The 71052-nt window shown below is 46.5% G+C and overlaps 1 protein-coding gene across 8 annotated transcripts; it reads left to right on the top strand.

Moving 5' to 3' along the window:
• Window positions 1-21191: 21191 nt before the first annotated feature.
• AK2 (adenylate kinase 2) lies at window positions 21192-49227 on the top strand. Of its 8 annotated transcripts, none has more exons than XM_032160133.2 (7): window positions 21192-21349; window positions 33832-33957; window positions 36686-36796; window positions 36929-37023; window positions 44233-44305; window positions 45424-45619; window positions 48001-49227. In XM_032160133.2, the coding sequence occupies exons 1-7, from the start codon at window positions 21257-21259 to the stop codon at window positions 48003-48005; spliced, it is 699 nt and encodes a 232-aa protein (XP_032016024.1). In that variant the 5' UTR covers window positions 21192-21256; the 3' UTR covers window positions 48006-49227. The 8 variants fall into 8 exon arrangements, with proteins under 8 accessions (XP_032016024.1, XP_032016025.1, XP_032016023.1 ...); XM_032160134.2 differs by having other exon boundaries at window positions 46710-49227; XM_032160135.2 differs by lacking the exon at window positions 48001-49227 and adding an exon at window positions 26440-26557 and having other exon boundaries at window positions 21256-21349; window positions 45424-45785.
• The last annotated feature ends 21825 nt before the right edge of the window (window positions 49228-71052 follow it).

The following is a 71052-nucleotide window of genomic DNA, read 5'->3' as shown; positions in this document are numbered from 1 at the left end:
GTGATAACATTGGAATCACAGAGTATGTACTCTTTTGTGTCCAGCTTCTTTTGTTCTGCATAATGATTTGAGATTCATCTATGTTGTTGTGTATCAATGGTTCATTTCTTTTGATTGTTGAGTTAGGCACTCCCACCTTTGTGTGGTTCTCACCCTTATTAAATGTGTCCTGTAATGTGACATCTGGCAGTTAACTCTTCATTTCCACTTCTACTAGACTGTGACCCACTCGAGGACAGAGATTGTATGTATCTCATTTATTTCTGGGTCCCCAACATGAGCTCAGTGCCTGGAAGGCAGTAGTCCTGGGAACTGTCACATCCTGGAACTTGGGAGTTGGCGTGATGGGAAGTAGGGGACCGCAGGGAGTTGAGGGGCACTGACAGGAGACCTGATCACTGGGGCTGGAAATCACTCCAAGACCCACCATCCACAGGCCCCATGAGCTCAGAGGGCTCTCCAGCGAGAAATTCCAGCACGGAGAGGGGCTTCCAGCCCAGTAAACACAGAGTGGGCAGTGAGTCCACAGCTGCTACTCTAGGGCTCAGTCTTCCGGCCACTGGAAAACTCACCAACTGGGGACGGGCCTGAAAAGAAAGTAAGAATTGATTTTCTCTCACTTGCTTCTCTTCCCCTTTTACCCAGAGAGTGCACCTGACAACTAGACCCAACCCTCTGGCAGAGTTTGAAGCCCCCGCCCCCTCCAGCCCCACCCTCTCATGCTGCTCACACTGGCCCTACCCTCAGCAGGGCTATGAGGAGATGAGGGTTGAGGCTCCAACACCTACAGGCTTTCTGGGATTCCAGAAGCCCTAAAGCATGGACCTAGGGGTCAAAGCTGGCACTGAGTTCCTGCTCTACCACCCTCTGGCTGTGTGGCCTTGGCCAGATTACTTCCTCCTCTGTAAAATGGGACCATAATTCCAGCTAGCAGGGTAGGTAAAGGGCTACTTACCTGACAGAAGTAAAGGGCTAAGTGCAGCGGCTGGCAGAGAAAGGATGGGGTGACTTGGTGGTGGGAGGAGCCTGTGAGACCTTCCCTATTTTTCCAGAAAGGTAGAATTAGCACCAGAGGGCCAGTCGCGGTGGCTTATGCCTGGAATCCCAGCACTTTGGGAGGCCAAGGCAGGCGGATCACCTGAGGTCAGGAGTTCGAGACCACCCTGACCAACATGGCGGAGCCCCGTCTCTACTAAAAATACAAAAATTAGCTGGGCATGGTGACACGTGCCTGCAATCCCAGCTACCTGGGAGGCTGAGGCAGGAGAATCGCTAGAACCTGGGAAGTGGGGGCTGCAGTGAGCCAAGGTCACACCACCACTGCACTCCAGACTGGGTGACAGAGCGAGACTCCATCTCAAAAAAAAAAAAAAAAAAAAGAATTAGCACCAGAGTCTGCAACTGAGAACAAAAGCTGAGAAATGCTCCACCTTCCAAGCTCAGAAGCTCCCCTCAAGGGTTGATAGGAAGTGCTATTTCAGCAGAACTAGCACTATGTACAGTGCTGGAGCTATGCAGGGCTTGTGAAAAGAAGCCACCTGTCCCTGCCTCCCTCAGGGTAGGGCAGGCAATTCCCCCAAGACAGGTTCTGCAATATGACCTTATTACTTTGTCAAGGGGACCAGTCAAATTCTCCTCCTCTTGAATATGGGCTGGCCTTGGTGACTGCTGCTAACCCAGAGAATGCAGCAGAAGTTACAATGAAAGATTTCTCAGGCTAGGCCAAAAGAAACCTTGTAACTTCTTCCTTGGTCTCTTAGAAAGCTCAGTCTACAGGCACTTCTTTTTGGTACCCAGGTGTTATGCTGTGAGAAGCCACGCCACATGGGGAGGCCACGTTTAGGTTCTCCAGGTGACAGTCCCAGCTCAGGCACTGGTCATGTGAGTGAAGCAACCTCCAGGTGATTCCAGCCCCCAGCCATTTGAGTCTTCCCAGCTAAGGTCCCAGACATCATGGCCAAGTGTATTAGTTATGTACTGTTGCACGGCAAGTTACCTCCAGAATGCAACAGCTTAAAACAACAAATATTTATCATCTCACACAGTTTCTGATAGTCAGGAATCCAAGAGCAACATATCTGGGTGATTCTGATTCAAGGTCTCTCATGAAATTGCAGTTAAACTGTTGGCCAGGGCTGCAGTCATCTTTCTCTGGGGCCAGAGGATCCATTTCCAAGCTCATTCATGTGGCCATTGGCAGGAAGCCTCAGTTCCTCTCCAGGTGGGCCTCTCCATAGAGGCAGCTGGCCTCACAACCCAGCACCTGGCTTCCCCAAGGGAGTGATCCAAGAGACAGAGAGGCAGAAGCCACAATATCTTCTTTTTTTTTTTTCTGAGACAGGGTCTTGCTCTGTCACCCAGGCTAGAGTGCAGAGTGGCACAATCACAGATCACTACAGCCTCTACCTCCTGTGCTCAAGCAATCCTCCTGCCTCAGCCTCCCAACTAGCTGGGACTACAGGTGTGAGTCATTGCACTGGCTAATTTTTTTTTTTTTTTTTTTTTTGAGTCTCATTCTGCACCGGCTAATTTTTTTTTTTTTTTTTTTTCTCTGTCGCCCAGGCTGGAGTGCAGTGGCGCAATCTCGGCTCACTGCTAGCTCCGCCTCCTGGGTTCACGCCATTCTCCTGCCTCAGCCTCTCCGAGTAGCTGGGACTACAGGCGCCCGCCACCACGCTCGGCTAATTTTTTGTATTTTTTTTAGTAGAGACGGGGTTTCACTGTGGTCTCCCATCTCCTGACCTCGTGATCCACTCGCCTCGGCCTCCCAAAGTGCTGGGATTACAAGCGTGAGCCACCGTGCCCGGCCTGCACTGGCTAATTTTTAAAAAATTTTTTGTAGAGACAGGGTCTCCCTATGTTGCCCAGGCTGTCTCAAACTCCTGGCTTCAAGCGATTCTTCTACGTTGGCGTCCCCAAGTGCTGGGATTATAAGCATAAGACACCACGCCCAGTCTCACAATATCTTCCACAACCTAGCTTCAAAAGCGACATACTATCACTTCTGCCATATTCTATTGGTCACACAGACCAACCTGATATGGTGTGGAAGGCGACTACACAACGGGGTGAATACCTGGGGGAGGGGTCTTTGGGAGCCATCTTGGAGGCCACCTACCATAAGCAAAGACCAGTCATCCCTGCTGTGCCTTGTGAAACTCCTGACCCACAGATTCCATGACCACGATGAAATGGTGATTGTGTTATACCTCGAAGTTGAGGCTGATCCATTACAGTTACACAAGCTAACTGGAACAGAGCTAACTAGGACAGTAGCTAACTGGAACGGAGCCAAAAGAATCATTCATCAGGTGTGGGGTGCCACCAGAGGGTGTCTGACTTCTCCTTCCCTGATGATGTTTGCTGAGCGACTACACTTGCCAACCTGTCCTGGTGCTACGGAAATAGGGGAAAGAGCATGGAGAGGGAAGGCCAAGGATGTGATCGGGTGGCAAGGAGTGGCGAAAGATGGATTCTGAGATTTTTTCTGAGACAGGCCTGTGTCCACAGGCCCCAGGCTGGGGCTGCAGAGGGTAGATGTGATGGGGCAGCAGGCCTGCGGGGGGCAAAGAGGTGCACTGTGAAAGGTGAGCCAGAGGCCACCAGCAGAGGAGAGCTACTTGGCACCAAGCCCTTTCGCAGCGTGCTACTCCATCATCCCCTGTCTACAGATAAGGAGCTGAGCAGCTGTCATGTCCGAGAGGACAGGAAGACAGACACCTCACAAGAAGCGAAGAACAGGTCAGCCAAGGGCCAGCAGGGGACACCTAAGGAAACAAGTCCCTTTTTTCCTTCTTGTTTCTCCCCACCAGAGGGCAGAGAAGAGAGAGCAGACCCATCTCCCCTCCATGCCACAGGGCCTGCCTGCTGGACTGTGAGTCCCAAAGGAGACTGACCTTCGAAAATGGAAAGACCAAGTTAATGACTGAAACAAGAGACTGCATTAATAACTAAAAACTACTGAAAAGTTTTGGAACCAGCTGGAGATGTCATCAAGGGGGCCAAATGTCCATCAGGAAAGAGGATGACAGATTACAGTTGGTAGAAATTATTTTTAAAAATAACTGTTAAGGCCAGGTGCTGTGGTTTATGCCTGTAATCCCAACACTTTGGGAGGCTGAGGTGGGTGGATCACCTGAGGTCAGGAGTTCAAGACCAGCCTGGCCAACATGGGAAAACCCCATCTCTACTAAAAATACAAAAATTAGCTGGGTGTGGTGGCGGGCACCTGTAATCCAGCTACTCGGGAGGTTGAGGCAGGAGAATCGCTTGAAACCAGGAGGCGGAGGTTGCAGTGAGCCGAGATCCCGCCACTGCACTCCAGCCTGGTGACAGAGCCAGACTCCATCTCAAAAAAAAAGAAAAAGAAAAATATAAAAATCAGCTAGAGGTGGTGGCACCCACCTGTAGTATAGTCCCAGCTACTTGGAGAGGTCGGGGCTGAAGTGAGCTGTGATCATGCCACTGCACTCTAGCCCAGTCAACAGAGTAACACTCTGTCTCAAAAAAAAAAAAAAATTTTTTTTGTTTGATGTTTACTTTAAGATTTTGATTTTTCTCAATCAAACTTGTCCCCAGAGTTATTGTTATTATTGTCCTTGGCTGCTCCTCTTTTACCTCATTCATTTGCTCACACATAAGCGCTTATTGTATGCCAGGCACTGTGCTTGGCACTGGCCCTGGGATTCTGTGATAAGCAAAACAGACTCAATCTCTGTCTTCACGGAGCTTATAATCCTCTTGGAGAGGGAGTTTTTTTCTTTTTTTTTGAGACAGAGTCTTGTACTGTCGCTTGGGCTGGAGTGCAGTGGCGCAATCTTGGCTCACTGCAACCTCCACCTCCCAGGTTCAAGCGATTCTCCTTGCCTCAGTCTCCCAAGTAGCTGCGATTAAAGGTACCTGCCACCACATCCAGCTAATATTTCTGTATTTTTTTAGTAGAAACGAGGTTTCACTATGTTGGCCAGGCTGATTTCAAACTCCTGACCTTGTGATCCGCCCGTCTCGGCCTCCCAAATTGTTGGGATTACAGGCGTGAGCCACCGCGCCTGGCCTTTTTTTTTTTGAGATGGAGTCTCACTCTATCGCCAGGCTGGAGTATGGTAGCATGATCTCGGCTCACTGCAACCTCTGCCTCCTGGGTTCAAGTGATTCTTGGGCCTCAGCCTCCCGAATAGCTGGGATTACAGGCACACACCAACATACCCAGCTAATTTTTGTATTTTTAGTGGAAACGGGGTTTCACCATGTTGGCCAAGATGGTCTCTATCTCCTGACCTCGTGATCTGCCCGCCTCGGCCTCCCAAAGTGCTGGGATTACAGGTGTGAGCCTGGCCTGAAACGGAGATATTAAATAGCTAATCGCACAAATACAGGCTATGATAAGTACAGTTAATTAGAAGCATAGCCAATTAGTCACACATCCTGTCCATTCAACTTCTATATCTCATAAGCCTTCTGCCACTTCTCTCCATCCCGGATGTCTCTGCCTTGATTCAGGTTATTTCCTTGGCTCTGATCTCTTACCATCCAGCCCTTTCTCCACCCTTCCCCCAAGAGATCTTTCCAAAAGGTAAACTCTGTTGCACACATCTAATTGTTCCCCAGCATCTATTCTTCCTTTAGTAATAGAGCCTCTACCTGTTGGCTTAGGTACATGTCTGTCCAGAATAAAAGCTACATTTCCCAGTATCCCGGCTGCTAGTTGTGGCATTGTAACTAAGTTCCGGCCAGTGCAATGAGAGTGAAAGTAACAGGTGCAATTCCAGGTTATGCCTTTAGAGGGAAGGGGGGCGTCCCCCACTGCCCCATTACTCCTTCCTGCTGGCTGAAATGCAGAAGTGATGATAGGAGCTGGAGCTGCCCTTTTGGACCACAGGAAGGAAGCCGCATGTTGACGTCAAACCAAGGAGACAGAAAAAGCCAGGGTTCCCTGATGGTAGAGCCACCATATCCACTCTCCCTTGCCTGCCAGGGTTTTGACATAAGCAAGAAGTAAGCGCCTATCTTGTCTAAGTCATTGTTATTTTGGAGTCTGTTATAGTAGCTGAGCCTGTTTCCTAACCACAGTAGTTTCCTATTATCCAGTTTCCCTTTCTGCAGTTTCACTTACCCAAGGACAAATGTGATCCAAAAATATTACATGGGAAAATCCCAGAAATAAACAATTCATAAGTTGTAAACTGCATGCTTTTATGAGCAGCGTGATGAAATCTGGAGCCATCTCACCCAGGATGTGAATCATCCCTTTGTCCAGCGTATCCATGCTGTTTACACCACCCACCAGCTAGTAGCTTAGTAGCTGTCCTAGTTTTCAGATCAACAGATCACAAGAAGGGTGAGCAGAGCACAAGAAGGGTGAGCAGAGCACGATAAGATATTTTCAGAGAGAGAGAAAGGGATTACATTCACATAATTATAGTGTATTGCTGTAATTGTTTTATTATTAGTTATTGTTATTAATCTCTTGCTGTGCCTAATTTATAATTTTTTTTTTCTTTTTGAGGCAAGGTCTCATTCTGTCGCCCAGGATGGAGGGCAGTGGCACAGTCACAGCTCACTGCAGCCTCAACCTCCTAGGCTCAAGCAATCCTGCCACTTAAGCCTCCCGAGTAGCCAGCACTACAGGTCCACACCACAATGCCTGGCTAATTTTTGTGTTTTTTGTAGAGATGTGGTTTCACCATGTTGCCCAGGCTAGTCTCAAACTCTTGACCTCAAGCGATCCTCCCTCCTCAGCCTCCCAAAGTGCTGGTATTACAGGTGCAAGCCACTATGCCTGGCCCTAATTTATAAATTAAATGTTAGGCTGGCCGTGGTGGCTCACACCTGTAATCCTAGCACTTTGATTCCCTCCACAAGGATTTCCTCACAGGCGGTGTCTAACGTGTAGCACTTCCCAGCTGAGGGTGTTTTTGTTGCTGTTAATGTCATACGCCTTTTCTTGGAAGCTGGCGACTTTTATGGAAATCAGAATTTGGCCACAGTGACCTCAAAACAATAGTAGAAAGGCTTTGCTTGTTCAGGTGGCTTGGACTTAGCCAATTCTGTAGAAAACCACATCTCATGGCTGTAGTTTGGGTGACAAAGGAACAGGAAGCATGTTACAGAGATTGGGAAGGGGTCCTAGGTTAAGTGGGCTCGTGAAGCCCAAAAAAGACACAGGAGAGATGCACTCTGCCAGGTGTGAGGGAGTTGGTCTGTGTAGGTAACTGGAACTTAAAGTCCAAAAATCCCCTGGAACTCAGTCTACATCTCTACTGACCAAGGTAAGTAGGTCTTGGCATACTCAGCAAGAGCTTCCTGTCCAGCCTCTTTGGCTCTCATGAGGGATAGAACAGTTAGGATGGGTGAAGTTTTACAGCAGAAGAAACAATTGGGGAAAACTTAAGCTACTGGACCTCTGTAGCTTAAAAATAACAAAATAAGCCTGGGCACAGTGGCTCATGCCTGTAATCCTAGCACTTTGGGAGGCCAAGGTGGGTGGATCACCTGAGGTCAGCAGTTCGAGACCAGCCTCGCCAACATGGCAAAACCTCGTCTCTACTAAAAACACAAAAATTAGCCAGGCATGGTGGCGCGTGCCTGCAGTCCCAGCTACTTGGGAGGCTGAGGCAGGAGAATTGCTTTAACCTGGGAGGCGGAGGTTGCAGTGAGCTGAGATAGTGCCACTACACTCCAGCCTGGGCGACAGAGTGAGACTCCATCTCAAAAAAATAAAAAATTAAAATAAACAAAACCCTTGCTCATACTACGTGCTCATTTGAATTGACTAGGGGGCTCTGATGCAGGTTGTTTGTCTCTCAGGGACCTAGTCTAGTGGAGGTTCCATCTCAACACAGTCTGCCATGACTGCTGAGGTCAAAAGAACATGTGAATCCTGCCCTGGCTCTCAAAAGCTTCTCCCTTGAATTGTCATGCACACTACTTCTGTTTGCATTTCACTGGCCAGTGCAAGTCATATGCCATCACCCAAGTTCAACAGAACAGAAACAAATAATCCTTTCACAGGGAGAGACATCAAATATTTGTGGAAAACAGTACAGTCTGCCACAAAAGAAAATGCTGTGTGGTGGGAGATTTCACTAGCTGTGTGATTTCAAGCAAGCCAATTAACCATGCTGAGTTAAGCCTCAGTGTCCCCATGCATCAAGTAGGGATATAATAGCTCTGACAAATTAGCCAGGTGTGGTGGCATGCGCCTGTAGCCCCACCTACTCAGCAGGCTGAGGCAGGGGAATCACTTGAACCTGGGAGGCGGAGATTGCAGTGAGCCAAGATCGCACTACTACATTCCAGCCTGGATACAGAGCAAGACTCCATCTCAAAAAAAAAAAAAAAAAAAAAATAGTTTTGACATAGCAAGTGTATTGTGATGACTCAGTGAGATTGTATGTAGAGATCTGATCACAGGGCTTGGTATCAATCCTTGCTCAATAAATGGTAACTTTTAAAAATTAATCTGTGGAGAACTCTGATCACCACAGGCAAGAGTAAAATAAACGTCACTTCCTTCAGCTGAAACTGCTCTCATGTTAAAGGTCACGGGCAAACTCCTTGAGGCCAATTCCAAGGGACTTTTCTCAGTCCTCACGTTTGACTCCTCCAAGAAGGAAGATTGTGCTATTGTTCATGAATATTCCCTGCCTCCCCTACTGAGTCCCTCTCAGTGGAAGAAGTACATTCCTGGCCCCATTGACTGCAGCTTGTCCATGAGACTTGCTTTGACAAGTACAATGTAAGTGCATGTGACCTGTAGCATTTCCATGGCCTGTGCCATTTCTAGGCAGAAGGTTCAAAGGCCAACAAGAGATCCCATCATTTTCCTTTTTTTCCAGTCCTGTGCTGGTAAACATTTAACAACCAGCTCTTCTAGGGGGAAAATATTTGCCACATTCTGTATTATAAGTACTTCCACCATAACTGATTTCAAGCTACCAATGTGACATCACTGAGCACAAAGTTGGGAAGAGATATACACTATCAGCTTTCTCTAATGCAAGTTATACCAGCATATACCAGTGTACCTTTTCCCTCTCTTCCAAGCACAGAACCTTCAGCCTGCATCCCCAGCGTATAGCAGAACCATAGCTGACGTGCAGCTAACATGTAACCCTTTCTGTAAGCTGATATTTTGGGGTTATTTGTCACTGCAATATAACTTAGCTGAAGCTGACTAATACACTCCCAGAAACTTTTTATTTCGCTTTGGTAACACTCCTTCTTCATCATTTCAATCAATAAACACTAATCAGTGTCCCACTACATATGAGAGACAACATAGCATAGTGGTTAATAGTATAGACTGGAAAGGCAGACTGGAGAAGCTTTACTCACAGTTTCCAAGTGTCTGGAAGTAACTATAGAGGCCTAATTTGCATATCAACTGGGAACTCCTGGAAATGAGGGTGTCTCCAACAGATATATTTGATACATGTCCAGAGAATTCCTGAATCAAAGAATCTGGGATTGTCAAGCTGATATCATTTAACACAGTTAAGTGAAGAGATGGGACAAAGGCCAGGCTTGAGAAGGAAGGAAAGATCAACAAAGGCCTTACAGGGCATTTAAAAATTGATAGAATGGGCCGAGCGCATTGGCTCATGCTTGTAATCCCAGCACTTTGGGAGGCCGAGGTGGGTGGATCACTTGAGTCAGGAGTTCAAGACCAGCCTGGCCAACATGGTGAAACCCTGTCTCTACTAAAAACATAAAAATTAGCCGAGTCTGTTGGTGGGTGCCTGTAATCCCAGCTACTTGGGACACTAAGGCAGGAGAATCGCTTGAACCCAGGAGGCGGAGGTTGCAGTGAGCTGAGATCGAGCCACTGCACTCCAGCCGGGGCAAAAGAGTGAAACTCCGTCTCAAAAAAAAAAAGGGAAAAGAAAAAGAAAAAGAATGTGGTGGCTGTGCACGGTGGCTCACGCCTATAATCCCAGCACTTTGGGAGGCTAAGGTGGGGGATCATCTGAGGTCAGGAGTTCAAGACCAACCTGGCCAACATGGTGAAATCCCACCTCTACTAAAAATACAAAAATTAGCCAGGCATGGTAGCAGGCACCTGTAATCCCAGCTATTCAGGAGGCTGAGGCAGGAGAATTGCTTGAACCCGGGAGGCAGAGGTTGCAGTGAACCGAGGTCACACCACTGCACCCCAGCCTGGAAAACAGTGAGATTCCGTCTCAAAAAAAAGAAGGATGTGGTGCATAGAATGAAATTTCAGGTTTTTTTCTTTAGTCTCTAGTCATTCTCTGACTCCTTTCCCCTCAAGTGTTGGCTTCCCAGCTTTTAGTCGTCATTCTCCTCTTCTTTCTACCCTCCCACAAAACAAACTCATCTCCTTTATGTCTTTGACGCAGGTAGTAATAGTTAACATTTACTGAGTGCTTACCATGAGTAGGGCACCATGCTAAGTACTTTACATCCATTATCTAATCTGATACTCACTGTGATCCTGTGAAGTGGGTATCTGCATCCCGATTTTGCAAAGAGAAATCGAGGCCCAGCAGGGTTAAGTTACTTGCCATGTCACATAAGGTGCTTTGGGCAGTGGGTATCAGAATACCGACATAGATGCGGCTTGAACATTAGGGGTTTATCTGTCATCACAAGAAGTGTGGAAGAAGGTGACATCTGAGTTGCTTAATTCAGCAGCTCAGTGATGTCAGACCCTAGGTCAGCTTCCCTCTGAGTCTTGCAGCTCTCCCCTCCCGGTCCCAAGATAGCTGTTACATTTCAAGCGCTGCGTCATCCCTGAGGCAGGCAGGCAGGGAGTTTTTCTTCTTGTGCATCTCTTTTTCCTGGAGAGCAAAACCTCCCACAAAAGCCCCCGAGAGAATTTCCCATAGGACCCTGTCTCCTCTCCCCCTTTTTTCTTTCCTTACCCTCTTAAGTTGTAACTCCAGCCAGACTGACCCTCTTTCAACTCTGTACCAAACAGAAGTCTTGGTGGCTAACCTGAGCGGTGAAGGAATTTATTGAATACTGTGAGGTTTTCGCCAATTCCAAATATGAGTAGGAACCAAAAGTAATTAGGCTAAGAACACAGCCAAAGACATGGCACAGGAAAAGCCTACCTGGACAGCCACCACTGGCCACGGTCCACCCACTGCGGCTGGACTCTCACCTCCCCACCAAGAACAGACCCTGCCCCTTCCTCACTCTCCCTCAAGAGTCAAAGTCCTAGGCAGGACATCCCACTGGCTAAGCCTGGTCACATGCTCACTACCCTGTTGCCAAGAAGGCAGGCAAGAGTCTGCCCTTTCAGCTTCTGCAGGGTGGCTCTGTTTTCCCCCAAGTTCCTTACGGTGAAGGATTTCCACAATACAAGAGGGGTGTTCCTCTGCTGAATATCACGGTTCCCCTCCACTTTCTATAATCTTTCTTTTTTTTTTTTTTGGAGACAGGGTCTTGCTCTTTCCCTCAGGTTGGAGTGCAGTGGCATGGTCTTGGCTCACTGCAACCTCCACCTCCCAGGTTCAAGTGATTTTCATGCCTTAGCCTCCCGAGTAGCTGGGATTACAGATGCCCGCCACCATACCTGGCTAATTTTTGTATTTTTAGTAGAGATGGAGTTTCACCATGTTGGCCAGGCTGGTCCTGAACTCCTGACCTCAGGTCATCTGCCTGCCTCGGCCTCCCAAAGTGTTGAGATTACAGGCGTGAGCTGCCACGCCCAGCCTCTTGTCATAATCTTTCTTGACCCCAGGCCTTTGCGCATGCCATTCTCTGTGTCTAGAATACCCTTCTTCTCCCTCTTCTCTAAGCAAATCCTCCTTGTTCTTAAGGTTTCATCTCACTTTCACGTCATTTCCCCTCAAATCTGAGCTAGGGGCTCCTCTATTGTGCTATTACTGAAGCCTGTACCTTTCCCAGCACAGCTTCCATCAATGTCTTATTTGTTGTCTTTTTGTTTTTTTCCCCCACTTGACTGCAAGTTCTGTAGAAGTGGAGAGTTTTCTTTTCTTTTCTTTTCTTTTTTTTGAGATAGGGTCTCGCTCTGTCACCCAGGCTAGAGTGCAGTGGCACAGTCTCAGCCCACTACAACCTCTGCCTCCTAGGTTCAAGTGATTCTCCTGCCTCAGCCTCCTGAGTAGCTGGGATTACGGGCACGTGCCACCATACCTGGCTAATTTTGGTATTTTTAGTAGAGACAGGGTTTCACCACGTTGGCCACGCTGGTCTCAAACTCCTGACCTCAGGTGATCCACCTGCCTCGGCCTCCCAAAGTGCTGGGATTACAGGCGTGAGCCACTGCGCCCAGCCTGAAGTGGAGAGTTTTCTAAAGGTGGAAACCTTGCTTTTGTTTTGTTTTTAGAGACAGGGTCTCGCTCTGTCACCTGGGCTGGAGTACAATGGGCTAATTATGGTTTACGGCAGCCTCAACCTCCCTCCTGGCCGCAAGTGATTCCCACACTTCAGCCTCCCAAGTAAGAGTTACGAAAGAGGAAGGAAAAACGAAACATGACTTAACCCCTTAAAGACAAGCTTATTTAGAGAAAAAACCTGAGAGGGGCTTCTGGCCAATTTCGGTCAGGAGCGCTTTCTCTTACAGATTAAGAGTATATATTGGTTTTAGGGTGAGGGGCTTATTACAAGCTTGCAATGTTTATGTGTGGGGGAGAAGTTTATGGCGGGATTGGAATGTTCTGGGTAGAGGGGAGGTTATCTTGAGGCTGACATCTTTTCAGCAGGTGTGGGGTTATATTCAGGGATGGCATCTTCCCAGCTGGAGTGGGGTTATTTCAGGGCTAGCATGTCTCTGGTTGAGGAGGAGTTTGGAATGTTTCTGGTTGGAGATGTTATTTGTGGTTTATGGTCATGCTGACCTAAGCCATTAGGCTGATGCCCTTTGGATTTAGGCAGTTTTTGATTAAGCTGAATTTTATTTTATTTTATTTTATTTTATTTTATTTTATTTTATTTTATTTTTTTTGAGAAGGAGTCTCGCTCTTTCACCCAGGCTGGAGTGCAGTGGCGCGATCTCGGCTCACTGCAGGCTCCGTCCCCCGGGGTTCACGCCATTCTCCTGCCTCAGCCTCCCGCGTAGCTGGGACTACAGGCGCCCGCCACCTCGCCCGGCTAATTTTTTTGTATTTTTTAGTAGAGACGGGGTTTCACCGTGTTAGCCAGGATGGTCTGGATCTCCTGACCTCGTGATCCGCCCGCCTCGGCCTCCCAAAGTGCTGGGATTACAGGCGTGAGCCACCGCGCCCGGCCCTGAATTTTAAAATGACAGTGCATGTCCAAGATGGTGATACTTCTGCTCTACCAGCTAGAACCAAAGGTGCAGACCACCACACCAGGCTAATTTTTTAAATTTTTTCTGGAGTTCTCACAAATTTCAAACATGAGTAGAAACCAAAAGCAATTAGGCTAAGAACACAGCCAAAGACATGGCACAGGAAAAGCCTACTTGGGCAGACATGACTGGTCATTGTCCACCCACTGCTGCTGGACTCTCACCTGCCCACCAAGAACAGACCCTGCCCCTTCCTTTCTGTCCCTTAGGGGTCAAAGTCCCAGGCAGGACATCCCACTGCTCAAGCCCAGGCCATGTTGCCCAGGCTGATCTCAAACTCCTGGCCTCAAGCAATTCTCCCACCTCGGCCTCCCAAAGTGTTGAGATTACAGGCATGAGCCACTGTGCCTGGACCAACCCTGCCCTCATTATTCACCATTGGATCCTTAGCATCTAGCACAATACTAGACACATAATAAATGCTCATTAAATGTATGTTGAATGAATCAGCTAATGAATGAATGAGGTGAATACTAATGGCACCATCATCCCCCCCAGTCACTTGGCCCCCCAACTCAGTCATTCTTATCCCCATCTGGTCTGGCGTCAAGTCCCATTAATTCTACCTCCATAGTCTAGGCCCTCATTTTCTTTCTCCTGGGCCTTTGCAATAGTTCCCTGCAGAGGACATCTGTTGTTTCTGCCTGCTCAGTATCTCTTTCCTCTTATTTTGGAAACCGCCACAATTTGCTTCTGGGAAACTACTTCTTCCATTCTCTGTAGTCTGGAGGGAACTGTCAATTAAGGTCCTCTACACCATTGCCAAGGGATGAACAGGAGATCCAAGCCAAGCCAGAAATTAAAGTCTTGAGCAGAATGACACAGATATAGAAATTGGTTGGAACTGAGTCATTTAAATCATAGCATCCATAAGAAATTGTCTGTTGGGTTTTGGGGTGGTCTCACCCACGTTTAAACCCAAATGAGGGGATAACCACAGAAGTAAGGCAGAGGGAGATCAGAATATCACTCTTTTTACTGATAAAGCTGCTTGACATATGCATTTACTGAGAGAACAGTGGGGTTATGAATTCTGGACCCCCAAGTTAAACTTTTCCACCTGGTCCCAGGCAGTGCTAGAAAATCATCGTTGCCCTCCTTTCTTTTTCTTTTCTTTTCTTTTCTTTTTTTTTTTTTTTGAGACAGAATTTCACTCTTGTTGCCCAGGCTAGAGTGCAATGGCACAGCCTCGGCTCACTGCAACCTCCGCCTCCTGAGTTCAAATGATTCTCCTGCCTCAGCCTCCCAAGTAGCTGGGATTACAGGTGCCTGCCACCACGCCCAGCTAATTTTTTGTATTTTTAGTAGAGATGGGCATTCACCATGTTGGCCAGGCTGGTCTCGAACTCCTGACCTTAGGTGAACCACCCACCTCAGCCTCCCAAAGTGCTGGGATTATAGGTGTGAGCCACTGTGCCCGGCCTCTTCTTTTTTTTTAGACGGAGTCTCACTCTGCCGCCCAGGCTGGAGTGCAAGTGGCACAATCTCAGCTCATTGTAACCTCCACCTCCCTGGTTCAAGAGATTCTGCTGCCTCAGCTTCTCAAGAAGCTGAGACTACAGGTGTCCACCACCACATCCAGCTAATTTATGTATTTTAAATAGAGACGGGGTTTCACCTTGTTGGCTAGGCTGGTCTTGAACTCCTGATCTCAAATGATCTGCCCACTTCAGTCTCCCAAAGTGCTGGGATTACAGGCGTGAGCCACTGTGCCTGACCAAATCATAGCCCTCTCTGGGAGGGCTAGACTGTGGGAAATGTATTAATAGAACATGGAGGAAGAGGGCAAAAAATTGTGCTTCTTAAGGGCAGGCACATTTGAAAGAGAAAAAAGGAGGAAGAGCTGAGTTGTGCTCAGTTCATTCTCCCCATACTCACTAATGAGATACAAGTTGAGTATCCCTAATCCAAAGTGCTTGGGACCAGCAGTATTTCAGATTTTGGATCATTTTCAGATTTTGGAATATTTGCATATACTTAATGAGATATCTTGGGGATAGGACCCAAGTCTAAATATAAATTCATTTATGTTGGCTGGGCACGGTGGCTCATGCTTGTAATCCCAGCACTTTGGGAGTCCGAGGCGGGCGGATCACGAGGTCAGGAGATCGAGACCACGGTGAAACCCCGTCTCTACTAAAAATACAAAAAATTAGCCGGGCGTGGTGGCGGGCGCCTGTAGTCCCAGCTACTCGGAGAGGCTGAGGCAGGAGAATGGCGTGAACCCGGGAGGCGGAGCTTGCAGTGAGCCGAGATTGCGCCACTGCACTCCAGCCTGGGCGACAGAGCGAGACTCCGTCTCAAAAAAAAAAGAAAAAATTCATTTATGTTTTACATAGACCTTACACACATAACCTGAAGGTAATTTTATACAATATTTTTAATAATTCTGTGCACAAAACCAAGTTTGTGTATACTGAATCATGGGAAAACAAAAGTGTCACTTAGACATCCATCTGGAAAATCTGTGGTTGTTCGGTGTCACCATCATTCATGACTCTGAATTTATTTTTTATTTTTTTATTTTTTTTTTTTATTTTTTTTTTTTGAGACGGAGTCTTGCTCTTTCGCCCAGGCTGGAGTGCAGTGGCGCAATCTCGGCTCACTGCAAGCTCCGCCTCCTGGGTTCACGCCATTCTCCTGCCTCAGCCTCTCCGAGTAGCTGGGACTACAGGCGCCCGCCACCACGCCCGGCTAATTTTTTTTTGTATTTTTTAGTAGAGACGGGGTTTCACCGTGGTCTCGATCTCCTGACCTTGTGATCCACCCGCCTCGGCCTCCCGAAGTGCTGGGATTACAAGCGTGAGCCACCGCGCCCGGCCCATGACTCTGAATTTATATGCTGTATCATTTTTCTTACACTTATTCATATTTAGCAGTAAAAAAAAAAGACCATTAATACAGTGAAAAAATAATGTGTTCAGGGTAAATAAGCAGCATAGTAGCATCATCAAAATAATACCTGGAGATGATGAAAAAACTGTGTTGTATGTCTGTGTTTTGACTGCGACCTGTCATGTGAGGTCAGGTGTGGATTTTTGTCTTTTTTCTTTTTTTTTCTTTCAGAGACAAGGTTGCTCTGTCACTCAGGCTGGAGTGCAGTGACACCGTCATACCTGGCTATAGCCTTGAACTCCTGGACTCATGCAATCCTTCCACCTCAACCACAGTGGCGCAATCATAGCTGGCTGCAGCCTCGAACTCCTGGGCTCAAGCAATCTTTCCACCTCAACCTCCCAAGTAGCTGGGACTACTGGAGCGCACCATCATGCCTGGCTAATTTTATTATTAGTAGAGACCAAGTCTCACTAGATTGTCCAGGCTGGTCTCAAACTCCTGGCCTCAGGCAATTCTCCCACCTCAGCCTCCCAAAGCACTGGGATTACAGGTGAGAGCCACCACACCACCTGTTAGTGTGGAATTTTCTTTCTTTCTTTCTTTCTTTTTTTTTTTTTTTTTTTGATACGGAGTCTCGCTCTGTAGCCCAGGCTGGAGTGCAGTGGCACAATCTTGGCTCACTACAACCTCCGCCTCCCAGGTCCTGGTTCAAGCAATTCTCCTGCCTCAGCCTCCTGAGTAGCTGGGATTACAGGCATGTGCCACCATGCCCAGCTAAGTTTTGTATTTTAGTAGAGACAGGGTTTCGCCATGTTGGCCAGGCTCATCTCAAACTCCTGACTTCAGGTGATCCGCCTGCCTCGGCCTCCCAAAATGTTACAGGCATGAGCCACCACACCTGGCCTACTTATTCCTTATATCTAGATTACCCAACGCAGCCCTGGCTCCTATCACTTCCAAGGCCTGTGGTTGTACAACTGAATCCTCTCAGCGAGTTTTGTTTTTGCTTGATGTAGCTAGAGTCTGTTTCTATTGCTTGTATCCAAAGAATATGTACTAGTTTCCTACGGCTGCTAGTTTCCAATCACCACAAACTTGGTGGTCTATAACAACGGAAATTTATTACCTTAAAGTTTTGGAGGTCAGAAGTTCAAAATAGGTCGTATGGGGCTAAAATCAAAATATCTTCAGGGTCGTGTTCCTGTGGAGGCTTTAGGGGAGAACCCATTTCCTTGCCTTTTCTGACTTCAGAGGCTACCATCATTCTGCAACTGAAAAGCAGGTTAGTTGCTCACAACATTCAGAGTCCAGTTAAAAAGAGCAAGGTCTGGGACAAAAAAATGAATTCATTTTGAAGCTAGCTTGGGGAAGGGGCACAAAGCATCCTGCCTTAAATGTGCCACTTCCCTTTTGGAGCAGAAAGCGGGCCTTTTATAAGGTGGTGGGAGGAAGTGAGCAGGCGGAGGGGGTCTCCGTTAGCTCTGGTGGCTTATCTGCTGGGCAGTTGAGTTAGTGCCTTCCTGGGCAGAAGTAAGTTATAAAAGTGGCCAAGTGGACATGCTTTCAACATTCCCTCTTGGTGGGTATGAGTTCGAAGCAATCCCCCAGAGGGTAGAAGTTCCAAGGTGAAAGTTCCCTAGCGGGCATGCTTTGCTCTGTTAACTTTCCAAGAATTAGATGAACTTGCCTTGAAGGGGGTGTCTGGTGAAGAAGCTGGTAAAATTTCTTCTTTAGAAATTCAAAGAAACTTGAATTTCTAAAGGATTAAATCAGAAGTGGGAGCAGGAAGAAAGGAGAAGAGAAAATGAATTTTAAAAGGAATTGGCCGGACACGGTGGCTCACTCCTGTAATCCCAGCACTTTGGGAGGCCCGAGACGTCCGGATCACCGGAGGTCAGGAATTTGAGACCAGCCTGGCCAACATGGTGAAACCCCATCTCTACTGAAAATACAAAAGTTAGCCGCGGGTGGTAGGGGCGCCTGTAATCCCAGCTATCAGGGAGGCTGAGGCAGGGGAATCTCTTGAACCCAGGAGGCGGAGGTTGCGGTGAGCAGAGATTGCACCACTGCACTCCAGCCTGGGTGACAGAGTGCGGCTCTGTCTCAAAAAAAAAAAGACTTGTGATTCATTTCATTACACTTCAAAGTGTATTGACTAGATCTTACACTTTGTGTCTTTTTTTTTTTTTTTTTTTGAGACGGAGTCTCGCTGCGTCGCCCAGGCTGGAGTGCAGTGGCGCGATCTCGGCTCACTGCAAGCTCCGCCTGCCGGGTTCACGCCATTCTCCTGCCTCAGCCTCCCGAGTAGCTGGGACTACAGGCGCCCACCACCACGCCCGGCTAATTTCTTGTATTTTTAGTAGAGACGGGGTTTCACCGTGTTAACCAGGATGGTCTCGATCTCCTGACCTCGTGATCCGCCCGCCTGGGCCTCCCAAAGTGCTGGGATTACAGGCACTCGCCACCACGCCCGGCCTACTTTGTGTCTTTATGGATAGTCTTCCTTACTTTCCCTCCTGGGGGCCCCAAGTCTTGTCAGAATCACTATAGGGATTGGTGGTAGAAAGGGAAGGCTGCTCCTACTCCCCTTGCCTGGTCCTTGTGCGTAGAAAATTTCAATAAACTCTGGTCTTATTGGACTGAAGTGAATTTTGGCCACAGAGAAGCTTCCTGCAGCTTGTTTTCCCATCCCTCTCCCCATAAGCCCTGTAATCTCTAGGGCACCTGCTTGTCATCCTCAGTTGTTTTTGTTTTTGTTTTTGTTTTCAGAGTCTTGCTCTGTCACCCAGCCTGGAGTGTAGTGGTGCCATCTTAGCTCACTGCAACCTCTGCCTCCTGGGTTCAAGTGATACTCCTGCCTCAGCCTCCCTGATAGCTGGGATTACAGGCATGCATCACCGCACTGGGCTAATTTTTTTGTAATTTTAGTAGAGACGGGGTTTCACCATGTTGGCCAGGCTGGTCTCAAACTCCTGACTTCAGGTGATCTGCCCCCCTCAGGCTCCCAAAGTGCTGGGATTACAGGCGTGAGTCACTGGACCCGGCCCATCCTCAGTCTTAATTGTGAGTCTGCTACTGTGTAACTTTAGTCACTACGTATCTTCAGGCCTCAGCTTCCATTCTGAAAAATAGACATAACAATCCTTTCTTCCTTCAATGTCATTGGGAGTATCCAACAAGATTAAGCAGGTACACTGTAAAAGTCCAGCGTGGCGATGAGAAATGAATGTTAACTTTTTTTTTTTTTTTTTGAGACGGAGTCTCGCTCTTTCGCCCAGACTGCAGTGGCACTATCTCGGCTCACTGCAAGCTCCGCCTCCCGGGTTCACGCCATGAATGTTAACTTCTGTGTGGTAAGGAAGAGACCACAGCTGGGCCGGGCACAGTGGCTCACGCCTGTAATCCCAGCACTTTGGGAGGCCCAGGTGGGCGGATCACAAGGTCAGGAGATCAAGACCATCCTGACTAACACGGTGAAACCCCTTCTCTACTAAAAATACAAAAAATTAGCCGGGTGTGGTGGCGGCGCGCGCCTGTAGTCCCAGCTACTCAGGAGGCTGAGGCAGGAGAATGGCGTGAACCCGGGAGGTGGAGTTTGCAGTGAGCCGAGATCGCGCCACTGCACTCCAGCCTGGGCAACAGAGCGAGACCATGTCTCAAAAAAAAAAAAAAAAAAAAAAAAAAGAAGAGACCACAGCTGAAGGGATAGCAAATTCATCATCAAGATGTAGAAAATGAGTTGCTAGGAGCCTGTGGGGAAACATAATCGTTTCATTACACACTCTTAACTAAAGGTCCAAAGAGGCCCTTGGGACTGGATGAAACTTTCACACACCAAAAAGCTGTAGAAATTATTTCTCTATCCAAGAGGGTCATCTCTTTTGAGAAAAACTATCTTTTCCTGACTTTAAAAGGTTAACGTTTTTCTTATTATAAAGGTAAAACTTGTTTTAAACTTATTGTTTTTAAACTTATTAAGAATTTACTATAGAACTTTAAAAAATATATTAAAATGTACAAAGGAGAGGTGCTCCTCTAATCACACTACACAGCGGTCTACACTTGTAACAAACAAAATCGGGATTTTTTGTGGGGGGTAGTGGGACGGAGTTTCACTCTTGTTGCCCAGGCTGGAGTGTAATGGCTCAGTCTCGGCTCACTGCAACCTCCGCCTCCTGGATTCAAGCAGTTCTCCTGCCTCAGTCTCCCAAGTAGCTGGGATTACAGGCATATGCCACCACTCCCAGCTAATTTTGTATTTTCAGTAGAGATGGGGTTTCATCATGTTGGTCAGGCTGGTCTCGAACTTCTGACCTCAGGTGATCCACTCGCCATGGTCTCCCAAAGTGCGGGGATTACAGGCGTGAGCCACCGCGTCCAGCCAAAATTCGGATTTTGTTGTAACTGCAATTTTGTATCTTGCTTGGCTAACATGTTCCCGCATGATTAAATTATCTTATACAACAGGGATATTCCAGGATACAAATTTGTTGCAATTTATTTAACCAATCTCTTATTGTTGGACATTTGGAGTATTGCCTTTATTTTATGGTTTGCCTCGGGCTTTTGGGCTAAGTGTTGCAATTAACATCTTTGTTACACGAATCTTTACTCATATTCTTGATTTTATCCATTGAATTCTTGGAAGTGGAATTGCTGGACCAAAGAGTATTTGAAACATATTGCCAATTTGTCTTCTAACAGTGATTTTACCCATTTAAACTCCCACGCTCAATTTAATAGAATTTCAATGTTGTTGCTGGTGTCATCAACTGTCAAATGCCGAAGTATACCTTCCCGCCTGACCTCCTGTCCTCCTTCGCGTTTTCCCGCCCACTCCGCACACCCGCCGCCCTTAGTCCATGCTAGCCCGCCCCTTCCTTATCCCGCACCAATTCTGTCCAATCAAAAGCAAACTTCCTCAGTATCGCCGTGCAGTTGGTAAAGTGAAGTGTCCGTCGTGCTCAGGGGCGGGCGGAACGGGATGACGGACGCGGCGATGGGCCAGTGTGAGCGGCGAGTGGGCGCGCGTGGCGTGCGTGGCGTGCGTGCGTTGGCCTGGGAAGCACTGGACCTGTGAGGTGTGCGAGCTGGTGGCAGTGAGAGACTTCGGCGGACATGGCTCCCAGCGTGCCAGCGGCAGAACCTGAGTATCCTAAAGGCATCCGGGCCGTGCTGCTGGGGCCTCCCGGGGCCGGTAAAGGCACCCAGGTGAGCGGCAGGACTGGGCTTGGCGGCGGAGCCTGCTGAACTCCAAGGTCAAGGCGGCCGGAGATCTAGAAGCCCTGGACCTGCCCGGAACGGGCCGGGGACTGAGGCCTGCGGGGAACGCTGGCTGGGGACTCGGTTCTGGTGAGGCATTTCGGGGAGGGTCCAAATTGGAGGTCGGGGCAGTCTGAGTTAGGATTGGAGTGCCCGAGGGATTCAGTGTTGAAGTGTTGTGTTAGGGAATGTGAGGGCCGATTAATTCCACTAAGGGTCTAGAGACTGGAAAGGTTTGAGGAGTAGAGTGAGCGCTGGGCCGAGGCATCTAGATTACAGGCTGAATGGAGGCAGTTAGCTTTATGGCCCAGGTTTCCTGCGAGTTGGAGGTGAATTGTCCAGAATCAGGGTTACATTCCAGGCACTGGAGGTCGGGAGATTTTGATAGTGATTTATGACTTAGGGGGAGGGGAGGAGGAGCGTCTCCAACACGTGGGGCAGAGTGAGAGCTGACATGTGCTGTGTGAGCCAGTTGAATTGAGATGGGAGGAAACCTAAGGCTCTCCCTGTTTGAAAGTTGGGGGTGAATGTGTAGAACTGGTTTATAGCCTGGAGAGCCATAAGTCGCAACCTTTGAGTAGTGTCCACAATAAGGGTTGAGAGTGCTCATGGGACCTGGCTTGGAGTTAGGACCTGAGGCTACTAAAGGCTAAGCAGCTTGGGATGACTCAAATGATTTTAGATGAAAAGGAACTTGAATTTTTTTATTTTGTTTTTATTATTTTTGTTTGTTTATATCTTCCTTCCCTTTGGTTTTTATTTTTTCCTTTTTTTATTTTGTTGTTGTTTGTTGTTGTTGTTGTTTATAGGGAACTTGAAATTTTAACTTTATCAATCAACAGGTTAAAAAACAGGCCCAGAAAGGTCAGGTGGCTTTCCCAAATTAGTGAAATGAGTTTCATGAGCCTGAGACCTCAGGAGCCGTGGAGTTAGAGTCTGAAGTTACCATCTGCCCTAGCAGGCAACAGGGGCCCCACTTGGGATCTGGGCCCCTTCTAGATCTGGGACATAATGGGGCCATAGATTAGGGTTGGGATCGATGATCTCATTTCGGATTTGGAAGCCCACAGGTTGGATTATTGATGCCCCCTTCTTGCTTGGGGTCTGGCATTGCCCCTGGGGCCCTAAGCCTCTGGCTTTTGTTAGGCTCCAAAGAGGGAAGTCTGAGCTCCCAAATGAAAGGGAGTCAGGACTGTCCTGTGCCCGCTTTTCTCTTCCTAGCACTTGCCAAGTTTTAAAAATATTGGCAAACAGACTATCTTACTCATTGTTGGTACCTCCTGTGGCACCTAGCACATTACTTGGCCCTTGATGAGGTTAGTGGAAGTGGATGAATGTCACAGATTAATGTGGGTGATAAGGAAAGAAGTTCTGGAACACTCCATTCATTCCTGTGACCTGGGCACTAGGTCAGAAAAGACAACTTTCTTTTCTCTCCACAGACTGAGATGATTCTTCTTTGGAGCTTACCTGTGCCTGATCCCTTTCTCCTTTATCCTCAGCGTTGTTGACATCTCTTTCCCGTTGCAGCCACACTCATTTATTGGGTAATCTGCAGCTTAGGGAGGTTTAATCTTAGACTCTGCAGACTTTTGCTCTGAGTGATCAAGTATAAACAGAGTAGCTCAAATGCTTCATTGTTTTTCTTTTTCTTTTTCTTTTTTTAAGACGGTCTCACTCTGTTGCCCAGGTTGGAGTGCAGTGGTGTGAGCTCAAGCAATCCTCCCACCTCACCCTCCCAGGTAGCTGGGAGTACAGGCACATGCCACCATGCCCAGCTAATTTTTAAACAATTTTTTGTAGAGACAGGGTCTTACTATGTTGCCCAGGCTGGTCTTGAACTCCTGGACACAGGTGATCCTCCTGCCTTGGCCTCCCGAAGTGCAGGGATTATAGGCACAAGCCACTATGCCCTGAGATTTTTTTCTTAACTCATATCGAAGTTAATAATTTCAGTAATTATGGAATGGACAACCTATACTAGTATAGTACTGGGACAAGGGTTTTATAATTTAGCAAGCTGTGTAACTTCTGAGCCTCAGTGTTCTTACCTGAAAAATGGGGATAATACCTCCCTTGCTCATTCAACATTTCTTGAGCACCTAACGTTGGGGATATAAAGCATTGGGCAAGACTGATAAAGTTCTTGCCCTCATCAAATAAACATTCATAATGATACTGGAAGATTATTTTATGTGTGTGTGTGTGTGTGTGTGTGTGTGTGTGTGTGTGTGTCAAGCACCCACAACCTAGATGACAGCCTGTTATATAGTAGGTACTCAATAAATTTTGACACCCTTTTATCTTAGTAACACATCTCCCTTCCCCTCCTTCAACTTGGATGTATTTCAGTGTAAGACATGATTTATTCAGGAAGTTTAGAAGAACATTATACTAATGAGTTGACTGATAAGGGTGCATGATGGTGAGAGTTGGTCAGAGAGGGCTTTGTAGAAATAGAGGGGATGTGATTAGAGCTGGGAGTTGAAAGGATAAGATTTACACAAGTCATTTAACCTCTGTACACTTTCCAGAGTTGGAACAATAGGAATACTGGTGGTTGTATGTATTTTTGTGGAGTTTAAAAAAAAGTTCAAGCCTGGGCAACATGGCAAAACCCCACCTCTACAAAAAAATGCAAAAATTAGCCAGGCATGGTGGTGCATGCCTGTAGTCCCAGCTATTCAGGAGGCTGAGGTGGGAGGATCACTTGAGCCTTGGAGGCAGAGTTTGTAGTGAGCTGAGATCTCACCATTGCGCTCCAGCCTGGGCAACAGAGTGAGACCTTGTCTCAAAAAAAAAAAAAAAGGATCTTAAATCAGAGTTTGCAAATGGTAGCCTACGATAACATTTAGCCTGCAGACACATCCCATACACCTTAACTTTTTATTATGAAGAATTTTGAATACACAAAAGAAGACAGGATGGTATAATGAGCCCTTACTCAGCCCCAAGCATTAACTGGTGGCCATCACTTCTCCAGCCATTCTCCCTTCACAAATTATTATAAAGCACCTCCCAGGCATCATAACATTTCATTTGTGAATGATTTTAGTATGTATTGCTAAAAGATAATTTTTAAAAACATAAGCATAATATACTTTAAAAAATCAACAATTTTTATTCAAATTTTCTTTTGTGTTACCAATGTGATAATTTTAAGTTTCTTTTATTTATTTATTTATTTATTTACAGACAAGGTCTTGCTCAGTTGCCCAAGCTGGAGTATAGTAGCCCACTCATAGCTCACGGCAGCCTCAATCCTCCCACCTCAGCTTCCTGAATAGTTGGGATAACAGGTGCGTGCCACCATGCCTGGCTAACTTCTAGTGTTTTAAAGGTGGGAGTCCTGCCATGTTGCTCAGGCTGGTCTTGAACTACCAGACTCCTCCCTCAGCCACCCAAGTAGCTGGGACTACAGGCATGTGCCACTGTGCCCATCCTTTCTTTTAATTTATAAATTCCCCTTCTCTTTTTTTTCTTGTGGTTTTGCTGAAGAAATTGGATTATTTTTCTTTTTCTTTTTTTTTTTTTTTTTTTTTTGAGACAGAGTCTCGCTCTGTTGCCCAGGCTGGAGTACAGTGGTATGATCTTGGCTCACTGCAAGCTCCGCTTCCCGGGTTCACGCCATTCTTCTGCCTCAGCCTCCCGAGTAGCTGGTACTACAGGTGCCCGCCACCACACCTGGCTAATTTTTTGTATCTTTAGTAGAGACAGGGTTTCACTGTGTTAGCCAGGATGGTCTTGATCTCCTGACCTCATGATCCGCCCGCCTTGGCCTCCCAAAGTGCTGGGATTATAGGCGTGAGCCATCACGCCCGGCCCCAGAAATTGGATTATTTTTTGGTAGTATTATACCACTCTCTGGGAATTTTCAGTTGTATTCCTCTGGTGTACTTAACATCTTCCTCTGCTCTATTTCCTGTAAATTGGTGGTTTATACTTGATTAGTATATACTTAATTCAATTCAGGTTCAATTTTTGGCCCAACTACTTCACAGGTGGTGGGTGCTGTGCTCTCCCTGAGGAGGCACGTGGTATTTGCTTGTCTCTGTGGTGTTTACAGTCATGCTATTCAGTGTCTAGGTTCAGTAATTCGTTATGGTTGGTGAAATGGTGGTATTCTAATTATATCGTTCCCTGGTCATTTATTAGCTGAAATATTTCTATAAAGAGAAACTTCCCCTCATCTACTGTTTCGTTACCCTGTGATATGGTTGATATAGAAAAGTCAAGATAAATGCTTGATTTATTCTCTTTGTCAGCTTTCAAAATAGTAAGTTGACCACAGAGCGTTTTCGGTTATGCAATTTCTCTTAAAAATTCAGAGCTCCAGTTTCTCTTGAGAAACCAGAAGACCTGGCAGTGATGCCTCCATTCCAGTGTGGCAGCAGTCACTTGCAGTTGTGTGGCATTGCTGCTCTGGATGGTCTGTGTGTCTTCCTGTCCCCTGCACGGTCCTCTTCACTGCCTGTTGCTTGCGTTTGACTCATTTCATACAGTTGCATTGCCTGCTTGGCTCCCATTGGCAGATGTTTGCAATCTTACATATAAAATCCCTAACCTGGCGTTAGTGCCTAGTGCCTGCTCAGTAATGTTTGCTTTCTTCCTGTTATACTTCGTTATACCTGCGTAACTCAGTATTTTATGTGCTTTATGTTGCATAACTGAAATAATGTTTCCTTTTAAAATTCCTCACTTTTAACTAAATTAGTTAAATATTTCAAAACTACTTGCTTTTGCATCAATGTAATGTTTTAAAACATCTATAATACCTGGGTTTGTTATTTTATTTAAATAACCTTATTTCCTTGCCTCCCTTTTGGGGTTGGATGCTCCTTCGGTGTGGTCAAAACCAAAGGTATGTTTCTTGTTTTTTTTGCCAACCCCTCCTCATTTCTTCCATGTGTCAAACTTATGCCCAATTCTTCGAGGCCAGGCACGCTTAGGCAGTCTTATGGGTCAGATGCATCAGTTATGTCATTGCAGTGATACTCGCAACATCTCTGAGACCCACACTCTTATTTCCCCTTTTACAGTTGGAGAAACTGAAGTTTGAATGGCTTGTTCTCTAGGCTACATAACAAGTAATTTACAGAGCTTGCATCTGAATGACTCCAAAGCTCCTGCTCTTTCTGCTGCTATCTACTGCCCCAGGTTAGATTTTTCTCCTACCCTATGCATGTCAGGAGGGTGTAATAATTACAACATAGTCACCCATTGCTCAGTTATGTGACAGACCCCCAAGCTAAAGATTTTACATGCATCATCTGATTTAATCCTATAACACTAGGAGATAGGTCCTTTTTACTGACAGAGAAACTGAGGCTCAGAGACTTTATCTTGCCCCAGGACACACATGTAGTAAGTAGCAAAGGTAGGATTTGAACTCATGTCTGTCTGACTCTTGAGTAGTCATTATTTTACATTGTTGCTGTGTAATCTAGATGGAGGCAGAAATGAATATGAATGGAAAAATACATACAAGTGCAGGGTGCCAGGTGGGAAGCATCAGATGAGTGACTTTGAGTGTTGGGTTAGTTCAGGGATAGAACAAGAACTACAATTTGCTGAAGTTCTCCTCTTCATCCTCCTATCCACCCAGTGAGGTTGGTAATGATTTCCTCAGTAAGTTAAGAGACAGCTGAAATGCAAACACAGGTTTCTGTGATTAAAAAACAAAAACAAAAAAAACCTTAAGCTATAAGATACCTAGAAAAAGGTGCAAATATCATAAGTGAACAGCTTGATTTATTTTACAATGTGAACAGATTTGTGTAGCTTACACCCATTATCAAGAAACAGAATATTGCCAGCACTTTGAAATCCTCCTGTGCTCCCTTCCAGGAGGATAGCCACTAAGGCTCTGTGGGTTGTTTGTCTTAAAGCCTTATAGTGTCATGGCTAAGAGCTAGGGCTTGGTAATCTGGCCTGTTGCCAGTTCTTTTACTAGCTCTGTGATCTTGGGCAACTTAGCCCCTGAGTTTCATCTGTAAAATGCAGTTAGAAATAGTTCCTACCGGCCGGGCGCGGTGGCTTGTAATCCCAGCACTTTGGGAGGCCGAGGCGGGCGGATCACGAGGTCAGGAGATCGAGACCACGGTGAAACCCCGTCTCTACTAAAAATACAAAAAATTAGCCGGGCATGTTGGCGGGCGCCTGCAGTCCCAGCTACTCGCAGGCTGAGGCAGGAGAATGGCGTGAACCCGGGAGGCGGAGCTTGCAGTGAGCTGAGATTGCGCCACTGCACTCCAGCCTGGGCGACAGAGCGAGACTCCGTCTCAAAAAAAAAAAAAAAATAGTTCCTACCTCATGGGTTTATTATGTATTATGCATACTAAGTACCGTAAAACAATGCATGGAAAATTGCTTGGCATGATGCAGATGCTCAAAGTTAGCTAATGTTAGTATGAATCCTCACCGGAAGAAGGGGTAGTTGGGGAGGTGTTTTTGTTTTAGGAGACAGGGTCTCACTCTGTCACTCAGGCTGGAGTGCAATGGCACGGTCATAATTCATTGACGCCTCGAACTCCTGGGCTCAAACGGTCCACTCACCTCAGCCTCATAAGTAGCTGGACTACAAGTACCTGCCACCATGCCCAGCTAATTAAAAAAAAAAAAATGTAGAAGTGGAGTCTTGCTGTGTTGCCCGGACTGGTCTCAAACTTTTGGCCTCAAGTGATCCTCCCAAAGTGCTGGGATTACAGACATGAGCCACTGCTTCCAGCCCAGTTAGGCTTTTGATGGGAGAAATGTACTCAGAAGTGTACTACAGAAAAGGCTTAGACCAATATTGGAGCAGAGAGGGCATTCCTGTGGAGTGAGGAGCTTGTGTTGAGGTCCTTGGAGAGGCATTTATGCTAAGTATTTGGGAACCACGCATAAGAGCAGTTTGTCTGCAGTGGTGTAGGACGTAAACACAGGGCACTTGTGGAAGTAAGTTGGGAGGGCTTGGCAGGTTTTAGAAGTTGATTGTGAAGGGCAACTGAGAGCCAGGCTAAGATATTTGGACTCTTCCCCTATTGTAGCACAGAGATGTTGAAGGCTTCGGAATGTGTACGTTTTGGAGGGTAGGTAGCATATCCAACAGTGTTTTAAGATATGATTCTAGCTGCATGTGTAGGAACATTGACAGCAGGAGTGACAAAGACTGGAGGCACAAAAATGATTGTGTCAGGCACAGTGATATGCGCCCGTAGTCCCAACTACTCCAGAAGCTGTGGTGGGAGGATTGCTTGGGCACAGGAGTTCGGGGCTGTAGTGTGCTATGCTTATCAGGTGTCTGCACTAAATTCAGCATCAGGCCGGGTACGGTGGCTTGTGCCTATAATTCCAGCACTTTGGGAGGCTGAGGCAGGCAGCTCGCTTGAGCTCAGGAGTTGGAGACCAGCCTGGGCAACCTGACGAAACCCCATCTCTACAAAAAATACAATAATTAGCCGGGCATGGTACTACATGCCTGTAGTCCCAGCTACCTGGGAGACTAAGGCAGGATGATTGCTTGAGCCCAGGAGTTTGAGGCCACAGTGAACTATGAACATGTCACTGCACTCCAGCCTGGGCAATAGAGTGAGACCCTATCTCAAAAAAAAAAAAAGTTCAACATCAATATGGTGACCTCCCAGGAGCAGGAGACCACTAGGTTGCCTAAGGAGAGGTGAATTGGCCCAGGTCAGAAAAAGAGCAGGCCAAAATTCCCATGCCAATGTGTAGTGGGCTAACACTTGTGAAGCCACTGTGCTCCACCCTGGGCAACATAGCAAGACCTCATTTCTAAAAAAACATAAGAAGAAGATGATGGTTACAAGGTGAGAAGACCAGTGAATTTGGGATTAAACCAAATCTCTAGGACTGATAGTTTCCCTTTATTTCCTAGTTGTCAGGCGCTATGCTGGATGTCTTTGCATTATTAAATCCCCACAACAGTTCAGCATATAGACACTGTTTTCTGTTCTATGGATAAAGAAAACGAGACCTTAGAAAAGGTAATGTAATTTGTTCAGGATGACACAGTGAATAAATGGTAGAGCCCGTTTCCTAACCCAGATCTGTCCCACTACAAAACCCAGTCTCTGCCACTACATCAGGGCTTCACAAACTGTATCCATCAGAACCTGAGGTGCTGCTTGAGAGCCACTCAATCATAAACTTTAAAGGTGGGCCTAGGAAATGCCCCAAATGATTGATAATACACTGAAATTTGAGAACCACTCAGCTCACCATGCTGTCTCTCTAGTGGTTTTAGCATTCCCATCAATTACCCCAGAGTCCTCCACCCCACACAGAGTTTTCGTAGAGGTGAGGGGCCTGTTTCTTGGGCTCAGCAACAGTTTTTGGCCGACAGCAACAGACTATGACTGAGTGTGGGCTTCAGACCCCTGCTCTTCAAAGTGTAGTTTAGATCCCAGCCACTCATCCAGGCCAGGAAGCTTGCTTAAAATGCGGGTGCTTAGGCCCTACCCTATTGAACTAGAATCTGCATTTTTTTTTTTTTCTTGAGACAGAGTTTCACTCCTGTTGCCCAGGCTGGAGTGCAATGGCACGATCTCAATCTCAGCTCACCGCAACCTCCGCCTCCCGGGTTTAAGCGATTCTTCTGCCTCTGCCTCCCTAGTAACTGGGATTATAGGCATGTGCCACCACGCCCAGCTAATTTTGTATTTTCAATAGAGACGGGGTTTCTCCATGTTGGTCATGCTGGTCTTGAACTCCCGACCTCAGATGATCCGCCTGCTTCGGCCTCCTAGAGTGCTGGGATTACAGGTGTGAGCCACCACGCCCAGCCAGAATCTGCATTTTAACAGCATTCCTCCAGTGATTTAGAGTCTGCGAATGGCTGCTCTAAAGCATAAGTTTGAAGTGTGAGGGGACTATAATAAAGTTATTTCATTAGGTTTTTGTAGCCTGTAAATAAAGAGTAATGCAAAGAAGAAAGACCATGGAAGGAAGCCTTTTATTTATTGAATGCCTGCTGCGTGTCTGATGTTTTTGGTACTTTATTTCATTTATCCTCATAAGAACCCTGTGAAGTAGTCATTATCCCCATTAAACTGATGAGGAAACTGACACTCTGAGAAGTTAAGTACTTAGCCCAAGATCACACAGCTACTGAGTGCCTTAGCTAGGAATCAGGTGTAAATCTGTCTGACTTCAAAACCCATACGTGCTCTTTATAGCCTACCACATTGACTCCCAGGCAGCCAGCAGAAAATGAAGGAATTCGTTTTCTTTTTTTTTTTTTGAGACGGAGTCTTGCTCTGTCACCCAGGCTGGAGTACAGTGGCGCGATCTCAGCTCACTGCAACCTCCACCTCGCCGGTTCAAGCAGTTCTCTGCCACAGCCTCCCGAGTAGCTGGGATTACAAGCACCCACCACCACGCCTGGCTAATTTTTGTATTTTTAGTAGAGACGGGGTTTCACCATGTTGGCCAGGCTGGTCTTGAACTCCTGACCTCGTGATCCACCCACCCTGGCCTCCCAAAGTTCTGGGATTACAGGCGTGAGCCACCGTACCCGGCCGGAATTAGTTTTCTTCCCTATTGGCATGTGTTCTTTCATCTAGCCGTAGAATCCAATCACCTGGAACAGTGCATAAGAGTCCTGCAGTTTGGGAGTGATAAAAATAGAACAGGTTCTGTGCTAACAGCTCTTCTCTGGTGTTTTGGTCAGCCTTTCCACCTGAGCAAGCCTGACCTCCAAATTGTTTACCCAGGTTAATTTCAACAGCAATGAGAAAGATTGGCAGAAAGCACTCTCTAGATGTATGGCCACAGTGCCAGCCTGGTTTTTCATTGTCAGGGCTCCTGACATTCATTGGTTTTGCAAAGTACAGAATTTTAGTTTTTTGGGGTTTTTTTGTTTGTTCGTTTGTTTGAGACGTAGTCTTGTTTCTTCGCCCGGGCTGGATCTCAGCTCACTGCAACCTCCACCTCCTGGGTTCAAGCAATTCTCCTGCCTTGGCCTCCCAAGTAGCTGGGATTACAGGCACATGCCAGCACGCCCAGCTAATTTTTGTGTTTTTAGTAGAGATGGGGTTTCACCATGTTGGCCAGGCTAGTCTCGAACTCCTGACCTCAGGTGATCCGCCCGCCTCAGCCTCCCAAAGTGCTAGGATTACAGGTGTGAGCCACTGCACCCCACCCAGAGTACAGAGTTTTTTTTGTTGCTGTTTTTTTGTTTTTTGTGAGATGGAGTCTTGCTCTGTCTCCAGGCTGGAGTGCAGTGGCGCAATCTCAGCTCACTGCAACCTCCAACTCCCGGGTTCAAGCGATTCCCCTGCCTCAGCCTCCTGAGTAGCTGGGACTACAGGCATGCACCACCATGCCCGGCTAATTTTTTTTGTATTTTAGTAGAGACGGGGTTTCACCATGTTGGCCAGAATGGTCTCAATCTCCTGACCTTGTGATCCACCCGCCTTGGCCTCCCAGAGTGCTGGGATTACAGGTGTGAGCCACTGCACCTGGCCAAGTACAGAGTTTTTAATGCCTTCCCACTAGATTCCATTTTGCTACAAAGTCATTTCTTTGCTTTAACCGAATTGGTCCATGAATCACAAACCAGCCCTATCTATGTACCTTTTATTGTGTGCACCTAAGCATGCACCTAAGAAAACTCCCAATTATATAAAAATTAGCCAGGCATGTGGTGTGTGCCTGCAATCCCAGCTACTGGGAGGCTGAGGCAGGAGAATCACCTGAGCCCAGGGAGTTCGTGGCTGCATTGAGCCATGATCGTGCCACTGCACCCCAGCCTGGGTGATAGAGTGAGACTCTGTCTCAAAAAAAAAAAAAAGAAAGAAAAGAAAACTCCCAGTGAACTGATTTGTTGGAATTAGGATCTAAACCTACTTAGTTTATAAAACCATTGAATGGAAAAAGCTAAGATCGAGCTCCTTGAGCTGATTATATTCCTTGTAAATTCTGCATTCTTTTTTTCCCACTGCAAAGCCAGTGTTGGGCTGTCTAGAGTCTCTTCCTGTTCGAATTCTGCATTCTCATGTATAATTCACCAAATATAAGCTCTTTCAGAACATAGTCTATACCTTTTATTCATCTGTTTCCCAGGCTCCCGACAGGGTTCTTGGGAAAGGCATTAGTAAATGTATTCTTTTTGTATGAATGAATATAGGATTAGGACAGGGGTTACAGTAACAGCCAGTGCCCACTGAGCACTTACTATGTGCTAGGGCCTGCATATACTGAATTCTATATAATCTTCTCATCAACCCAGTGATACAGATACTAATACCATCTCCATTTTACTTAGAGGAAATTTGAAACCTAGAAAGGTGAAGTGACTTCCTAAGTCAATTTTACATAATGGTTAGTGGACCTGGAGTCTGAAAACCAGGCAGTTTAACTCTCAAGCCTATGCTCTTGACCAAAATACTATAATGCCTCTTAAAACTAGTATGTAAGTGCTTATTATTTGCCAAGTGCTCTTTGTATATATCTCATCTAATCCTCACAGCTACCTTCTGAGATGGAGCCTTTTTTGCCTTCATTTTAAACAGATAAGGAAACTGAAAAGTGAGATGGCCACCATAATACAGCTACTTAGTGACAGGGAAGGAGGAAAACCCAGTTCTGCCTGGGGGCAAACTGCTCCTAGTTGCCTCCCTGACCCAGTAGCTGTAGTACGTGACAATTATACATTCATCCCTTTGGCAAATGTTTATTCAGCACATGTTATGTGCCAGGCATTGTACCAAGTGCATTATATACATGATCTCATTTAAACCTCACAGCAGCCATGTGACGTGTTGGTACTATTTTTATTCTTCTCTCTTTTTTTTTTTTTTTTTTTTGAGACCAAGTCTCACTGTCGCTCAGGCTGGAGCTAGAGTGCTGTGGTACAATCTTGGCTCACTGCAACCTCTGCCTGCCAGATTCAAATAATTCTACTACCTCAGCCCCTTGAGTAGCTGGGATTACATGCAGGTGCCACCACACCCAGCTAATTTTTGTATTTTTAGTAGAGACGGGGTTTCCCCATGTTGGTCAGGCTGGTCTCGAACTTCCGACCTCGTGATCCTCCCACCTCAGCCTCCCAAGGTGCTGGGGTTACAGGTGTGAGCCACCATGCCCAGCAAGTCTTCCCATTTATAATGGGGAAACTGAAACTTATGTGTCACTATTGTGTTGAGTGGAAATAGTGATAATAGCTAATATTTATGACTGCTTCCTGTGTGCTAGTTGTACTGTTTTAACTGCTTTACATATATTATTTCATGTAATTCTTACCATAACCCTATAATCACTGTATGTTAGAATGTAATATAAGGTACTTTTATCCCCATTACAGGTAAGGAAGTAGGCATTTGCCCAAGTTTACATAGCTAGTAAGTGGCAGGGCCAGGTTCACACCAAGGCAGTCTGACTCCACAGCCTGTAATGTAACGGAATCTTGGTTTTTGTCTTCCTCTCCATAGGCACCCAGATTGGCTGAAAACTTCTGTGTCTGCCATTTGGCTACTGGGGACATGCTGAGGGCCATGGTGGCTTCTGGCTCGGAGCTAGGAAAAAAGCTGAAGGCAACTATGGATGCTGGGAAACTGGTAGGTTTGGTGGTACCAATGAGTGTTGATATTCCTCAGAATCTAGATCTGCACTGTCCAGTATGGTAGCCACCAGCCACAGGTGGCTATTTAGATTAATTTTAATTAATGTAAAAATCAGTTCCTCAGTTGCACTAGCCATATTTCAAGTATTTACCAGCCAACACTGATAACAGAACTTTCCATCATCAGACAAAATTCTGTTGAACAACCATGTGCTAGAGGGTGTTTTAACGAACTGGCAGATTATAGGAATTTTTTTTTTTTTCCGAGACAGTCTCACTGTGTCGCCCAGGCTGGAGTGCAGTGGCGCAATCTTGGCTCACTGCAACCTCCACCTCCTGGGTTCAAGCAATTCTTGTACCCCAGCCTCCCGAGTAGCTAGGATTACAGGCACCTGCCACCACGCCTGGCTAATTTTTATATTTTTAGTAGAGACAGGGTTTCACCATGTTGGCCAGGCTGGTCTCAAACTCCTGACCTCAGGTGATCCACCCTCCTTGGCCTCCCAAAGTGCTGGGATTACAGGCGTGAGCCACCGCGCTTGGCCTTATAGGACTTTTTAGAGTGCAAGTTATTTTGTTTGTTCTGAATTTATGGTACTCATTCATAGTATTCTTGAAGTTTTTCTGTGCTGATGTGTTTTGTTATATACCCAAATTTTAGAGCCAGAAATGAAACTGCTGTCCCTAGGCCAGAACTCAGAGATGTATTCAAGAGAGGATTTAGGAAGTCACAGAAGTGTTTTTTAACCTGCTTTATGGCTCTGTGTTCTGTTCTGTAACAAAGCAATTACTTCGCAGTTGTGACAAAGGTAATCTTTCTTATATGAGGACTATAATTGCATTTTCTCTCTTTTTTTTTTTTTTTCTGAGACCCAGGCTGGTGTGCAGCGGCGCAATCATGGCTCACTACAGCCTCGACCTCCTGGGCTCAAGTGATCCTCCCTCTTTGGCCTGATGAGTAGCTAGGATTACAGGCACACACCACCATGCCCTGCTACTTTTGTTGTTGTTGTTGTTGTTGTTGTTGTAGAGATGGGGTCTCACTGTGTTGCCCACACTGGTTTTGAACTGAGCTCAACCCAGGAGCAATCCTCCTGCCCCAGCCTCTCAAAGTGCTGGGATTACAGGTGTGAGCTGCCATGCCCAGCCACATTTTCTCCTTCTTTAGGCCAGTTGACCTGATTGGACAAATACAATCTATTATTTTCTGGCACTAATCAAAGATTGCTAGATTAATTATAACTGAGTTATTCTGGAACTTGGCCTCTGAGAATCACCTTCAGAAGTCATTTTGTGCTTGGTCTTCTGGTCTTTTTTGATCTTAGAATGTTGGTTGGGGAAGGAGCTGGGCTTTACTTTAATCCTCAAGTTACCTTCTGTTAGGCTTTGAGATTCTGTAGCTGTATCAAATGATACCTCTGCCTGCCCACCTGCCTGCCCATTTCTATCTAGTTTTCCCTTCATGTAACTGAATCTCTGAGTCAAACCAGAAAGCTAGATATTTTGGACTTTGAGTCTTGACAGAAGACTCTGTACTAAGAAAAAATTGAGATGTGGCAATGAGATTGCTTATCTCCAACCTTCCCTTAGTTGCAGAGTGTGTACTTTGTCCCCAAGGTCACAGTTAGCACCAAGAAATAAGAGCATTAGCTGCCAAGATGGGCAGGCTTCACTACAGGCTGGAGACTTTTCTTTCTATAACAGCCCAAGAGAAAAACCAGTTTCTGAAAACTGGGAGAGGTCCTTATTGGGGTTTTAGAGAGACTCAGAAGTGTATTGGCTTAGGGCTGGACACGGTGGCTCACTCCTGTAATACTATTTTTGGGAGGCTGAGGCAGGCAGATCACTTGAGGTCACCAGTTCGAGACCAGCCTGGCCAACATGGTGAAACCCCGTCTCTATTAAAAATACAAAAAATTAGCTGCGCATGGTCGTGTGCGCCTGTAGTCCCAGCTGTTTGGGAGGCTGAGGCACGTGAATCACCTGAACCTGGAAGGCAGAGGTTGCAGTGAGGGGAGATTGTGCCACTGTACTCCAGCCTGGGCAACAGAATGAGACTGTCTCAAAAAAAAAAAAAAATGGGAGAGTGTTGGCTTGGCTCTTCAGTTCCTTGATTCTGACCCAATCTTGCCAATTCGGTGAACTTCTCTGTTTCCTCATGTCCAGGATGGCCCAGATATGTAACCAAGTACACACATCAGTCACGTTACTGTTAGCCTAATGACAGCTGTGGAACAGGGAAAGCTGATGCCTGTGTTTTGGTCAACCCCATTCTCTCCTGGCACTCTCTCAGGTGGTCTCTCAGCCATTTGTCCTCACATTTCCTATGCTTTGAGGATCACTGATTGCTGATAAGCTGTTATCTGACAGTTTGGACTCTGGACTCTAGTGGCAGGAGGGACCTTCAGGATCTAAGATACAAAGCTCTCCTGGTGAAGTAACAAGTAATGGAATCTGTCTTCCCTCACCCAGATTTTTGGGATACAGGGGAATTTCAAGAGACGAGAATGTGTATTTGGCAACCACAGAGATACAGTTATGAAACTGGATCTTCCAAATGGAGCCATTTCACATTTGCTCTTATTTTTGCTTCTTTGGGTCCAAGAAAACTTGCCGTTTAGTAATGAGGTTATATACACAAACTTTTGGCTGTGGAGTTGGGCTAATGTCAGTCACCTAGGTAATGGATTTAAACCCAAGGCTATTTTGTTCCTAACTTCCAGGTGAGTGATGAAATGGTAGTGGAGCTCATTGAGAAGAATTTGGAGACCCCTTTGTGCAAAAATGGTTTTCTTCTGGATGGCTTCCCTCGGACTGTGAGGCAGGCAGAAATGGTGGGTAGCTTAGTTTTTATATTACTACTGCATGAGACCAAACTCTTGTCCTTTGTCTTCTCTTAATTCCTTTGAAGGAGATGGGTGTAACCAAGCTCTGGTAGCTTAGGTGGGCCACACATTCTTTTACAGCTCGATGACCTCATGGAGAAGAGGAAAGAGAAGCTTGATTCTGTGATTGAATTCAGCATCCCAGACTCTCTGCTGATCCGAAGAATCACAGGAAGGTATTTGTCCCTTGAAGGTCCCTTTTCATGCTTCTCAGAGCTTTCTCAAACTCTGAGAATTGCTCTTGCCTAATCCCAGCCATGAAGCTTAGTGCCGTTTCAACACGGATTGATTTTATTTGGTGACATCCACTGAAGTGGTGAGATGGGATCGGGATATGGAAAGAAGAGCAAGGGATTTGAAGTCAGACAGCATCTCATTCTTGTCACTGCACTCCAGCCTGAGTGACAGAGCAAGACTGTCTTGCTCTGGGAGTCTAACTCTGTCGCCCAGGCTGGAGTGCAGTGGCGCAGTCTTGGCTCACTGCAACCTCCACCTCCTGGGTTCAAGCAATTCTCCTACCTCAACCTCCCAAGTAGCTGGGATTATAGGTGTCTGCCACCAAGGCTGGCTAATTTTTTTGTATTTTTGGTAGAGACAGAGTTTCACCATGTTGGCCCGGCTGGTTTTGAACTGACTTCAAGTGATCCGCCTGCCTTGGCCTCCCAAAATGCTAGGATTACACGTGTGAGCCACTGCGCCCGGCTCTTGTTGCTTTTTTTTTTTTTTTTGAGACAGAGTCTCACTCTGTCACCCAGGCTGGAGTGCAGTGGTGCGATCTTGGCTCACTGCAACCTCTGCCTCCCCAGTTCAAGTAATTCTTCTGTCTCAGCCTCCCGAGTAACTGGGACTACAGGCATGCACCACCATGCCCAGCTAATTTTTGTATTTTTAGTAGAGACAGGGTTTCACCATGTTGGCCATGCTGGTCTCAAACTTCTGACCTCAAGCGATCCACCCGCCTTGGCCTCCCAAAGTGCTGGGATTACAGGCGTGAGCCACTGTGCCTGGCCTCTTGTCATTTTTTAACTGTGACCCTAGGCACATTTCTTAACCTCTGAGGCTGTTTCCTCATATGTAGAAGGGGGTTGATAACACCTGCTTTGAGAAGCTATTGCACGTGTTAGGTAACATAAAATGCATAGTTCAAAGTCTTGCCTATATTAGGTGCTTAAGAAATGTTAATTTCTGGCCGGGCACGGTGGCTCACGCTTGTAATCCCAGCACTTTGGGAGGCCGAGGCGGGCGGATCACGAGGTCAGGGGATCGAGACCACGGTGAAACCCTGTCTCTACTAAAAGTACAAAAAAATTAGCCGGGCATGGTGGCGGGTGCCTGTAGTCCCAGCTACTCGGAGAGGCTGAGGCAGGAGAATGGTGTGAACCCGGGAGGTGGAGCTTGCAGCAAGCTGAGATCGCGCCACTGCACTCCAGCCTGGGTGAGAGAGCGAGACTCCATCTCAAAAAAAAAAAAAAAAAAAAAAGAAATGTTAATTTCTTTATATGTGTATCTCCTCCATTTTAGTGCTCCTTAAATCTGATTTCAGCTGGAGTTGCCATACTTTGCTGTAGACTTTTTATTAATTATAAAAATAACATAACCATCTGTACAAAGTTTAGAAAATGGAGGAAGAATTTGCTCATAGTACAGCCACTGTGTGTGTGTGTGTGTGTGTGTGTGTATGTGTTTTAACATGTTTGTTTCTCTGTAATAGCATTGAACACAGAAATGCCTCTGCTTTTGGACACGTTTGTTCTGACAGACCAACACTGCTTCAGGCTACAGTTTTCTCTACCCTATTTCACTAATCACTGCCATCTGCTTTGTGCCTTCCAGAAGTATGACAGAGGCTTTCAACTGCAAATGGACCCTCCATTCCCTTCTTTATTGTGGGCTGTAGCTTTTTTATGTCTTTGTCATTTTAATGGTGTCTCAGGAAAGTGGTCAGTCAACCATCTTGAACCAGACATCCATGACCATTACTTTTAATTGCTGTGTGATATTTCACAGTAGGTAAACCATTGTTTACTTATTTCCTTATTGTTGTACATTTGTGTTTCTTCCAGTTAGCCACTGTTAAAATGATACTATGGCCATTATAATGCATGTAAATTTTTGGATTAGGGAAAAAATGTTTTCTTATTTCAGACATTATTACTTTGATTTCCTAATGAGGTTGAACATCTCTTCCATGTGTTTGTAGTCCGTACCTTCAAGAAGAGAGACAAACGTGAATAGACAGTACAGGGTTAGCACTATTATCCTGGAAAGTGATATGAAATACAGTGGGCTCTACCTTATATTCATTTTCTTTTCAAATGTCCAGGTTACATGTCTCCAGCTATTCCATAAGCTCCTTTAATGCAGGAACTTCTGTTTCTTTGTATTCCCACTGGGCACAGAGTAGACAAAGTTGATGTAGGTCCAGAAGCAGTAGGGTTAACAGTAAAGACATCACCAGGCCTGGGGTCTCTGAGGCACTAAGCACATATTAGCAGAACCAGGTGATACTGGAGACCTTTGATTCTATGGGCCCAGCTTCCTGAGTACCTGCTTCCTGCATAGCACAGTACTAGACCCTGGGAGCAGAGGACCATGAGAGGCTCTAGGATAACCTCAGAGAGTCATATATGAAACTTGGGCTGTTCAGTGTGGTAGGAAGTCCAAGAAGAAAGCCTGGGGACAGGGAAGAAAGGCTTCCTAGGATAGAGATAACATCAAACTCTTCCTCGATGAAGAGTATTTCAGTGAGCCTTTCCCAGAAGGGAGGAGAAGCCAGAATGAGTATGGGTTGGGCTTTCGCTGAGGCTAGTAGCAGACGTGTCTGCCCAGTGGTCTGGGGGGCAGGAAGGTAGAAGGAATGCTGTTGAGAAGAGCTTTACTGGGGAGATCTGCCAAACCAAAGAGGGTAGATAGACTTGATGGGGTTCAGGACTCATGAGATATTCTTGAGCCACTGGGTGTTGTGGCAAAAACAGTATTCTAAGAACGTTAGCTTGGTCCTGGTGTCCAAGGTAAATTAGGGCAAGGAGAAACAGATAAGGATACCATCTAGGAGCCTGTTTATGATCCACATGATGTGATGGAGATTTCTTTTTCTTCTTATTATTATTATACTTTAAGTTTTCGGGTACGTGTGCACAACGTGCAGGTTTGTTGCATATGTATCCATGTGCCATGTTGGTGTGCTGCACCCATTAACTGGTCATTTAGCATTAGGTATATCTCCTAATGCTGTCCCTCGCCCCTGTGATGGAGATTTCTAACTGAGGTTGGGTGGGAGAGAACAGAGAGATTCTGAAGAACAAACAGCAGGATTGCTGTAAAGGGTGAAAGAGAGAAGATTCAGTCCCTCCATTTGGAAGTAGGTGGTTAGCGTGACTTCCTCCCTCACAGAGAGAAGGACCCCCTTCCTCACAGAGCATGTCACTGCTGAAGGTGTTTTTCCAAGTTTACCCAGCAGATGAGTGGCAGGGTTAGCCCTGGAAGCCTGCTTTCTGCCTCCTAGTCCAACATGTTGATGGTTAGAAGAAAATGAGGCAGGAACTAGTCAGTTTAGTACTGATCTTTTTCTTTTTCTTTTTCTGTTTTTTGTTTTTGTTGTTGTTGTTGTTTTTGAGACAGAGTCTCACGGTGTTGCCCAGGTTGGACACAGATGTCGGTTGTTTGAAGATGCTGGGGAATGCACCCCGGACCTCACACAGGATCTTTTTCGAGTCTGAGATGATACGGACCCATTGTAACAATCTTCTGAATTAGCTCTGACCTCACTTCTAGTAATTTTGAGTCATTGTTCTGTTTCTTAAATATGAATAGTTGGTGGTTGTGGTTTTTGTTTTTAACTTATTCAATATTGGCTCTCTCAAATCCTAATTATCCTACCAGTTGGCTCTCTGATATTATCTTAATACCTAGTACCATCCCAGTTTTGTGGTTGAGAAAACAAGTGTTTAAAGTGTCACACTGAATGTTGGGCACAGTGGTTCATGCCTGTGATCCCAGCATTTGGTGGGGACCTAAACAGGAGGATTACTTGAGGCCAGGAGTTTCAGACCAGCTTGAGCAACATAGCAAGACCTCGTCTCTACTATAAAGCAAAAAAAAAAGCCAAGTGTGGTGGTGTGCACCTGTGGTGGTAGTCCTACTTGGGAGGCTGAGGTGGGAGGACTGCTTGAGCTAGGGAGGTCGAGGCTGCACTAAGCCGTGAGTAGGCCACTGGACTCCAGCCTGGGTGACAAAGCAAAACCCTATCTCAAAAAAATAAAAATAAAGTATCACACTCACGGTAGCAGTGATTGTAGATTCCCAGTCCTGATGGTACCTCCAAGCCAGGCTCAGTGGCTCATGGAGCTATTTTGATTGGTACTTGAGACCAGTCCCATATTGAGAACCTGGAGAGTGGGGTTTCTTTCATTTACCTTCTATGGAATGAGCCTTGTATTGTTTTAAAAAGTGGTATTTGTGAATGGCAAAAGAGCAGTGTGTGGGAGTCATATTTGTTGCAGCCTGGCTGCTATGTGCCCTGTACTCTTTAGAAGGTAAAAAAATATCCTGGTCCGTATCTCATGCCCCTAGCCCTTCCCAAAGTTGCTGCTGCTGAGCCCAGCAGCCTGCTCTCTCCTCTCCCTGGCTCTCCCAGTGGATGCCATTTCTGAATGAATGCATCAGAGGAATCCTTCCAGGCACTCAAATGATGGAAGGTGCAACTTCACAGTACAGGACTGCAGTCACAAGAACCTTTACTCCTCTGTCCAGTTGGCCTTCCATATCCATGGTTCCCTCATCCACAGATTCAAGCATTTGTGGATTAAAAATATTCAGAACAAAACCACCAATAAATATAACCCGGGAAAGCTGAAGAAAATAAAAAATAATACAAATTTTAAAATTCAGTATAGCAATTCTTTACATGGCATTTACATTGTATTAGGTATAAATAATCTAGAGATGATTTAAAGTATGCAAGACAACCAGCCTGGGCAACATGGTGAGACCTCATCTCTACTAAAAATAAAAAAATTAGACCGGGCGCAGTGGCTCACACCTGTAATCCTAACACTTTGGGAGGCCGAGGTGGGTGGATCACGAGGTCAGGAGTTTGAGACCAGCTTGGCCAACATGGTGAAACCCCGTCTCTACTAAAAATACAAAAAATTAGCCGGGCATGGTGGCAGGCACCTGTAATCCCAGCTACTCAGGAGGCTGAGGCAGGATAATTGCTTGAACCCGGGAGGCAGAGGTTGCAGTGAGCCTAGACCATGACACTGCACTCCAGCCTGGGCAACAGAACGAGACTCTCTCAAAAAAAAAATAATAAAATTAATTAGTTAAATAAAATAGAAGAATTAGCCAGGCATGGTGGCACATGCTTGTAGTCAGCTACTCCAGAGGCTGAGGCGGGAGGGTCACTTGAGCCCAGTAGTTTGTGGTTACAGTGAACTATGGTCATTGCCATTGCACTCCAGCCTGGACAACAGAGCAAGACCACGTCTCAAAAAATAAATAGACCAGGCGCAGTGGCTCACACCTGTAATCCCAGCACTTTGGAAGGCTGAGGCAGGTGGATCACGAGGTCAGGAGATTGAGACCATCCTGGCTAACACGGTGAAACCCCATCTCTACTAAATGTATAAAAAACTAGCCAGGCTTGGTGGTGGGCGCCTGTAGTCCCAGCTACTTGGGAGGCTGAGGCAGGAGAATGGCGTGAACCCGGGAGGCAGAGCTTGCAGTGAGCAGAGACCGCGCCACTGCACTCCAACCTGGGTGACAGAGTGAGACTCTGTCTCAAAAATAAAATAAAGTACACAGGAGGATATGCATAGGTTATATGGAAATGCTGTACCATTTTATATCAGGGACTTGAGCATCTATGGATTTTGGTATCCACACAGGGGCCTCCTGGAACCAATCCCCCCATGGATATCAAGGGATGACTCTATAGCTTATTTTCTCTACTGTCGCCTCCCTCCTGCCGATAACCCAGTGCCACTTTATGCCATAAGTGGACCATCTTGTCCCCAAAAATATGCTGTGATTAACAAAAAAGAAAGTAGCACATTTTACAGAGGTGCTACTTCAACAGTCTAAATAGAATTGAATAGAATTTGTATTTATTTTTTTGAGACAGTCTTGCTCTGTCACTCAGGCTGGAGTGCAGTGGTATGACCTCAGTTCACTGCAACCTCCACCCCCAGGTTCAAGCGATCCTCCTGCCTCAGCCTCCCAAGTAGCTGGGATTACAGGTGCCTGCCACCCAGCTAAATTTTTCATATTTTTAGTAGAAACGGGGTTTCGCCATGTTGGTCAGGCTGGTCTCGAACTCCTGACCTCAGGTGATCTGCCCACCTCAACCTCCCAAAGTGTTGGGATCACAGGCATAAGCTGCTGGGCCCAGCCCAAATATTGCTATGCCTGCCAAATGGTGAAAAATATTAGGGAGCTCTAGTCTAATAGACCTTCATGAGAAAAGCAACCATTAGTTAAATAAGCAAACAAACACTTGGTTGGCAGAGAATTGAGAAACCACAGAACTGAAGCAAGGCCTGGCTGCTGAGCAGAGCTTGGCCTCCTTTCCTTAGGTTGCTAGGCTCCTGTGGTAGGACATGGGCTTGTTGCCTGTGGGGACTCAGCACAGATGCAGCTGCCCGCTATACATTCAGTGCCAAATAAATGCCTGTTGTTGAGCTCTGTATTCCACAACTTGTTTAATAAGTCATTTTTCCCGATGACTTGAATATTGCTCCATAAGGGTTAGGCTGTCTTTTATCTGTGTGATCGAAAAGATGTGTTGCATTATCTGGCAGTGTTTGCATCCATGGGACTTATTTTTCCTGTTAGTACCTTCCTGGTTTTGTAACCAAACTAGGTTAGAAAGTAGAGTTCATTTCTTTGTCCTCTGTCCCCCGTAGCACTTTGTACAAATCTCTGTTAAAGGATTATCATGTTTGTTATTTATTTCCACATTTGTCTCTCCCACTAAGCACTACTTGTGAGCAGGGATCATTACTCATTGCTTTGTAGCCTCTGAATTCAGCTTAAGGCTTGAATGGGATACTTATTAATGTTTGTTGAGTAAATGGGTGAAGAGAATGGATGGCTGTGTGAGACCAGCACCAGAGTTCCTTCTCTCAAGTCCTGAATTAGGTAGTTATGCCAGCAGTTTGCTCTTCAGCCAGATACTCATAATAATGTTTGGGCAAAATAGAAAATATACTCTGCCACTGGCATAAGCTCTCCTGGAAGCCCAGTGATTTAGCTGGATTTTCTGCTGGGTGCTGGGTCCTTGCATCCAGCGTCCCTGTCTCTGCTTGTCATTCCGGAGCCCCCTAGAGTGGAGTGCAGGCGTGTACTGTCACTTAACTAACTCATATTCATTTGCTGTCTTTCAGGCTGATTCACCCCAAGAGTGGCCGTTCCTACCACGAGGAGTTCAACCCTCCAAAAGAGCCCATGAAAGATGACGTATGTAAACTCAGGACAAAAAATTTCCTTTTCTTTCCTTCCCCTTTCTTCACTGTTTTCTTTTTCCTTTATTCTTTCCATCTTCCTTTTATTTCTACCAATATTACTAACTTAGTCATGAAAAATAACACTATCAAGTAAATCACATGGCCTGTGTCAGATCTATTCAGTGTCTCCTCAGGTGGTTTATTGCTTGGCCTCAAGGTTGCTACCAGTGGTGCTAGCTTTTCGCAGTGCCCAGATTGTACCTGTCTTCTGTCAAGGGCAGCCCCTTTCTGGCATCATGGCCACCTAAGTGATCAGCTAATTAGGAGAAGGTTTCTTAAAAGCCTACAATTGGAGAGCGGGGAGAGTGTGGCACTGAAGAGAAGTTTGATGACCAGTCCTCCAGAAAAATATTCTCTTTTTATAGTTACTGCTGCTGTACTGTGTCCTGGGGTTTCATACACGGTCACTGCACCATTTGCCATAGTCTATATGGTCTGTTTTAAAGCATGCAGGCAACAGTAAGAATTTCCTGGGTTTACCTTTGTCCTATGAAACAAGTACATCAGGTCATCCAGGTTCTATAAATACAGGTTCCAGAGCCGTTATGGCAACTTTGTCACGTTTTGCAAACTTGCTAATTCTACTATTCAAAGTTCTTTCTCATTTTACTTGCCACTTTTAGAATGTTGATGGGTGACACTGTAGTAAATATGCTAAATATTTAAGCAACTAAGATTACAATTGCTAATGTATCTTTGATTTTGACGTATTCTCCTGGTTTTAGGGGCCTTTTTGACTTACTTTTGACCCTAGAAGTGTTTATCTTGGAAGCTGAATCGCCTGAGCACAAAGATGAGAAAGTCATTGCCTATCTTCCCCTCATGAGCCCCTTTCCTCACAGTTGGTGTTTCTGACAAACTCTCTGACTTCTGTTCACCAACTGCTCTGCTCCTGGGAGTAGCAAAGTTCTTCATTGGAGAGGGTCTGGATTGCCTGTCTTTGTCTCTGATGGGCTTTGGGAACAGACAGCATCCTGGGCAGAATGGTCCCATCTCAGATCTGCATCTGGCATGGAATAAGAAAACCTTGCTAACAGTCCTAGCCTTTCATCACTGTCTTCCTGTTCTCAGATCACCGGGGAACCCTTGATTCATCGATCAGATGATAATGAAAAGACCTTGAAAATCCGCCTGCAAGCCTACCACACTCAAACCACCCCACTCATAGAGTACTACAGGAAACGGGGGATCCACTCTGCCATCGATGCATCCCAGACCCCTGACGTCGTGTTCGCAAGCATCCTAGCAGCCTTCTCCAAAGCCACATGTAAAGACTTGGTTATGTTTATCTAATGTTGGGTCCAAGAAGGAATTTCTTCTTCCTATCCCTGTGAGGGAATGGCTGGGAATGATAGGACAGGCAAAGAGAAGCTTCCTCAGGCTAGCAAAAATATCATTTGATGTATTGATTAAAAAAGCACTTGCTTGATGTATCTTTGGCGTGTGTGCTACTCTCATCTCATCTGTGTGTTTGTGTGTGTGTGTGTGTGCATGCATGTACGTATGTGTTCACTCTCCTACTTTGTAAGTTTTAGGCTAGGTTGCTTTACCAGCTGTTTACTCCTTTTTTGTTGTTGTTTTGAGACAGGGTTTCACTCTGCCACCCTGGCTGGAGTGCAGTGGCGCGATCTTGGCTCACAGAAACCTCTGCCTCCTGGAGCTCGAGCAATTCTCCCACCTCAGCCTCCTGAGCAGCTGGGACTACAGGTGCACGCCACAACACCTGGCTGATTTTTGTATTTTTTGTAGAGACAGGGTTTCGTCAAGTTGCCCTGGCTGGTCTTGAACTCCTGGGCTTAAGCAGTCCACCCACCTTGGCCTCCCGAAGTGCCAGGATCACAGACGTGAGCCACCACACCCAGCCCAGCTGTTTACTTCTTTAACCATACTTTTGATTTTATTTTTTGACCAAAATGATCTAACCCAGGTAATCTTCCAGGGACCGCAATTCCAGAACCTCATAGTATTTCTTCCATTTCCAGCAGCTGAATAGAAGTCCAGGATCATGTGAAGTCAGGCAGGGTCACAGTTCCTAATGGCACATTATGGACAGAGAATTCCATTTTGTTTTCTGACCCATAATGAAAACCCACATGAGTCAGTGTGTGAACAGGGATCATTAATTTTTTCCCCCTAGGTGGAAGGAAAAAGGCACTTATGTTGCAGGTTACAGAAATTACTGGGAGAGGATATCGTCATAAAAAGAGCCAGGCCAAATTGGAATATTTTTGTGATCTGCATCATGATGCTGAAAAGTAGCGATTATTTGGGAATTGGGTTTGAAAACTGAATTGTTGCCAGAGAATTAAACCAGGTGAAAGGTCCTTTTGAATTCAGATTGTCTTCTGAACATCCAGGCTGATCATCTGAGAGCAGTCAAATCTACTTCCCCAAAGAGAGACCAGGGTAGGTTTATTTGCTTTTATTTTTAATGTTTGCCTGTGTTTCCAAGTGTGAACAAAACAGTGTGTGATCTATTCTTGGATTCATTTTGATCAGTATTTATTCAAACCCAGTCTCTCTCCAGGACATAAAACTGAAATCAGATATGTTCTTTTTAAGCCCAAACCCTCTCCCTTCTAGATCCAACCCTTCACCCCTAATTTTATGATGGCTATAGCCATGGACTTCCCCAAGAAAAGATCACCCAGAAATAAGACCACCTGTGACAGTAACCAGCTTTTATTCATAACCTTAGCTTCCCAACTATTGAGCATTTTCTAAGGTCCCTGCTATGTCTTTTGGTCTCTGGTTTGATTTGTGGCAAACAGATGAAGTAACAGACTGCTATGAAGGACCACAAAAACAGCAGCCTCTGGAAAAACCATTAGAAAGTCAGTGGCAGATCCAGTAAATAATATTGCCAGCCTCAGCATAATCTGCTGCTGACTCGATTCAGTGGACTCTAAAGTGTCCAGCCTCCTGACCTGAGCTCTCCTGCCGTCTGTGAGACTACCAGAGGTCTTATCTGCCATCCACATGGCAACTGGGCATGAGTACCTGGCCACCTTGCTTCCCTCTTTGCCTAGTCCATGTGAGTGTCTGCTGCCTCTGTCCTGCTTTGTTTTCCTGGCTCTAAACTAGCTCCACCCACTCTTAATGGAAACTCAGTCTGGCTTTGTGTGTTTCTGGGAAGCACATGACTTCTGGGAATGGGCAAGGAAGAGGAGTGAAACAAAAACTGTCAGCTGTGTGTGCCTGGTCTGGGATCCCTCTCTGGGTGACAGTGGCATCATGAATCTTAGAATCAGCTCCCCTTTAACTAGGGACAATTGTAAGCACTTGGACTCAAAGTTGAGGTCCCTGAATGTTTGCTAATTGAATGTGCATGATCCTCGCCCAAATATTTGTCATCCATCCACATAGATTCACGTGTGCATACAACATGTACGAGTAATATTTGGGCTGCCCATAAGAACTAGAAGATTCATAGGGAATGCATATACCCTTCTGAGTATGGTTAGGATTCTGTTTTGGCTTCGTTTAATTCCAATGTTCCTCAGCCTCAGCAGGTTCTGCTTTTACCTGTCAGAGAAATGTCCAGTGTTTAATGCGTTTGGTTGCTGGGACTTACATGCCAGCCTCCTCTGATATGTACTTGGTTTTTAAAAACCCATTTTGTTCTCTCTTGTTTCCTCTCTATTTCAGCCTAGTATCAGAAGGCCAGGCGAGACTGCAACACTGCTCATCACCCCGCGGCGTGATCCCTGCTCTTAGGTGCTGGGCAGAAGGGAAGGGTGGTCAGGGTGAGGATGGTGAGGGAGGGCTGGTGAGGGGCTCAGAGGAATACTTGGAACAACAGCAGTGTTATTGTAGTGTAGCAGTTTTTTTTATACATAGGTGAGAGTTTTTAAAGTGTAAGGGAAAAATTAATTTTTTAAAAATCACCATGCTTGGAGGGTGGGGGTAGAAATAGAGAGATACAATATTATTTCTAAGGAATCGGGTTTTCATTTACTCTGGACTGGTGAAAATATTTTTTAAAGCCAGTACTCTGAGACCTCAGCTTTTATCTCAGAACCCCATGGGTTCCAGACCAAGAGTACAGGAAATCAAATTGTTGTCCTGTCTGTCTATAGCTTGGAACAGGGAGGCTTTGATTACTGACCCTGGTTCCACACACTGTAAGATCAAAAAACCATCTCCACATTTGAAAGAGATGTAAGGTGTATTCATAGGGATGGTGGCTCAACAAATCAAGCAAACTGGAATCAAGGGGAGGGGGAAGGGAATGAAATGGAAAGGGAGGCTGATTCCCTTCCCCTGACTTACCACTAATTTACTAGGCTACCTACTGTCATGAGTAACCTCTCACAGCTACCCGGCACATGCCACAATCCTATACTCTTGCCTTCTTTTATCTGCAGTGTGTGAAGGGACTCTTTTAAATAAATGAGCAAGTGTCCTAAGCTATGTCATCCAAAGATTGTCCTTTCTTTTTTTTTTTTTTTTTTTTGGAGACGGAGTCTCGCTCTGTCGCCCAGGCTGGAGTGCAGTGGCGCAATCTCGGCTCACTGCAAGCTCTGCCTCCCGGGTTCACGCCATTCTCCTGCCTCAGCCTCTCCGAGTAGCTGGGACTACAGGCGCCCGCCACCATGCCCGGCTAATTTTTTTTTTGTATTTTTGGTAGAGACGGGGTTTCACTGTGGTCTCGATCTCCTGACCTCGTGATCCACCCGCCTCGGCCTCCCAAAGTGCTGGGATTACAAGCGTGAGCCACCGCGCCCGGCCTGATTGTCCTTTCCATTCTCAAATCCTGTGACTGGGATCACTCAACAGCACTGTGATGTATTATTTTCAATGAGGTGCCTTTCTTAACTGACCAAATGCTGCCTTGTTTGGCCCCTAAATCAATAAAATATGTTAAAATTTGTATCCCCTGTTGTGGCATTTTTTTTAGATAATCTAAGCTAGAAAAATGACATTGAATTCTGGACCTGGCTGGAAGGAAAAGAAGCCCTTTCTTGTGGTCGCTGGCAGCTTATGGTAGGGAGGTCCAAGTATGTGCACATGAGATAACCCTGCAACCTCTTGACCTTCAGCTCCTATGCAGGCTTCTCTTGAGCCCAGAGACAAGGCAGCTTGGTCTAGTGGAGATAGCACTGTGCTTGGAGTTCAGGGGACCTAGGACAAATCCCAGCCAGTTAGTTATTCACTGTGCTCCTGTTTCCTCAGCTGAAAAAGGAAGTTGGTTATGCCACCTTCTCGGCCTTAATGGCATTAAGTGAAATTTATAGGAAGAAGGTTTTTGCTCAGTACCTGGCATGCAACAGACATTGGATAAATGTTAGTTGGATCCAGATATACACAGAAAAATATCTGCTTCCTGCCAGGCTGGATAATTGTTGAATGGACACTTGTCCATAGTATAGAAAGTCAGTGCTTCTAATCCCTAAGCCAGATCTTTGACTACCTTTTCAGTTGCTTCTTTAACACTCTTTGTTGCTTCTCTGTGTGTCCTGGTTTAAATTCATTTCCTCTCCAGCAAAAGTGAGCTTAAATAATTTGTCCAAACTAAAGCTCTCATGCTTTCAGAAAGGCTGCCTTTGCAAGTGAGGTTTCTGAGAAATGACTTATTCCCAAAACAAGAGGGAGCTGGGCTGGAAGCACCACTATTCTTCTTTAGGCATCTTGTTACAGAGAGAGGCAGGGTCTTCACTGACATTAAATCCTGTTCCCTGAACCAGCCCCTCCCTCTTCTGCTCCACTTCCTCACCTGTGCAGTCATTTTCAGGTGTCAGCCTTGCTGATTTGCACTGATCTGTTTGTTCCCTGAGCTTTTTAAATACCCTATGAAAATTTTCTTTCCTCCCTTGGTCATCATGCATCTAATTGCGGGGAAATGTTTGTCAAACCAACCTGCGAAGAAGCAGCATGGTGTAGTTGAGAATAATAAACAGAGAAGACTGGGTGAGCTATTGTTTGTTTGCTTCTTTGGGCCTGGGTTTCCTCATCTAATCTGCAAACCAAGAATGCAGACTAGTCCTACCACTCCTGGAAGACTGACGTTATGCTAGGTACTATGCAAAGGCTCCATGTAACCCTCGACTTCACGTAACCCTCACACAGCACCCTGTGGAGTCAGAACTGTCCTTCACTTTTATAGGTGAGGAAACCAGACTCAGAGAGGTGAAGTGGCATTCCTGAGGTCATGCAAAGAGGCAGTCAGGACTGAAACAGAGTCTCTAACACTTATCCGTCCCCTTGATCTTGTTGCTGAAGTGGTTTAGTTACTCGCGTAGCTCTGCAGACAGGAAGGGCTGCTCCGAATAAGAGCTCTTTTCCATGGACACTCAGCGCTGCCAGAAATGATTTTGAAGAAGTCACTGAGGGCCTAGGGTATGTGTCTTAGGATCTCCTGTGTGCACAAAGTGTCACTGACAGAACACAGCAGGATGGAGAGCAGCCTCCTCAGAAGCCTCACAAGTCTTTCCTCAGATGAAGACAGAGCAACGAGTCAGAAGACAGATTTCAACAGCAACTTCACCATGCGACCTTGGACAAGTTATCTCACCTCATCAGTAGAATGGGAATGATCCCTACCCCTCAAAGGTGCTGATGACACTGGTGACCAAGATACTCATGTGGGTTGGACTGCCCAGGACACAGCAGATGCTTAGTAAACACAGATGGAATTCAGAGGGAAAATGTAGGCATTGATGAAAGTTGTCTTACCATCTGGAACCAGGCTAAGTATCCCCTAGAAATCATAGACCTCTGAAATTATATGCAGCATTATTTGTGTTTTCATAATTAATAATAGTCTAACATATTAAATTCTTAACTGTGTGGGAGGTTCTGCATGCCTTATCTCATTTATTATTCTTGATAACCCTGTGGAGGTAAGTACTGCTATTATCTCTATGGTATGTCTGTAGACTTTGAGGTTTAGACATCTGATAATGGCAGAACCAGAGCCTGAGTCCAAGTCTGGCTCCACACCCCAGCCTCTTAACACTGTGCCAATTGCTTTGACACTTCGCTGGGGAGAGACGAAATGATCTCAAAGACACTCATGATACAGAAAAGGCTATAAGCCATGGATCTAAACAAAAGGAGAAACTCGAGTAGGTTTGCTCTGTTACAGTGAAGGACCTGCCACAGGTAAGACCTCTTTCTATTTTGCCATCCTGTGTTGTTTCCTTGTTGTTGGTACTAAAGCTCCAATGTGCGGGATTTACATAGCTCCTGGAATCACCCGTATGTATTCCAGAAAGGCCGGAGGGGTGAGTTATGTTGGGGGAAGGAGCCGGTTCCCATCCCCTGTCCTCCACTGTTATCTCCTGGTTCTGGAAAAGGTGGCCAGGGGAGGGTGTGTATGTAGGCTGTTGAGTCACAGGCAGCTCTCTCAGACTGCAGCTCTGTGTTGCATTATTCATAACTCCAGAGGGAGCAGTGTGCTTCTGATGTCTTGGGAATGCAGCAGTTCTGGGTTTAGAGTCATCCATGGCAGTGTGGTGATGAGCTGCTCTCACAGAGGGCCCCCTCCAGGTGCCCAGTCCAGATTGAGGTGCCCCCAGCAGAAAGCAGGTGGAAATGGAAAGACAAAGTATCAGAGGACAAGACAACATTGGCTTAGATCCTGTGCCTATAGCCCTCAAGCCAATAAGCCAAACAGATCTGCACTTTGGTGGTAAAGTTGCTATGGAGCAAATAATTTGATTGTGTGGTGTTCTGTAAGGCTTTTCCAGACAAATTCCTCTGAGCTTAGCTAGGAGTTCATTATGCTTCCTGTTTAGCTGGTCTTCTTTCTTCTGCTAGATAAGAAATGCTTCGTTTTTGGCTGAGCACGGTGGCTCATGCCTGTAATCCCAGCACTTTGGGAGGCAGGGGCATGCGGATCACAAGGTCAGGAGTTTGAGACCAGCCTGGCCAACGTGGTGAAACCCCGTCTCTACTAAAGATACAAAAAAATCAGCCGGGCATGGTGGCGCCCACCTGTAATCACAACTGTTCAGGAGTTTGAGGCAGGAGAATTGCTTGAACCCGGGAGGCGGAGGTTGCAGTGAGCCGAGATCGCGCCATTGCACTCCAGCCTGGGTGACAGGGTGAGGCTCCGTCTCAAAAAAAAAAAAAAAGAAATGCTTCATTTTCTACTGTTTTCCTTCTTGTCCTGGCTGTGAGGAAACTCAAAACTACGTCTTGTGTTCAGTTGTTAATCATTCCTCAGCCATGGTTTCTTAATGAAATTCCAACACCAGCCCAATCTTAGTTCTGTGTTTAGCATTTTTATGCTCATGTGTGTTGTAAACTGCCTTGAGTCTATTTTGGAAGAGAAGCAGAGTGTAAAGGAAGGGCTAATTATGCGCAGGAGGTCAGACTGCAGAGAAGAAGGTAGCTTTGTGAAGGAAGTGGGATCTGGGTGACTCCATGCAGACGGTGGCAGCATCCCAGCTGAGGGCACAGCACAAGGGAAGGTGCAGCGGCCACTGGTGCTCTGGGCTGCTTTAACCTCAAGCAGGGGTCCCCAACCCCCAGGCCACGACTACCACCAGCAGGAGGTGAGCGACAGGCAAGTGAGCATTACCGCCTGAACTCCACCTCCTATCAGATTAGCAGTGGCATTAGATTCTCATAGGAGCACAAACCCTATTGTGAACTGTGCATGTGAGGAATGTAGGTCGCCCGCTCCTTGTGAGAATCTAATTAATGCCTGATTATCTGAGGTGGAACAGTTTCATCCTGGACTGTGGAAAAATTGTCTTCCACGAAACTAGTCCCTGGTGCCAAAAATCTTGGGGACTGCTGACCTAGAGAACCCCTACCAGAGTTCTTGGGAAATCTGTATCTGATTAGAGAGAAGTTTTTCAAACAAAGCACAGTGACCATAGAAGGGAAGTTTTTCAACTCATGAATAATGTCAAGAATGCAGAAGAGCAAAAGACAAGGATACGTACATAGAGATTTGATGGGCCGCTTTAAGCTCAGCCCATGTGCCACTCTTCCTCCCTCCCCTAAACACACCCCACAGTCTGTGCTTTGACCATGAATCAGGCGATACTTTGCTGTGGGGCTGAAGCGGGGGAAGTCCTTCAATTTTATTGTCAGCTCTCTTTTCCAGTCATGTGTCTAGTGGCATGGGCATGAGTTCTGAGGATGACAAAGATGGTCTGTGGTTAGATCTTGGCCCTAACAGTAGCTTACTATGTGCCTTGAGGGAGATACTCAACCTGTAAGCCTCAGTGAACTCATCTGTAAAATGAGGGTCATAGCACTCATCTAGAAGAGTGGTGAAGTTCATATGGATTGAGAAATAGCAGCTGCCCAATAAATGATCCTTTCTGTGTCCTTTCCCAAGGCCGTTTGCTGAGGAAAAAAGGACCTTACCATGGCTACCAGCTATTTCAGAATAGGTATCTTTACCCATTCTTGTTCCTCAGTGCCACCTCATCCCCTTTGGAATTCTGTACCAAACCCGAATGGGTTGCTTTTCACTGGGGTGTTTCCTGAGCTGCCAGATGTGCCCCTGAGTGGAGATGGGAATCAGTGTTATCTTCCCCAGGGATGCTGATTCTACTCCAGGCTGGCAGGAGACATTGTGGTCCTGACATGGCAGCCAACCAGATAGCAATGGTCTTGGCAGCCCCAAAGCTTACTGAGAGTAGGACATTCTATAGTCGAAGATGAGGGGAGCATCTTCAACTGCTGAAACCACACCTTGGCCTGGCTGTACCTGCTCCTATCTTGAGGCCAAAATAGGAGGGAGCACAAAAGAACATGATGGGGTAGATCTGTGTGCACGTGACACCAGTGAGGTGCTGGAGTGGGCCGTGAGAGTCTTTAGTGAGAATATGTGGGCTCATGTTTTGGAAACCTTTGAAAATTGTCCTGTGGTAAGGGAATGAGAACAGTGCCTCTCTCTTTGTGCTGTTGACAGGATGAGTTCACGTCTATCAGGTGTTTTAGAACAGTGACTCCCGTAGTGCTCAGTAAGTGTTTCCTAGCTAGCAGCTCTGGCTCAGCAATTCCAGTTTGTACATGTCCCCCAAGGAAATGACTAAATATGTGCAGAAAGCATTCTTTATAACAGGGTTAGAATTGGAAACAACCTAAATTTCCAACAAAAGGGGAGATTGGCTGATTCATTCATGGGATGGAATAGTATGTGATCACGAAATAAGTCATTTTAAGACAGAAAGATTTTATGGTAAATTTATTAAGTGAATAAACAAAGGTTTTAAAACAATACAGAATGGAATATGCTTTTTTTTTTTTTTTTTTTTTCCTCCTGGAGACAGGATCTCCATATGTTGCCCAGGCTGGTCTTGTGCACCACCATGTCTGGTTAAAGAATGGATCTATTTTTAAAAGGAAACTTTTTATTTTGGAGTAATTTTAAGTTTACAGAAAGGTTCTAAAAATAGTATAGTTTCTGTATATACTTCACCTAGTTTCCCCTAATGTTAACATTTTACTTAAGTATGGAACATTTGTCAAAACTAAGAGATTAACATTGGTACATTACTAGACTGACTATATTTGGTTTTCACTAGCTTTTCTACTAATGTCTTTTCTATCCAGGCTCCAACCCTTTATACCACATTGCATTTGGTATTTTTTGTTTGTTTGTTTAAAAGTTTATGTACATAGAAAAGCGTCTGGGTGCATATAGATGAAAATGTTAACAATGATCATAGCTGAGTGGTTGAACTAAGGGAGATTTTTGTTTTAAAATTTTTAGTATGTCTTCTAATTTTTCTATGTTTAACATGTCACATAATTTTTTTTTTTTTTTTTTTTTAGACAGAGTCTCGCTCTGTCGCCCAGGCTGGAGTGCAGTGGCACAATCTCGGCTCACTGCAAGCTCCGCCTCCTGGGTTCACGCCATTCTCCTGCCTCAGCCTCTCCGAGTAGCTGGGACTACAGGCGCCCACCACCACGCCCGGCTAATTTTTTTGTATTTTTAGTAGAGACGGGGTTTCACCGTGGTCTCGATCTCCTGACCTCGTGATCCGCCCGCCTCGGCCTCCCAAAGTGCTGGGATTACAAGCGTGAGCCACCGCGCCCGGCCATGTCACATAATTTTAAAACACAAAACTAACAATTCAGGCTGAGTTGGTGCCCTCTGATTACCCCTTGTATGGCTATACTGTGTATGTTTAGCTGAGTCTTGAAAGGTAAATGAATAAGTCTGCCTCATCCCTCTTTCCCTATCATGCAGCCCAGAGCCAGGCATGGAGGAGGCACTAATAGTATCTAGTTGAATAATGGGTGAAGTCAGAGAAGTTTATTGCTACCAACTCTCAGAGATTAACTAATCTTAGCACTCTTTTTCAGCTTAAGGAAACCCAGGCTTATGTTTCCCCAGTTTAGTGACGCCAGCAGGACAGGACCTGTTGTTAAAGTTTGCAGTCTCACGACTGACTTTTATGCCCATCGCTGAATTAGTTGCTGTGGCCAGGAGCATGGAATATGCCTCTTGACCAGGCTTGGGTCCACTGACCAGGCCTTTAGATGGCTTCCCAAAGAAAAGTCAGGGTTCTGCTATCCAAAGGAGGTAAGATGGATACTGAGGAAGTTAAATACAACATCAGAGCCATCCCCTAAACCCAGGCATTTTAATCTCTAATTCTTTTTGCCATACTATACGTCATGCTTGGGCTCCCTGATGAGAATAGTACCACATTAATGCTGTTCATCATTAAATCCTAGCATCCAGCACAGTACTTGTATGTGGCAGGGACCTAGTCAACATACAAGTGAATAAATACATCTCTTGGTGACCTAAACAAAATCATTTAACTAGATGTTTAAATCATAATGCTTTGAGTTGTAAATAACAGAAAACTGGCTTAATAAAGGACATTTGTTGACTCATGCAACTGAAAAGTCTAGTGGAGCCCAGCAGTCAGGCATGGTGTGGTCAGGACTTCACTTATGTGCCAGTCTCTGACTGCCCCCTTGGTATCATCAGGCTTGTCTGTGTCACGGTAGCAAAATGACTGCAGCAGTTCCAGACGTCACATCTGTACTCCACAACATCCAGAACAAGAGAGGAAATACAGTGACCCTGTATCACAGAATTCCCAGCAAAAGTCCTGAGAGTCACTGTGAACTGAATAAGATTACATGCCCACCTCTGAATCAGCAATTAGTGGCAAGGGCTGTTTACTGGCTTAGCCTAGATCATGTGCCTCACCCTTAGAATTGGGGAGATAGGGGAGGGAGAGAGTAGAATCAGCTTCCCTGAAACTACATGGATTCCTGATGGGAACTGAGACTTTGGGGAAGGGGAAAGCAGTCTGGATCCTGAGGATGTAACCAATAGGAATCCAGCTCAATTGAATACCCTGAATTGTGTGGCATAAACAAGGGCTGCTGGAGTTAGAGGGCAATGAGTGAAGGTTGCAGCAGTCAGAGCAGGGAGACTTCATGGAGGAGGATGAGAGACTGGAGCCAAACCCTGAAGAGATAAAAGATTTGGGCAATGGGGTAGGGAGGTGGGAAGGAAGGAACATTTCCCATGTGCCAGACATCGTGCTAAACCCTCTGTATGCCAGGCGTGGTGGCTCATGCCTGTAATCCCAACACTTTGGGAGGCTGAGGCAGGTGGATCACCTGAGGTCAGGAGTTCAAGACAAGATTGGCCAACATGGCGAAACCCCGTCTCTACAAAAATACAAAAATTAGCCAGGCATGGTGGTGCACTCCTTTAGTCCCAGCTACTCAGGAGACTGAGGTGGGGGAAATGCCTGAACCCGGGAGGCAGAGGTTGCGATGAGCCGAGATTGTGCCACTGCACTGCAGCCTGGGCGATAAAGCAAAACTCCATCTCAAAAAAAAAAAAAAAAAAAAATTCTCTGTATGCATTATCTCAACCCTTACAATGACCTGCAAGTTTGGTATCATCATTATCCCCATTTTACAGATGAGAAACTGAAACCCAGGGGACACACAGTAAGTGTTGAGGTTGAGACTTGGACCCAGCTTGTCTGGCTGAGAGGCTTGTGCCTGGAGCTATGACGCTGGTGAGTAAAGTAGACAGTGGTCACCTGGGAAGTTTGCATTAGTGAAGTAAGTGGCCTGACCTCAGGTCATCACAGAGGTAGTGCAGAATGTGAAGTTCTTCCCTCAGCTGTGCTGTTTTCGGGGCAGCGGGGATCAGAACCAAAGCACAATTCCTTTGAACGTTTGCCAAACTCTGACCTTAACCATGTGAAACCTTGTGCCTTCCCTCCTCACCAGATGGATTCTTCAGACCAGGCCAAGGTCCTGGTTCTGCTCCTTACTAGGTGGCCTTGAATGTATCACTCACAGTCTTTGAGCCTCAGTTTCCCTATTTGCAAAATAGACACAGTAATACCACATTTATTGATTCAACAGATTTACTCTTGCCTTATCTTTGCTGGGCCTTGGAGACCAAGAAACAAAGATGAATGAGACAGTGCCTGCCCCCAAGGACCTCCCAGTCTAGCAGAGGAGATGGATATAAAATCAGAGAGACTTAATGGAGAGCAATGGAAAACATAGATCAGGGAGCGATCAACTTAGCTTAAGTGGATCTGGGAAGGCCTCAAAGTAGGGGACATCTGAGCCACAACTTGAAGGGTTAGTAGGAGTTTGCCAGGCAGCCACTTGGGGCAGAGTTTTGTGAGAATCAGATAAGCTGTGTCAAATTAAATGTGTGTTATAAATTGGGCTGCCTTTCCCTTCTAGGTTCATACCTCAGCTTGCATTGCTGCTGTAGGAAACAAAGAAATGCCCTAGAAACCCCTCCCTGGGCCAAGAGTTCCTAGAATTAGGGGCCGGGGAAGAGTTTTGCATGCATGCTAAAGTCTAGACTCTTCATCTTGCCACACAAGGCCTGTCTGGCTTCATCTTTCTCTTAATTTTATGCTCACGTAAAACAACCACCTAGAGTTCCATGAAATCATTACCTCCCTGTTTCTCCTCCTATGTCTTCTTCCTCTCCACACCCACCTGGCAACCTCTAATTTGTCTCCTGGAAATGTGATTGGCCGACACTCCACTCATGCAGCCTCAGCACCCTTTTATTTGTAAATACATGGACTCATCTTCTCCAGGGGACTGGGGCTCCTTCAAAGACAAAGAGTAGGTCTCAATCTCTACCCTGCCACGCCTAGCACCAACTGATCAGAGCTGCGTCTCTGATGCAGGGATAGGTAGTTGGGAGTCTCGCTTCTTCCACAAACATTGAGGTTCTGCCACAGGCCTGCTGGCATCAAGGCAGGCAAAAAGGATTCAGGAAGCAAAGGGTACAGTCCAACCCTGGAAGCACTCACAGTCCAGAGAGAAACTCACATGTAAACAGTCCATTGTAATACTGGGTGATGTGTGCTGGGATGAAAGGATATCTGGAGCATGAAGGGGACACAGGAGAGATCAACTACTTTGGGCACACGGGAAATTGAGCAGGAATCTGCTGGTTGGTGAAAGACAGAAAGACACTAGAGCTTGTACTAGGCATGGAAGCATGAAAAAGCACAGCAGGTTCCAGGGTCAGTGGGTATGCGTATGGCTGAAGGAACATGGGAAGAATGGAAGCGGGCTGGGAGAAGCAGCTAGGGAAGCAGGCAGAGGACAAGGAAGAGCAGACCTTACTCTCATGCAAAGGGTTTGGATGCACTTATCACACTGGGTTGTGATAAGTGATTTTAGAGCCAGTTATTGAAGCTTTTCAAGCAGGGAAGGGACGATGTGGTCAGTTTGTGTTTTAATGTGGAGCAGGAGAGAGAGGCCAGGGCGGAGGCCAGGGGTGTTCTGTTAGCCCAAGGCTTTTGGCCACTTAATAGTATTAACAACAGTTAACACTTACTCTGATTACTCTCTGCAGGCCCCATTCTAATTACCTTATACATTTATTTTATTATTTTTTTTTTATATAGACCCTCACTGTGTTGCCCAGGCTGGAGTGCAGTGGTGTGATCTCCACTCACTGCAACCTGTGCCTCCTGAGTTCAAGTGATTCTCATGCCTCAGCCTCCCATGTAGCTGAGACTACAGGCGCACACCACCATGCCCAGCTAATTTTTATATTTTTAGTAAAGATGGGGTTTCGCCATGTTGGCCAGGCTGGTCTCGAACTCCTGGCCTCAAGCAGTCTGCCCACCTTGGCCTCCCAAAGTGCTGGGATTACAGGCATGAGCCACCGTGCTGGGCCACCTTATGCTTTTAAATAATTTAATTCTCCTAGGGCCCTATGAGACAGATACTATTATTCTCATTTTAAGTTTCAAAAACTGAGGCATAAAAAAATTAAATAACTTGCATAACTTGGTAAATGGCGGGCCTGACTGCACTCTGGCTGGCACACTTCAGGGCCTGTGCTTTTAGTTACTGTGCTGGGTAGGATCTCACCGTCGTCACAGTAATAATGATACGCTAATGAACATTTGTTGAACTCATATTCCATACTGTGCTTTGCTCTGTGAGCTTCAGATTGTTACCTCAGGTTTAACCAGGTTCTAATCAAGTTGGCAAGAAGGACACTGTCCACCTGGGACACCAGCCTCAGAGCCCATAGTCCAATAGAGACGCTGCTCCAGGTCTTGCTGTGTCTGAGGGAAGTGGCCTGGCCACCTTCCCAAATTGCTGAAGGCGTGACCTTTGGCAGGGGCAGCCAGAGCCTCGTGCTGCCTTTGGCTGAGAGCCGGACCAGAGGGGCTGAGGAGAGTGGAGTGATCAGCTGCATGGGCTGGTCCCCTGGGGCCTCCAGACACCCTGGCTCAATGCCTGGACACTGTTCAAGGCTGCTACAGCTAGAGCTGGGGACCAAGCACCAGGACCCCTGAGTTCCAGGCCCAACTTGGTGGCTGATGTGCTGCGGGAGCTTGGGCAAATCCCTACCCCTCCATTGACCTCAGTTTCCTGGAAGGCAGTTGAATAAGATTGCTCCTGTCCGTGACCTTCCTCCCTAATATCATCTGTGACAGGCTGGACATTTGGGATACCACAAAGTAGTCCCTCCTGCATAGAACCCAGGCCCCAGGTTATTTAGGATCTCTCCTTGGTACCAAGGCCTGCTGGGCACTGGGGCCACAGAGAGGAGCTGAGCTGATCCCTGCCTTCCAGTAGCTCCCAGTTGGTTGTCAGGGGGTGATGGGGGTGGAGGGGGGGTGTGGAGCGAGACAGACAGGAAAACCAGCCATCAACCCAGTGTGGTAAGTGCTGCACTGCATAGAGAGAAGGATGCCCAAAGAGCTGCAGGGCTCCATGGAGAGAGCAACTGACTGTCTGCAGTGTCCTGGATGGCTTCCCTGTAGGAAGGACGTGGAGCTACTGCACCTTCCAGGTAGAGAAGGGGATGTGCATTCCTATTGAGGGAACAACCTGCGCAGTGGTCTGGAGACAGAAAAGGCCAGGTGTTGAGGAAAGAGTGAGCTCCATGTGGCAGATGGTGGGGAGGAGTGTGAGTGCAAGGAGATGGGGCTACAGGGCAGGTGGGAGGCCGCAGGGACTGGACTGAGTGCCAAGTTCCTGAGCCACAGCTCAAGGCTTCAAGGCTACAAGGAGCAGAGCCCACACACAGGCTTCACAGGCACTGGGGAGGGCCTCGAGCCTCTGGAGTCCCAGCTTAGTAACACTCTTCCTCCTGCTGCTTGCATTTCCTCCTGTGTCTCATACTTCCTCCCTTCCCTGGAGGCCAAAGGCCACCCTGTGCCTTCCTGTTCAGGGCACTCTGCCCCCTTCCAACCTCAGGTAAAGTTCTTCACAGGGTAGCCCATGCATTCCAAATGCCTCATACTTGTGGGTCTCATCGTCTACCTTCTGGGTTTCTCCAGCAGCCTAGCGAGGCAGCCGAGACTGAAAGAACTCGTAGGTGTTAGAGAAACAGGGAGCACCTATGGGCCAGGCCCCATGTTGGCGTCTGGAGAACAGGCCAGACAAAATTCTTGCTGGGAGCCCTCAGTCTGGCTGGGAAGACAGATGCTAAAGATGTGATCATACCAATAAGCTGACCTCCCTGCACAGACAGGGACGATATCCCTGAGTTGCAGTTTGAACATGAGGTTCTAGAGAACCGGCTTCCTGAAACAGCACAGGAAGAGTGTTACCAAGTACGAGATGACTTGTTTCGGGTCATCTGGCCAGTAAGGGAAGTCTGGAGCCAAAACTCTGGTCTGTCTGACTCAAGGCCCACTAATTTGCAGTTCCCTCCCACTGGTATTTTTCTCCCATTATTCAAATGTCAACAGCAAAGAATTTTCATATCTTTAATATTGCTGGATCCTCTGTGAGATAGGCCCACTCTCCCTATTCACAGGCATACAGACCTGGAAAGTCTAAGTGATTCATCCGTGGTCACAACAAGCTCAGAACTAGGATGAGAACACATATCTCTGGGCTCCAGGATAACCTGGTGAGATCATGGAGGAAAATTGTTGCTGTCTTTCCCAGCTTTGCCCTGAGCCAGGCTACCCCTGAATGACAGACACACGTTCCCAGTTGTTTCCCAGGGACTTTCCTGGGAAACAACTTCCTGGAGGAATACCATAGTGGCCTGAGAGATATGTTTGACTTGGGAGCAACCCTGTTCTGAGCCTGAGGGTGCCCAGGGTCCCCAGAGCTCAGTGCAGACATTCAGAGCAAATTATGGTATTTCTGCCCTTGAGATTGCAAACAGAACTGCTTTTGGATGAAATGGAGCATGAGCCCCATGCTGGGCAAGCAGTGCAGGCCCCTGTAATCTCTCTAAGGGATGTGGGTGCCACCTCAGAGACTTGTAAGCTATAGGAAGCTCCAAGCCCTTGAACACTGCGCCCTCAAGCCCTGAAGTGGGAGGGGGTATCTTTGGGCCCTAAGAAGGTCTTGATCCCATTCAGGAGCTTTTGTGGTACTGGGAGGGCCTCTAGGCCCTTAAGGAAAAGACTTGGGTTCTGGTGATGAGTTTTTAGAGGACCTGGGGGAGGGGGTTCTAACAATAACAGATCACTTGTCAGCAAGCTGGGAGCAGTTGAAGTGTTTGAATACATTTAGGGGCATGTATTTGCCATGTCTATAGTTTCTTCAGTCCCTTTCATTCCCAGAGCACTCACACTTTGATTATCTTATACATTCCACTTTGACCTTCAGAGCTACTTCTTATGGAGGTAAAAACGATTCAAGAGATGGAAGATTGAGAAATGAAAATTGCAGGCCAGGCATGGTGGCTCACGCTTGTAATCTCAGCACTTTGAGAGGCCAAGGTGGGAGGATTGCTTGAGCCCGAGAGATCAAGACCAGCCTGGGCAGCATAGTGGGACCTTATCTCTACAAAAAAGTAAAAAATCAGCCTGGTGTGGTGGCATATGCCTGTAATCCTAGCTACTTGAGAGGCTGAGGTGGGAGGATTGCTTGAGCCCCGGAGGTCAAGGTTGCAATGAGCCGAGACTGTGCCACTGCACTCCAGCCTGGGTGACAGAGCAAGACCTCGTCTCAAAAAAATAAAAAAGAAGAAGGCTGGGTGTGGTAGCTCACACCTGTAATCTCAGCACTTCGGGAGGCCAAGGTGGGTGGATCACTTGAGGTCAGGAGTTCAAGACCAGCCTGGCCAACATGGTGACATGCCATCTCTACTAAAAATATAAAAATTAGCCAAATGTGGGGGTGCATGCCTATAATCCCAGCTACTTGAGAGGCTGAGGCAGGAGAATCACTTGAACCTGGGAAGCAGGGGTTGCAGTGAGCCAAGATCGCGCCACTGCACTCCAGCCTGGGTGACAGAAAAAAAAAAAAAAAAAAAAAAAAAAAAAAAAAGAAGGAGGAGGAGGAAGAAATGAAGAGTAGAAGGAAGAAGAAAGGAGGAAGGGAGGGAGGAAGGGAAGAAGAAAGAGGAAGAAGGGAGGGAGGGAGGAAGGGAAGAAGAAAGAGGAGGAAGAGAGAAGAAAAGGAAAAGAAGAAGCGAGTGCTGCCTAAGGCCCCACAGAGAGGTATACATCTGAAGTCAGATCCAGCCCTTTCCTGCCTGCCCCAGACCTGACCCTTTCCTGTGGCCTCCATCTGCCCTTGCACCCTCTGCCAACCTGCAGGCCCCAACCTCCCTAACTCCTGCTGAGCTGGAAACCTTAGATACCAAAGAACCAACCCCCACTCCCCACTGGACATCTTCTTACTGAAAAAGCCCTGGCTAGGAAGGTGGGATGAACTGGGGGCTTTAATCTTGGCTCTGTCTCCTTCCCTGAGTTGTGATGAGTTTAAGTGAGATCAAGGATCTTTTTTTTTTTTTTTTTTTTTTTTTGAGACGGAGTCTCACTCTGTCGCCCAGGCTGGAGTGCAGTGGCGCAATCTCGGCTCACTGCAAGCTCCACCTCCCGGGTTCACGCCATTCTTCTGCCTCAGCCTCCCGAGTAGCTGGGACTACAGGCGCCCGCCACCACGCCCGGGTAATTTTTTTTTGTATTTTTAGTAGAGACGGGGTTTCACCGTGTTAGCCAGGATGGTCTTGATCTCCTGACCTCGTGATCCGCCCACCTCAGCCTCCAGCAAATCAGGAGCTAACTCCAAAGGCTATTTTCCTGGCCCATCCCTTGGAGTGGCAGAATAGAGGCTTGGCTGGCAGGACCAGCCTCCAGATGACCCTAGTAATTGCTTGCAGGGAGGGAGGTTCTGAGGCCCAGAAATGGCAAGTGGTCTGAGGTTTCATGTTAAAACCTGTTTCTGCTCTAGCCCAGCAGTCGGTGAACACCAGGTACTTTCTGATGGTGAATGAGGTTGGTGCAGGGCTGCATTATCTGCTCCACATCCCACCATGAGAACATACCAGGAGTGGGGGCTTTCCACCCAGATCCCCAAGAAGTTGCTCCATCATTCTGTCTCACCACAACCATTTCCTTCTCTAAAAACTCCCTTCCCTGCAAGCCCTGAGACCAGCCAGGCTCTCACCACAGAGTATATGCAGACTTTCTTCTTCAGCTGTGGCCACACCAGGCTCAGGAATGTCCCAGGAGGCCCTCCCATCTCTGCTGCTGCCACAAGCTGAGGGCGTGTGGGGGGCTGGCCTCAGGAAAGGTTGGGCTTGAAGCTACTGCCTCTCTGAGAGTGAGAGTCATGCTCCCAACCCCTGCAAAGCAGTTTACATCCAACAGCTCACTTAATCCTCACAGCTATCCTGTGGGAATGGAAATAGTCATTATCAATGGCCATTTTACAGGAAAGGAAACTGAAGAGAGGGAAGTAACTTAGGGTAACACAGCTTTTCAGCCTGACTCTGAGCTCTCTGCTTCTCTTAAGGGGCTGCTTGGTGGACTCAAAAGAGGTATCGAGTATCAGGTTTTGGTTTTTGTTCTGCTATCAGAAAATTTTTTGAAGATTGCCTGGGAGAGAGGTAAGACTTCTAATGATGCCAAAGCAGGAAGAGTCCCCCAGGATGGGGAAACTGAGGCAGGGGGGAGGAGACATGTCTTAGCTAGGGTTGCACAGCAGGTGAACTGGCTGGCGCTGGACATGGCAGCAGGAAGTATCCGCTAAGCTTGGACCTGGATTCATTGGCCAGCCAGCTAGGCTGCCGCCCCTTATCCCTAAGGCCCCTGTTTCTCTGCTATGTAGGCCAGGTCCTCCTGTAGGTCACACCTCAGTCATCAGTGATGGGGTGACAGAAACTGTGAGAGCCAGAGTGCAGCTGCAGTAGGAAACCAGCTTGGTTGCATCAGTACTCGGGTTCTAGCCCCACCAAGTTAGACAAGGCCACCCCCCTACCTGGGCTACAAGTCTCCCACCACTCCAGCCCCACCCTGCCCCCCTTCCTTCACCCCTGACCCGTGATGGCTCTGCCCCTAGCGACACTCTCTCTATGAGGGGCAGAGCCTCTCATCCCAGCCTGGAGCCCTGCTCCTTCATTCATGCATTCAATCTCTTCTAAATTTATTCATTCCATCAACACATTCTTTTTGTTTGTTTTTTGAGATGGAGTCTGGGAGGTGGAGGATTCTATCCCTAGGAGAAAGAGGATTCCACTGGTGGATACCTGCTATTACTCATTCATGCATTCGTCCATTCATGCATTCAATCTCTTCTAAGTTTATTCATTCCATCAACACATTATTTTTGTTTGTTTGTTTGTTTGAGATGGAGTCTCGCTCTGTTGCCCAGGCTGGAGTGCAGTGGCATGATCTCGGCTGACTGCAGCCTCCACCTCCTGGGTTCAAGCAATTCTCCTGCCTCAGCCTCCCGAGTAGCTGGGATTACAGATACGCACCGCCAAGCCCAGCTAATTAATTTTTTTTTTTTTTTTGTATTTTTAGTAGAGACAGGGTTTCGCTATGTTGGCCAGGCTGGTCTCAAATACCTGACCTCAGGTGATCCACCCACTTCAGCCTCCTAAAGTGCTGGGATTACAGGCATGAGTCACAACACCCGGCCTCCATCACAAATTCTTACCCAGCCCATTCTAACCTGACAGCCACACTGGGTCATGCCTTCTGCTGGACCCTGGGGACACAGAAAAGAATAAGGTGGACATGGTCCTTCCCTGGAGGAGCTTATAGGGTAGAGGGGCACTGTGTCGTGTCTGATGCTATAACACAAAGATAGACATGGGACAGCAGCAAGACAGAGAGGGAGTGTGATGTGTGAGAACAGCAAGGTGGGGAAGATACAAAGGGGGACAGCATCTGCCTTGGAGGAAGAAGGGAGCAGTAGTTGGCCAGATGAAGAGTTAATAGTAGCAAGCCCAATACAAACTGAAGGCATTTACTGGTGCCAGAAGCTTTATTCTCATTAATTTCTTTTTTTTTTTTTTTTTTTGAGACAGAGTCTCGCTCTGTTGTCCAGGCTGGAGTGCAATGGCGCAATTTCTGCTCATTGCAAGCTCCGCCTCCTGGGTTCATGCCATTCTCCTGCCTCAGCCTCCTGAGTAGCTGGGACTATAGGTGCCCACCACCATGCCCAGCTAATTTTTTTGTATTTTTAGTAGAGATGGGGTTTCACTGTGTTAGCCAGGATGGTCTCGATCTCTTGACCTCGTGATCTGCCCACCTTGGCCTCCCAGAGTGCTAGGATTACAGACATGAGCCACCACACCCGGCCTTTTTTTTTTTTTTTTTTTTTTTTGGAGTGCAGTGGCATGACCTCCACTCAATGCATCCTCCGCCTCCCAAGTTCAAGTGATTCTCCTGCCTCAGCCTCCCGAGTAGCTGGGATTACAGGCATGCACCACCACGCCCAGCTAATTTTTGTATTTTTAGTAGAGATGGGGTTTCACCATGTTGGCCAGGCTGGTCTCGAACTCTTGACCTCAGCCGATCTGCTCACCTCAGCCTCCCAAAGTGCTGGGATTACAGGTGTGAGCCACCTCACCTGGCCCTCATTAATTTCCATCTTTACAACAAACCCGGGAAGCAGATATTATCAGCTCCCTTTTACAGATGAGGAAATTGAGGCTTCAGGAGGTTAAATGAATTTCCAAAGTGGTATAACTCATAAGTACAAAAGCCAGAATTTGAATCAGGTTTGTCTATCTCCAAATTCAGTGCTAAATTTAGACCTAGAGTTAAGTTAAAAAATACAGGATGGTAACTGCAAAGGACTGGAGACTATATCCAAAAGAGTAGCAATGGTAGTCTCTGGGGGGATGAGTTTACACTATTATGCATTGATGTACATTTGAATTATGAGACAAGAGATGTCCATATATGCTGGAATTCACAATTATTCCTATGGTAGATTAGTTTCATTTTCTCTGATTCTTTTCTTTACCCCAGAAATGGAAATTGCTTAAGTGGGGTTTTTTTTTTTTTTTTCTTGAATACCAGAATCTAGGATCCTTTTTTTGAAAATTAGATGTCAATTTTAGGATGATCATTACCAGTGAGGTTTCTTCCCTTTGTGTTTTCCTAACTTACTATATCAAGCATGTCTTTCATAATTTGAAAGTAATGTTATTTTTAAGAAGTGAATTGCACACATCAAGGACTGGAGTGACCCAGCCGACACAAGTGCCTGCAGTTCCTGAGAAAAAGGCTTGGGGGTTTTGGGTGACCTCAGACCAGAGTGAGTCAGCGGGGTGAAGTGGCTGCCAAAACACCAGGCAAGCAAGTAGAAACATGGTCCCAGATTTGAGAAGGAAACCTCCCCTGCTCCTCGGAGCTGATCAAGCTTCATTTGAGGCTCAGACATACAGGACAGCTACCCTGAAGCTGAAGAGAGACCTAAGCACAGCTGAGGGACCTTGGAGAAGAGGCCTTTAGGGGAAGGTCTTTACAGTGCATACGTAGTTGGCATGCCTGTATGAACAGGCTTGACCAGGGGGTTTACCCTGCCCAGACAAACAGTGAGCTACCTATTACTGCAAGTATGCAAGGAAAGACCAGAAGACTACCTTATATTAAAGGGCAGCTTTGTGGGTGATAGATTGCATTAGCAGACAAACCAGATATATATATATATATATATATATATATATTTTTTTTTTTTTTTTTTTTTTTTTTGAGACGGAGTCTCGCTCTGTCGCCCAGGCTGGAGTGCAGTGGCGCAATCTCGGCTCACTGCAAGCTCCGCCTCCCGGGTTCACGCCATTCTGCCTCAGCCTCCAAGTAGCTGGGACTACAGGCGCCCGCCACCACGCCCGGCTATTTTTTTTTTGTATTTTTAGTAGAGACGGGGTTTCACCGTGGTCTCGATCTCCTGACCTCGTGATCCGCCCGCCTCGGCCTCCCAAAGTGCTGGGATTACAAGCGTGAGCCACCGCGCCCGGCTGACAAACCAGATATTAAGACATACAGTGTTTGTAGGACATGAGGGGGAAAAGATACATACCTAACTCAACATCTCAGAGGGAATATGCTAGAACTGTCAATAGTAAGCAATAGTGATGACAGTGAGGATCATTTGTTGAGTGCCAATTGGGTCCTAGGCGTACTGCATATATATCAGTGGTTTTCAAACTTGAACTACACCAGAATTCCTGGAGGGTGTGTTGTAACACAGATTGCTGGGCCCCATGCCCAGGGTTTCTGATTCAGTATGTCAGAAGTGGGGCTACTTCACAGATGATGTTAATGCAGCTGGTCTGGAGACCACACTTTGATATACATGATCTTATTTATTTGTCACAGCCACCTTATAATGGAGGTTCTGTTATCCCCATTTTCCAGGTCAGAAAAACAAAACCAAACAAAAACATCATCTGAGGCTTCTCAGAGTTAAAATTACTATTTTTAACTAGTAAGTGGCAGAACCAAGATCTTTGAATCCAGACCTCTTTTTTTTTTTTTTTTTTTTAACAGGCTTAATTCATTTTATTTTTTCTTGTGTAAAAACTCCGTTGACCAGGGCAGTGGCTCACACCTGTAATCTTAGCACTTTGGGAGGCCGAGGCATGCGGCTCACTTGAGCCCAAGTTCCAGACCAGCCTGGGCAACATGGCAAAACCCTGTCTCTACAAAAAACACACACAAAAGATTAGCTGGGGGCGGTGGTGCATGCCTGTAGTCCCAGCTACTGGAGTTAGGGAGTGGCTCAGGCAGGAGGATTGCTTGAGCCCTGGAGGTTAAGGCTGCAGTGAGCCGTGGTCATGCCACTGCACTCCAGCCCAGGCAACCCTGTCTCAAAAAACAAAAACAAAACAAAACTCTATATTGTATACATAGCTGGAGCCTGGGTCCTCCGCACAGAGACTCTGGTCTGGGTCTTGATGAGATGGTCAGTGAACTCCTGATAGGGAAACTTGATGAATATGGTCTCTCTTCAGAGGTTGGGGGTCAGATAGCTATAATTCTTGGAGATGGCACCAAAGGTGGCCTTGGCGAAGTTGCCCAGGTGGCAGTGCAGCTTTAGGTTATGCTATGCCCATGATTTATCAGCTTATTTTTTTTTTTTGAGATGGAGTCTCAGTTGCCCAGGCTGGAGCGCAGTGGCGCCATCTCGGCTCACTGCAACCTCCACCTCCCGGGTTCAAGTGATTCTTCTGCCTCAGCCTCCCAGGTAACTGGGACTACAGGCGCGTGCCACCACACCCGGCTAATTTGTTGTACTTTTAGTAGAGACGGGGCTTCACTATGTTGGCCAGGCTGGTCTCGAACTCCTGACCTGGTGATCCGCCCACCTCGGCCTCCCAAAGTGCTGGGATTACAGGCGTGAGCCACCGTGTCCAGCTGATTTCTCAGCTCTTACAGCTCCAGGGCTCAGGCTGTGGGCTCTCTGCTGGGGCAGTACTTTTACTTTCTGTTACAATGCAATTCACCAAACATGTATTGAGCATCTTTTTCAACAAAGCAAAATGTGATATCCTGCAGTAGGCTGAATAATGACCACCTAAAGATAGCAGGTCTCCAGAACCTGTGAAGGTTACCTCGGATGGTAAGGAGATTTTGCAGATATGATTACATTAAGGATCTTAAAATGGAGAGACCATCCTGGACTATCATCCTAGTGGGCCTGATGTAATCACAAGGGTCCTTATAAGAGAGAAGATAATGTATGAAGACAGAACAAAGAGAGATTTAAAGATGCTGTGTTGCAGGCTTTGAAGATCGAAGAGGGGACCACCAGCCAAGGAATGCAGCCCATGAAGCTGGAAAAGTTATGAAAACCAGTTCTCCCCTAGAGCCTCCAGAAGGAATGCAGCCCTGCTCACACCTTGATTTTAGCCTCCATAAGACCCATTTTGGACTTCTGACTTCCAGTACTGTAAGACAATACAATCATCTTGTTTTAAGCCACAAATTTGTGGTAATTTGTGAAACTGATACAGATATAGTTGCCAAAAATATTATAGAAAACTGGCTCTGGTTTTCACATAGTGTGGAGTGAATAAACACATACAAATCCACATTCACCTTCACTCTGCCTCTGGCCTGGTGTACTTGGGGGAGCAGGTGCACAGTGGTGCATATGTGCCTTCTTGTCTTGAAGAGTGAGAGCACCTGTAGCCACCTAGACCCACACAAACCACTTCTGGTCTTATTTTCACAAGTAAGCATGTTTGATTTGTTCCTTCAATAAACATTTACTGAGTACCTGCTTTGTGCCCAGCGTGGTGCTAGGTGTGGCTACAGTGAGATGAGCCAGACAAGTTATCATGGGACTTTGGGTCTGTGGAGAGATGTGTATGTAGAAATTCAATACTCTTTCATATTTATAATCATAATGAGGGTGTCTCTGAATGGGGTTCAGTTTTAAAGTCAGCAGTCAGGTGGAGAGGACATACCCAAAATTACATTTAAAGCCCTTAGGGCTGGGCACAGTGGCTCACACCTGTAATCCCAGCATTTTGGGAGGCCAAGGCGGGCAGATCACCTGAAGTCAGGAGTTTGAGACCAGCCTGGTCAACACAGTGAAACCCCGCCTCTATTAAAAATACAAAAATTAGCTGGGCGTGGTAATGGGTGCCTGTAATCCCAGCTACTCGGGAGGCTGAGGCAGGAGAATTGCTTGAACCTGGGAAGCAGAGGTTGCAGTGAGCCAAGATCGTGCCATTGCACTCCAGCCTGGGCAACAGAGCGAGACTCTGCCTCAAAAAATAAAATAAAGCCCTTAAATTACCTGTACTGCACAATAATTCCTTTGTATGCTGAATTCTTTTGTATGCTCAATAAGAATTGGTTTTCATAACTTTTCCAGCTTCTTGGGCTGCATTCCTTGGCTGGTGGTTCCCTCTTCCATCTTCAAATTATTTTGTATGCTAAAATAAGTAACTAAAGGAAAGGCTGTCTTGAGATACCTGGACACTGAAGCCTCTCTGCCTTTAAGAAAATGACCCCATCTCTAGGGATGCATTGAGATTGAGCAGAGAATTCAGGAGTGCTCCTGGTATCTGCAGGGGTG

Source organism: Hylobates moloch, unplaced genomic scaffold (assembly GCF_009828535.3).
Source record: "Hylobates moloch isolate HMO894 unplaced genomic scaffold, HMol_V3 SCAFFOLD_8, whole genome shotgun sequence".
NCBI classification, from domain to species: domain Eukaryota; kingdom Metazoa; phylum Chordata; class Mammalia; order Primates; family Hylobatidae; genus Hylobates; species Hylobates moloch.
This window is presented reverse-complemented; position numbering and strand designations above follow the sequence as displayed.

What these genes read in the sequence shown, in the direction of transcription:
- AK2 (XM_032160132.2), top strand. Translation starts at nt 21,257, where the DNA reads ATGGCTCCCAGCGTGCCAGCGGCAGAACCTGAGTATCCTAAAGGCATC. An exon ending in CTATGGATGCTGGGAAACTG is followed by an intron (nt 33,958 to 36,685) that starts GTAGGTTTGGTG and finishes CCTAACTTCCAG; the next exon opens with GTGAGTGATGAAATGGTAGT. An exon ending in AAGAGCCCATGAAAGATGAC is followed by an intron (nt 44,306 to 45,423) that starts GTATGTAAACTC and finishes TCCTGTTCTCAG; the next exon opens with ATCACCGGGGAACCCTTGAT.